The sequence below is a fragment of the Vidua macroura genome, chromosome 6 (assembly GCF_024509145.1).
Source record: "Vidua macroura isolate BioBank_ID:100142 chromosome 6, ASM2450914v1, whole genome shotgun sequence".
Lineage (NCBI taxonomy): Eukaryota > Metazoa > Chordata > Aves > Passeriformes > Viduidae > Vidua > Vidua macroura.
Window position 1 is genome coordinate 28,014,888 of NC_071576.1, and position 72,089 is coordinate 28,086,976.

The window sequence follows — 72,089 nt, forward strand, 5'->3', positions numbered from 1 at the left end:
AGAAAATCCTTCCCTGTGGCAAAATCTGCTGGTACATCTGATTCCTTTTTTTCCTTCATTTCCATGCTGGAATGAAGAAAACTGAAACAAATGAACAAATTTAATTTTGATGCCAAAGTAGCATCCCTGCAATGTGGGGAGGATCTGAAGAAGCAGAAATCTGGGCTATAGTGAGGAGATTCAGACTTCTCTAACACTCAGCTTGATCAGACTTTTGAGCTGAACTTCCCCTGTACTTGCTAATGATGAAAAACTGAATGAATACAAGCCAGGTGACTGAAGTGTAACTGCTACATGAATACAAAAACAACCACGCAAACGAAAGTCTTTGAACTTAAAAGTAAAAGAATGTGTGGTGAAGTTGTTCCTATTTTTTTGTCTCTCTTTTTTTTAATTTTTTTTTTTATACAGCTATGAAACATATTTGGAATTGCAGTAATAATCAGTGATTACACAACAAAGGCGCATATCTATCTCAAAGACATCACTACTACTGTATCAGTTCAAGCATGTTTGTTAGATATGGGATTACTGAACTGGTAACCCAATGATTAGTCCTCTTTTTTCCATTCCAATAAGTAATTTATTCATGGAATGGGAATCTTCGTCTGCATTTTGAAATCAAACCTTAAAAAATGTGAAGCAAACTGCTCATGTTGATATTCACGATTTGGGAATTGAAAGCTATTTGTTCTTTCAGTCTCCTAAAAGTTGAATTTAATATTTTATTAAATCTGCCATAGTCATTCCCTTTTTTGAACAGTGAATAAACATTAAAGAAAAATGACATAGACAATCTTAGGTCCAATAGCTGAAGGAAGTATGCACAAGTAAAATATGGGAAAAAAAATTAAGACATTTAAATAACAGAAAATTCATCAGCCATTTATCTACTATAAAAGAAACAGAACTTTTCTTACATTAAAGCTAATTCTCTAGTGTGACTCTGGAATCTTGTTCTTTTCACTGCACTTGGATGTAAAGCTATTTAGGAAATTAACTTACCACTCCACTGTTGTGCAGTATGACAATGTTTCTACAAAAATCATCATTTCAGTAACTTGTTCCAGGAGAAATCCAATGAGCTAAACATCTTGAGTTACTCATTTTTACCCCTTCAACCACTATGACAAGTGTTTCTTGAACCTCGCTTTAAAGTTCTCTCATCTTTGCAGGGCACCTGGAAGCTTACCAAATTCAGGCTATTTTGAGCTGTGAGTGGGTGGGAGATAGCAAACGAGGATTGGATTATCATGTTTGATGGATTATTGTGATGGTAAGAAAGACCCAGCTAATCACAGCACAGCTCTGGCCTGGGCTGTGGTGAAAAGGCAAATGTGGTTTTAGCAAAACATTATCAGTGGCAGCACAGAAGTAACTGTGTAAATTATAAGAAGTGATGTGCTTAAATACAGGAAAGGGACACCAGCAGGATTAAAGAAATAGAGTAAATGCAGGACACTAATGGATAAAATAATGTAATGCAGAGTGTGTATCAATAAGAAAACTGGGTAATGACTTTTAGTGTAAATAAGTTCACAGAGTGAAGTGAAATATGAGCAAGGAATGGCAAAATCAGTGATTAGAAGCTGAAGTCAAATTCAATTCAGAAAGGAGAAGAAATATTTAATGGGAAGAATTATTCAAATTGTTGCAGGGAGTTGTCTAATTACAAAAGTAATTACCTTAATGCAAATTTACCATTATTGGTCTCTGAGGTATGAAAGAAACATCAAGCTACCCACTGGTCTTCTTTGAAGGTAAAATCTACCAATATACTACAAAATTAAATAAACATCTCTGCTGTTATTTTCAAGTCCCTTATCTCAGAGTTCATGGAAGGCTGATAAAATACTAAATTTCTTCTTCTTCTGGTTATTTTTCTAAATGTTTCAGGAATGAAAAACTTCTACCCATAAATATGATAGTTCATATTCAGGCCTCATAACCGGTTCTCTGCCAATCAAAGAACACAGGTATTACTGGTGGCTGCTGTTTCAGAGTCAGTAAACTCCGGAAGACATCTGCAGTTTTGCTTGCCTTTATGTGAGGAATAAGGGAAAGATATATACATATAAATATATATGAAGTATGATAGATTAATACAGGTGACAATTTAATACTAATAATACAAATATATATATATATATATATATAGTTAAACTAACTGAAGCTATTATGGAAATCAGTCAGAACTGCAAGTGTGGCAGAAAATATGCCTCTATAGAAGACACACAAGATTTTTTAGAATTACCTTGGATAAGGTTGTAATTGCAAAAAGAATACCTGCTTATTGTTAGAAAAACAAGTTTATTTTTAGAAGATCTGAAATAAGGGATTAAGCCTATACAAGATTTCATATCTTATAGAAGAAGAAGGATGAAGCAGGCAGTGTTTTTTGGGGGAAGGGATGCTGTTGTAGAGGCACGCCAAGAAAGAAGGAAACTGTCTTTCCTTAACAGTTGTAGGCAGAATTTGTACCAGAGCCATGATACTAAGGCTGAATCACTAGAGGATGTGTTTAAAACAGCTTGGTCTATTCAAGTTTAGAAGAGCTGATGAACTGTAGTTTCAGTAGGGAGGAAAAAAAAGGATAAAAAGAAGAAGAAAAGCCAAACTATAGCAGGGCTGGGGCAAGAGGGCCATATGCTGATTTTCTGAGTAGCCCTTTATATGATAGTAAAGGTAAGAAGCTTTTGCCACTTATTTTTTGCTACTCTTTTATTACATGTGCATGTGGAAAGAAGGAAGAATGGTATTAAACTGACATCCTGCCCCAACTGCCAGAATGTCTTGTTATGGCTTCAAAGACTGGATTCACACAGCAGAAGGCACTGTCTGCTTTATTCACTTACACACTAGTAAGGGCTCTTATACAGCCTGTGGGAAACCTGGGCTCAAATTCCTCTTCTGCTGTTGGAAGAAATGTAAGTCTTTTTCATTTCTATGGAAAGAAGAAACTCAATTGCCAGACTGCAGGGTATTTTGAAATGGAGAACTTCTCAGTCTCTTCTGTTAGTTCTTTTTCACTTCACATGTCTTACTTAAATGTTCTTCGAGTTAGAACAAAAATAGCTATCTAGTTCCTTGAGCACCTGCCTGGAAGATGGAGAACCTGAGGCTTTTGGTGCTGTTTGACTTAATGATAGACACAAACAGGGTCTGTGTTAACCTGCTCTTGCTCTTGCATGTGTGAACCTTGGTGCTCCTCTCAGCAGGGCTGCTGTTCATGGCTGCACCACTGATGTTCCTAAACGAGGAACTTGTTGATGACACACAAGGGTGAAACCACTTGATGGCATTCAAACTGCATCTCTGGCCAAAGAAAATTGCTGTAAACTTTGTTTTGCACATGCGGAACATAGTTTGGACTCTGATTTGAAAGTGCCAGCTATATTTAATAGCTTCCTTGCTCTTGCATGTTCTTGCCTGTTCATTTTTTCTCCAGTCTGACTCCTAATCTCGATACTTGGTCAGCAATTATTTTTTGGTGTTAAATTCCATCTCCTTTAATCCTGTTGGTATTACTATGTCTTCCTCAAAATGACCTGACTTTGTTTCTGTGATTACTATTTGTAGTACATGTCTGCAGAAAACCAGCAGGCTCTAACATTATCATTGCTATTTTTGATATACAGACCTCCCATACTGATGGAAAGATGTAAAAACAATATCTCTAATTGCAAAAACAATATCTCTAATCTACTGAGGTTTGTTTCACATGTTTTTTTTTTAAGTAGTTACTAATTCCCAGGATATTAAAAAATTTTATTATTAAAAATTTGAACTAACTATACCATTCTAATAAACTATTCCTTCTTCATTTTTCACTTTATGCAGAAATAAAATTGCAGATCTTTGTCAGAAATGAGTTATCTCAGCAGGGTGCAGAACAATAATTATTCATGCCAGGACTGCGGTGATAGACATTACTCATAACGACTCAAATTAATCATACGACATATGATTGATGATGAGTACATCAAATTTTGTGGTGTGGACACATGAGGACTGTGCATATTGCTAAACATGTCTTTGATCCAAAATCAGAGGTGACCTTTTGAGAGAGATCAAATCATCTGGCTATTTTTTTAGTCATTAATATGGATCCACATATCAAATAAAGACAAAGTCACTTCATTTTCCACTGACAACTTTAAAATCTCTGAAAAAAGAGTCTAGAAACATTATTGCTTTGCCTTAGAATATTGCCAGTGAAACATGTCTGCATGCCAACATAAGGTTGTGTGCTTAAGATCTATATATGGGTCTTAGATTTTACACTTGATTTCTCCAGTCAAAGGGAAATTTAACAAATAAAGACACAAGTAAAATTAATTCCCCATTTTAGGATTATCTTGATTAGGTAGAAGAAGGATTTAAATTTCCCCCTTTTGAGACTTCTTTTTCTTAGCCACATGTTGTTAGCTGATAATGAAGGGTCAGATTTATGCCTAGGTTTATCTCTCCTTACTGAAGTGCTATGTCTCTACATCATCTCCATAGATTTTGAGTTTGCCACAGGATGGAGAATAAAGGCTTTTCACTTAGAATTCCTTTCTTTTTCATGTCCTCTGCACACATGATAAGGGTGTGAAAGTAATCTTGGCTCTCGCTCCTCAACATGGCAGTGAGCTGAGCTGAGCTGGCAGGGGTGGCAAATAATCTATACTATAGAGCATTTGCAGGTTACTTTCTTTCTGGAGCAAGTAGGCAGTGGAGGCTGAGAAAGGGGTTGGAACTCTCTGAGTCACAATTTCTTCCCCAGCTTGCTCTGGAGGTGCTATAACTACTTGCTGTCCCAGACATGGGCAATTGAACACAGGCTCAATTTGGCCCTCAATAAAGAAGAAATCATGAGTCTGAGAAAAATTGTTCCATTTCATGAACCAATTTTCTTATAAGAAGACACAGCATATCCACAGAATTTCTGCAAACAGCATAGGGGACAGATGTATATTATCTGTGATAAGAGGAAATGGCTGAATTGCTTATTGCAAAAAAATTAGTTTCCTTGATGACTCATTATTTAAAAAATTGCCTGTCAACTTAATAAGTGGACTTTATTATTATTATCATAATTTATTTTTTCTATTACAGTAACACTCAGGGGCTGCAGTAAAAAAACTGGGGTTCCATTGTGCTAACCACCACGTACAAATAAAATCTCTGATGGTCCATGCCCTAGGAAGCTTACTATTTTGAATCCCCAAATCGCAAAATTTTGAGCATATTTTTTATTTCAAGTCTCTGGGTGTGTATTTTAGCAAATAAACTGTTGACAATTTTTTTCCCTGAAGGATTCTTTTCTTTTAAAGCAGAGGAAATATCTGGAAAATATAAAACCAATAAAGAGGATCTGAATTCTTCTTTGTCCTTAGCAGATAATTTCATATTAAAGAGCATTATGAACTCTTGATTAAGAAATCTGCACAACTAGTAAAAGTTCTGACATCGAATTAATTAGTTCCAAATCTTCAAGAGATACAGAAATGGATAGGTTCTAAAACAATTAATTTAGATTGTCAAAACACACATGGTCACTATGAAATAAATAAATAAATAAATAAATAAATAAATAAATAAATAAATAAATATAGACACACACATACACCCAACGCACCCACCCACCCACACACACACACACACACACACACATATATATAAGATACATTTGGGAAATAAGAAGTTCATAGAATCCTAGAATGGCTTAGGTTGGAAGGGACCTTAAAAATCATCTAATTTTGATGCCTATTACAGAGGCAGGGACAACTTCCCCCAGACCAAGTTGCTCAGAGCCCCATCCAACCTGGCCTTGAACACTTCCAGACATAAAGCAGCCACAGCTTCTCTAGACAACCTGTTCCAGTGCCTCACCACCAAGAACTTCCTCTTAATATCTAGTGTAAACCTACTCTCTTTCAGTTGAAGCCATTCCCCCTTGTCCTGTCACTCCAGACACATGTAAAAAGCCTCTTTCCATTTGTCATGGAGGCTCTCTTCAGGTACTGTGAGGCTACAAATAGCTCACTCCAAAGCCTTCTCTTCTGCAGGCTGAACAATCCCATTCTCTCTGCCTTTCCTTGTAGGAGAGTTCTCTATCCCTCTGATCATCTTGGTGACTTCCTCTGGAGTCACTCCAGCAGCTCCGTGTCCTTCCTGTGCTGGCAGCCCAGAGCTGATGCAGCCCTGCAGGTGGGCTCTCACCAGAGCAGAGCAGAGGGGCAGAATCCCCTCCCTGGCCCTGCTGCCCACACTGCTTTGGATGCAGCCCAGGACACGTTTGGCTCTCTGGGCTGGGAGTGCCCATGGCTGGGTCATGTCAGCCTCTCAGCCAGCAGCACCCCCAAGTCCTTCTGGGCAGGGCTGCTCTGGGTCTGTTCATCCCCAGCCTGTGCTGGTACTGGGGGTTGCCCTGACCCAGGTGCAGCACCAGCACCTGGTCTTGTTAAAACTCTGGAGATTCCCATGGACCCCCTCCAGGAGCTTGTCCAGGTCCCTCTGGATGGCATCCCATCCTTCAGGTTTGTCAACCATGCTACTCAGCTTGGTGTCTTCTGCAAACTTGCTGAGGGTGCACTCAATCCCTCATTTATTTATGTCATTTATGAAGATATTAGATAACACAGGTCCCAGTAGAGATCCCTAAGGCACACTACTTGTTACTGATGTTCATTGGTACTCTGAATCCTTGGCCCCTATCCTCTGGATGTGACCATTCAACCAATTTCTTATCCATCTAACAGTTCATCCATCTAATCTGTCTCTCTTTCTTAACAAACATTTTTTTAGCACGATTACATTAAAAATATACCATTAATGAAGGCACTCTGGCATCAGTAGAGAAATGATTTACCAACCATTAGATATAGGAAAAAAAACCACCCATATATTTTAATAGGTGCTGAATAATAATCAAATCATTTGGTATTGTGTCATGATAGCTTTACAGCTTTACCTGTATTTTTAGTAGTAACTGTATCTCCATAACTCCCACCTTCATATCTTGTCCATTATTTTTTTTCCTACTTAATTTGGCAACTCTAATTGACGATAATTTCAGAGTCACTGTAGCTTCTTAAAGTAATTCATATCGCATTCACCTAGCAGTATGAGCTGCCCACTCCTTGTATTTCAATGAAGCTTTTCAAAGAGAACATTTTGTTAGGACTTTATTCACCACTTAATTTAGCGTGCTTAAAAATCATCTTGATAGTCTATAGAAATAATGGTACACCAATGTTAAAACAGTCTATTGGCAGAAGTGGAACCTCAGTTATGTGTCACAGGCCTGAATTTAACATTTTCCTTTTATATTAGTTGAATTTGATGTTGGGTATTCTATTTCTTAAAAATGTAGAATTCAAAATCACAGAGGCAGAAGTTATTCAGTAGTTTCTCTCGAAATGTGAAAGTGTTATGTTTTTAAATCAAAATTTAAGAGCTGCTTTTACATCTACTTTATATTCCTGTATAGTAGGCTATCAAAGCTTGCTGTGTGGCATTTCCTAGGTGCAAATGAGGAAAACTCCTAAGACTGGTGATTTATAATTTTTTAGACTTTAATTGAACTTTTAATTAGCATTCCAACTCTAGAGTATCATTTTGTCTTGGTGCTTCTTAAAGGCTATTGCTCCTTCCAGTCAATTACACATATTTTTTCAATTAGCTTTCCTTAGGGAAACATAATTTCCTTATAAAATTAACTGCCCTGTCCCATAAAATTCATTGCAATACAGCACACTGTGCATCAGTGACCTGCCCAAGGCAGTGCCACAGACCTGAGGCAAAGGTGAGAATGGAACCTTACAACTTTATAAGGATTTCATAGCAGCATCTTAAATGCCTGGACATTTTCTTCAGTGTAACTTTTTAATAAGCAGGGGAAGGAAAATGCTCATGAATCAGTTCAGAAACCAAGGATTCGTTCTGGTTCATAGTGTTGCTCCTGAGTAGTGTTGCTCCAGTGTGCAGTAACTGCATATTTTGCTGCTATATTAAAACATCGAGTTTGGTGAATTTGTTTATTCCTTGGTGTCTGAAGAGCAACCATATAATTCTGGTATACATATTAGAAAATTGTTTTCCAGCATTTTTTTCCAGTAAAAGTATCCCTACTTCCAAGTATTTCTGACTGTCTTTTTATCTGTACTTCTCAATTAGCTTTGAAGGATGTCATTGTGCACCCTTAGCCTGGGAAATGAAGTAATCAGGTAATATTCAGAATCACTGGGCTGTGTAATCTGATTATGAATGTTTACCTTGTGATTCTGCCATAGAGGAGAATCAAAGACATGGGAAGGACACACAGAGAAAAATACAAAAATGAGCTCTCAGAAGTTTATTCTTCTGAAATGAATATTCTTAATTCAAACCAAGCTTGTAAAAACAGAGATTAATAACAAAAAACCTTTTTTGCTTTACAGTAAAGCTTCTCTTTTAGAGAACATAGCAGATCAGGCAAGTAATTCTTCTGTCTTTATATTTTCTGCTCAAGCTTGCTCAAAGCTATGTTATGAAATGTGAAGCTAATGAATTTGAAGCTATGAAATGTGAATGAGAATGAATAAAAGTATTTGGAAGAAATTTTGGTTAAATCTTTTGGTCAGGCAGCTACTAGCCAAGCAATCAATTCTATGAAGCACTGATATTGCCTGATGCTGTACAGCAGTAGCAGAAGAATGTTAGATTGTTTGTGCTCACAGTGGTTTTGTAAGAAAGAAAGACTAGGGATAAATTGGAAAAGAGTTAAAATGATGGCAATGAGACAAATCTAAGGATCTCATAAAAGCTGTAGGCTAGATAAGGATTGGATAGATACGAAGAGTTGGAGAAGGATATGGAAGTCTGGTGGAAAAAAGCTTCCTCAGAAATATAAGTTCCTCAAGTTATTCTAAAGATTAACCTGCATTTATGACAATAGTATATCTACTGGGAGGTCATTTCAGATGCCAAAAATATCTTGAAATCAGTAGATCTTTTTAATAAAAAACTGTTTGCGTTTGAATAATGCCAAGATAACTAGATTGAGGAGAAGCTATTAACGTTTTTTATAGAGCATGAATTCCCATATCTACTGATATCAGTGATGATTCAGTTACCCTCTTACACAAAAACAATTTACAAAGTTCTATTTTTGTCCACAGAACCTGACGGTGTTTTTATAGGGTAGCTATGATTCAAGAGAGAATGCATCTTGCCATCAGCAAGTGAAGGCAAAGTGGGTGGGAGAGAGGAGGGAAGGGGAAGAGCTGTCATTCATTCCTTTATTCACTGAGTATAACACAGGGCAAGAAAGAATCAAGAAGGAACCATGGTACTGTGATATGAGTGCGAATCCAGGAACTTCTGGAGCTCTTCCTGGTATGCTGCAAAATGTGCTAAGATTTTTCCAAATTTGCTGGTCTGACCTTATCCCACAGCTCACAATATCCATACCAAAAGCACATATAGTGCACTACTGAGTGCCCTCATTATAGGTTCTGGCTAATTACATGATCCAAAAGTGACATAGAAGCTTTGTGTTACCTTGTTATGAAGTTTCACATATAGTAGAACAAAAATGTGCAACATCTGTTGTTACTCATGCTTACCTGGTTTAGGCTGCATTGAAATCCCTCATGATAAACACCCTGCAACCTTCAGAGTCTGGATCAAGCCTAGTCACCAGGCAGGTCTAAACGTAGTTCGTTATTGCAATAAAAATCTTACAGTCGCATCCTTCCATTAAAGTCCTAATGACTGACAAATGTTCTGTTTGCTCCAAGACTGCCTTTCTCCTCGGGAAGAGATAATGCAGATGAATAGAGCTGCGACTTCATTTGTTGAAATCACTTCAAGCTCTTCTCCTATGCCAGTTAATTTCTTAATGCCTGCAAGTCTCATTCTCTCATGGAGGCCTCATATGAATATTTATTTATTTATTTATCACTTTTATTTTCTCAGGTACATGCCAGCTCAGGAAGAGAGGTTTTCAGTGGGAAGTAATCTTTGCCCTTTGGTAGCCTGAGGTTTTCATTGATGACTTCTTGCCTTCACCAATCACTACTTTCCTTTCCACGACTTCTATGAACTGTCTTGAATTCTATTAAATATAACACATTAGAATATCCTGAACGTAGCATTAGATTAAGGGGTGCTGTTTAGATAATTACCTTTTACAAATTAGTCAGGAATGCAGAACGAAAACAACGACAAAACATCAAGGGAATTGTCTTTTGGAATAGGTTTTAACATTTTCTACTGTTTTTAACATTTATTGGACAAGTGTACATTTTTGAGTTGATTTGAGCCTGGGTTTTTTGGGTTATTTTACAACAGCATCAGTAAAAGAAAGTCATCAGTATAGAGAGGCTGAATCACCAGAGAAGGTGTGAGTGCCTGGACATGTAATCAGAATTTTGAATAAACATGTCAATGAAAAAATAAAAATCTGTCATGCATGTCTACCATTAGGTGGAAGTAAAATAGGTGGAAAAGCAAAATTGTCAGTTTTTAAAAAGCAAGGATAAATAAAAGAATATGGGAATCTTATGGGTTTTAACAAGACCAGGTGCTGGTGCTGTACCTGGGTCAGGGCAACCCCCAGTACCAGCACAGGCTGGGGATGAACAGACCCAGAGCAGCCCTGCCCAGAAGGACTTGGGGGTGCTGCTGGCTGAGAGGCTGACATGACCCAGCCATGGGCACTCCCAGCCCAGAGAGCCAAACGTGTCCTGGGCTGCATCCAAAGCAGTGTGGGCAGCAGGGCCAGGGAGGGGATTCTGCTCCTCTGCTCTGCTCTGGTGAGAGCCCACCTGCAGGGCTGCATCAGCTCTGGGCTGCCAGCACAGGAAGGACACGGAGCTGCTGGAGTGACTCCAGAGGAAGTCACCAAGATGATCAGAGGGATAGAGAACTCTCCTACAAGGAAAGGCAGAGAGAATGGGATTGTTCAGCCTGCAGAAGAGAAGGCTTTGGAGTGAGCTATTTGTAGCCTCACAGTACCTGAAGAGAGCCTCCATGACAAATGGAAAGAGGCTTTTTACATGTGTCTGGAGTGACAGGACAAGGGGGAATGGCTTCAACTGAAAGAGAGTAGGTTTACACTAGATATTAAGAGGAAGTTCTTGGTGGTGAGGCACTGGAACAGGTTGTCTAGAGAAGCTGTGGCTGCTTTATGTCTGGAAGTGTTCAAGGCCAGGTTGGATGGGGCTCTGAGCAACTTGGTCTGGGGGAAGTTGTCCCTGCCTCTGTAATAGGCATCAAAATTAGATGATTTTTAAGGTCCCTTCCAACCTAAGCCATTCTAGGATTCTGTGTTCTGATTCTCACTAATAATGCAGGAAAAAATTAACCTAAGACCCCTATGTTTTTACCAGAAATGCTGATTCTCTTAACATTATATAAACAGCTGACTTATTCATCTTGATTGCCTTATAAAAAGTCCAAATATTTTTCCATTATTAGATTTCCTACCTAAAGATCTCTGCAGATAGTTATATGCCTAAGTTTTATCACCACACTTGCTTAATGTGAAATATTGGGGGTTTACTTTTTTAACATTGGTTTCTATTATAAAAGATTGATTGATTTTAAATTCACACTTGGCTTTTTATCTCCTTTGAATGATATAAAGTGTTGAATGATATAAGGTGTTTAACTGTAGATGATTTTTCTGTATCAGATTCTCTGGCTTTTTTTTATTTTCATTTATGCACCATTAATCTTCCAGTGATGCCATCTCTGTGTTTTAGAGTGGCAAAAATTAATGTATTCAATTTTCTCTCTTTGCTGTGTACATATATTGATGTTTGTATAAAGCATATTTTTACATTTAAATAACACTGGTAATAGTGCTTTAACTTTCTCTAACTCTTATATTGTTAATTTGGACTCACATTTCAGATTAGAAACCTGATTTGAACTTGAGGGCTGCAACTTTATTTGTAACCACAGGTAACTGCAACTTTTTTTATATAAGATGTGCCAAGAGCAGGAATAAAAACTTCATAACTTCTTATGGGTTAAGAAATGGAATTCACTGGGGAAAAATTAAACAGGCAGACAACAACAGACAAGTTACAGTGAGGCTTATTTTCTGTACTTTTGCTAGAATCTCCACAGGATGCTTACCACTGTCCTCTGAATTGGGTGATTTTCTCAGCACTTAGATCCCTTGTTCTCCTACTAATGTTCTCATTCTCTCAGGTGTAGCCACTGATGTTGTGAGACATCTTTAGTAGGCATTCTTCTTTGCATCTTCTGTCTCCTTTACTCTTATCTGACCTCGTGCTTAGTATTTTTCCTCTATCAGAGAATGGACACTAGTTCAACAGTTGAAGGCTATCATCTCATATTAGCTTTAACTTGATAGTTTTGTTTCCTCACATCCTGTCTACTCCTACCACTGTCAGTTATCTCAAAATTGATTTTACTTTTCTACTTAGAAGTGCCAAGTTAAACTGAAGTTTCTCAGAAAACACTGAACCATAGTAAATACCCTGCATTCCTTTGACTAATTTATTTCAATTGTTAAAGTTTAGTTTTCTAAGCTTGTTATTACAGAATCAGTTTCAAGGGAGCTAAGCAACTAACTGTTCCCTGTCCCACAATAAATATTTTTGAATAATAAATTAAATAATAAATTAAAATATTGTTTCCACTGCAGCCCAGCAAAATGCCCAGTTTCATTGATATATGTTGTGATATATTCCCTCCCTTCTGCTCATCTGCCTTTCTGGTTTTACCATTCTTCTTATTTTTTTAAAATATCTATAGCACAACCAACTGCAATTAGATCTTTACCCTCCAAGTGACTCAAACCTTCTGTCATGCAGCTTGCCTATTGATATAACATCTGCTATACAGAATGGTTACATCCTATATTTAGTAGGTTTAAACCACTATTACATAGAAATCTCTTCATTTCAACTCCAGCAAGCTGGGGAGTCAAATTCCATTTCAGTACATGAGTAAGAGGCAACTTCCATATATGCTTCCTGTTAAAGAATTTCTGGTCATCTGGGATAAATCTCAAGTTCTTGAAAATTTTGAGCAAAGCTGGGACTAAGGTTTGCTTTAGGACTATTTAAACTGAGTCTCAGTTAGGGCTGGCGATACTTTGATTCCAAGATCACAAATGCTGATGAAAAAACTAACACGCTTATCCCTGCCATCTTACTATCTGTGCCAAGAAATTCTGCATGAAACAAAGAAATACCTCCCTAGAACTGCAACTAACTGACTCCAGCATCTAGAACAACATAACTGATACTCTTCAGATCATGGTCCACCGTTTGCTTTTTCTCTCAGACTGGACTAATGAGCTCATCAGCTCATGGTGAGTCTGGTCTTACTGAAACTCTAGCTGAGACTTGTTCAATTTGAACCTCACCTGGTATTCTGAAGAAGGGTCAAACTGCAGGGCCACAAGTCAAGTAGCATGTGCTTAATTTTTCTTTTTTTTTTTTTTTTTTTTTTTTTTTTTTTTTTTTTTTTTTTTTTTTTTTAAGATTTTACTTGTTTTGAAATTATACCTTACCTTAACCTTTTGAGTATATACCTTTCTTCTTTCTCAGAGATAGCTCCTTGCTTTCAACTTAATTTTATTTTTAATTTAAAAATAGCAAAGACCAAAACTGTAAGATACTCTTGTGCAAGAATTAGTTTTAAAATCAGATTGAAGAGACAGCAAAAGGAAGAAGATATGGTGACAGAGAGCTTTTAGTCTAAAATCTTCTGCTTTTTGCGTTTTACAAGATTTCTTATTCCTTTTGTTGTCTTGTGGGCACGTAATACACAAAATCACTTGTGCCAATGATTAGAATTCAGACTGCAGAAAAGAGAACAAATATCCACACTCATTTGTTCACCACTGCTACTGCTCACACAGACAGTATCAGTTTTGGGAGCCAAGTTAAAAAACGCTTATTGTGGTTTCAAGAAAACACTGGGTAATGGAGCCACAATGACATTGTTGCTGGTTCTTAGATATCTCCCTTTCCCTCTCTTAACAGAAAAAATAGTACCTTTTCATTACAGCTTAAAAGTAGAGCTATCTAGTCAGTTGGTGTTACAGACTCCCATGCCATAGCTTTTTAAGATCCATTAAGTCCTGATACTTTTGCTTAAGTCTGTGAGAACCCATTTTTCCTGTGCTGGAATTTCTCTCATCCCTATTAATTTTATGCTGACATTGTTTAAAGCTGTTCTACTGATTATGTATTGCACCATTACAAAGTCAAGAATTAGATTTCAGAGAGATTTCTCATATCTTCTTAGAACAGAACTATCACACATTAGCCATAATTTTGATTAATTCAATAAAATATGCAAGGTCTTCATTAGCTGGTGCAGGTCCTCTGGAGTAAATAAAAGTAAATTGTAATTTGATGTCAACTGGTCTAGCTCCATTTCCAGCAATAGACTTATCCTTGTTTATAGCAGTTGAGAATCTAGCTTACTGTTCTGGCACAAACAAACGCTATTATTTTGTACCACTTTTATTTTTAGGTTGTTGTTGAATCTCTTGTAGGTTGCTCAGAAGTTTCTACCTATTTAATCTATCTGCTTTGCTTGCTGTGAGTCTGTTCCTCAAAAAATGTCTAAGGCAGGGCAGCAGCCCACACATAAGCACAAGCGAGACAGAAGGAGAAGGAGTGAAAACAAGAAGTCAGTGGAGCACTGCCAAGTTTCACTAGTTGAGGATCTGCTCTGAAACATTTTCAGTACTTCTTTCAGTCTTGCTGATGCTGGTATGTAGCTTGAGTCTTTGGTTTGAGTCCTTTGGGAAATACACTAGCAATAAGAATAGAAAAGCAATTTAGGTGGCATCTTTGATCATCATTGCTGTCAATCAACCCAGGGCTTGGCATTAACATATGCTCTTCAGAGAAAAAACTAATCTACTCCATTTGGTAACAATTAGAAACATTAATATGACAGAAACGAGACTGAAAACCTGAACTTTTTTTTTGTTGGAAGCCTGTAGAATGATAGGAAAATATTTTTAAAATGCAGTTTTCATTTTCAGCTTCCAGGAGTAACACTAATGTTAGTGAAATGGTCTATGTTACTTTATATAAAGATTTCCAGATTAGATTTCCAGTTTTTAGAGCTGTTTTATTTTAAATTTTATGCTAATGTAGTAAGAGAAAAGAAACTGAAATAAAAATAAAACAATCAAATATACTTTAGTTTTCAGTTCACCGTTTCAACACATTTTCATGTTTTGACTCCATTCATTCAGAGTCAGACTGAGAAAATTTCTCTAAATCTCAATTTTCTTCCATAAATGGAAAAAAAATATTTGGTATCTAGTTCTAAGTAGTCCCTTTATAATTTTTAATACTGAAAAACAATCTCTATTTTCAAATTGCCTAAAACCCAGAAATTGTAGACATGAAAAATAATTAATTTTATAATTTTTTATCTGATTATATATGTATATATCTTCAGTTCAGACACTGATTTATCTGCATTTTAAACATTCTTAAAACATTATTTCTTTCAGATCACACATGCACTGAACAATGGTGTGTGTTATGACATAGATGACTCAGCTCAACCATATAAAACAAGCATATTCAATTGCTTCACTAATAAGAAAATGGCAAGAAAGACTGTTCTGAGTTTAACTGAGTTTCTCTTTTAGTCAGAGATTCTCTAGAAACCTCGCACCATGAAAAAAGAAAGGAAGCTAATCAGAATCATTATTCAGTATATATTTTGAAATGCATGTGTTTATTTTCTTTATAGAACATGAATATAAAAAAAAAAAGTGCAGAAGACAGTTAATAAAAAGAGTGACTGTTTCATTATCACTTTCAGTAGTTTCACACTTGGATGAAAATTGAGATAGATTATACTTTGAGTGTACTTTTTCTTCTGAAAACTTAAAAGAAAAAAAATCCTATGACTATAGAACTGATCAGAATGAAATAATTTGAAATTCTATGCTGAAAAACAAACATTTTACACAAGCTCAAAAGTTGCCATCACTTTACCCATCTTTAGTTTTTAGGTAATTGTAAGTAGATCCTTAGAGGAACAAAGAAAGACATAAATAATCCAATCTCTAGAAATTTAGCTGATTGTGGCTGGGAAAACTATTTTTACTTGGAGCCGGTAATCATCAGAACAAATTATTGAGAAAGTGCACCACAATCTACAATCTTACAAGCAAGACAGTGTACTTCTTTGGAAGATACGCTGTAGGTAGAGAGAAATATGAGAAGCATGCTGGGATCAGCTCTGCAGGAAATCCAACAGGACAGTCAAAGCAGTTTCTTCTGAGTTTAATTCTGAGAAACTGCGAGTCACACTTTATTCCCCCCAGTCGACAATTCTTGTATCTCACAGTTAGAGACTTTTGTGTTGTACTATTTCCATGGCAGAATAAAATTGAAAGTGTTGCATGACACGTACTAAACAGAATGTGTTAAGATGTCTGTCTTAGTTACCCAGAAAAAAAATCTGGAGTAACTCGAGAATTTTGGCTCATTGATTCAAGACTTTACACTTACCAAAATGTAAGGCAAGTGTAACAAAAGAAGTATCAAAGTCACTTGGAGTTAATCTGTTTTAGTAAACTGATACAATGTTGTTAAATCGTGTTTATAAAAGCCCACAAAGGGCTTAAGAGAATTGGTAAAGAGAACTTAAAAACATACACTGTGTTTTTTTTTTTTTAATGAGTCACCAGAAGAGCTGTCCTTTCTAAATATTCTTTTACTTCCAACTGCCTAGCCTAGTGCCTACTGACGTGATACAGAGACTTGGCAGAGAATAAATATTTTTTAAAACTTACTCATTAACACCTTGGACCCATCCATCAGAATGATTGACATCAAGAGACAATGCATTTTTTTTTAATAGGACACAACATGTACAAAAGGCTTTCTGTGGGCTAATGAGGCACACCTGACAGATGTGTGAGTCATTTGACACAATGGGTGGTATTCATGAACACTATCACCTTGCAATCAACTCGGTATAACATTCCTCCTTATTTTTTGAATCCCCTTTTCTTTAAAATAAAAGGAATTTAGGAATAACTGCACAGGATTAAAAGCAAAGTCATTTATATGCTCCATCCCTGAGATGCTACTAATAATGATGTTCATGACATTATCTGAAATTTTATTAGGAAAATAATAAGAACTTCCTGAACTGTGTCTAAGAGATAGACTTCATGTGTTCCATGCCATGCACTTTATATTATTGCACCAAATGAATCCAGTAAAGAGTAATTGGCATGGGTGAGTAACACAGCAGTGCAATAAAGATAACTTGTCACCTTTTGCTCATCTGTTCAATGTTGTCTCTAAAGGGTAATAGGTTTCATTATAGCCTCCTGTATTTCATGGAGATTCAGCAGGCAAATTATGCAAAAGTGAGAGAATCACAGTGGGTTTTACAGTAGCATTACCTTTACAAAAGAGGAAAACCATCAAAATGCCCAAAAGAAGGTATGTCCTGGTTGAAAAAAAGGTCTATTAAATAGGCACTATGACTCTGGAAGCTTTCAGAAATTTAGTTTCTCTTTTAAGTGACCTGGCAGTCTTTTGCCAAATATTTCAGAAGATTCCTCTGCCTATCTATAGTAACAAGGTTGGCTGTATTCTGTGACTTACCCTGTGAACTCGGGCCACACAAGTCAGCTTGATCCATATTCATATTCATCATGTGTGTCAAACCCTGCTTCTCATCCTTCATCATGCACTTTCTGTACTTTTTTTGTTGGTGCTTGTAGCTCTGCAAAATGAATTTTGATCCAAACAGCGGCATGTTTTGTCTTATGCTGTATCTCTGAGATGAACCAGTTACCTTCTGCATAGGTTACAAACTCATTTCCTCCTAATGACCTAAGCACCAGGCATGGGCAGCCATAGTTTATTTTGAAGGACTGAGCTCTCTTCTCTGTGGGTGAAGAAATCCTGTCTGGACAGATATATGGTTACCCAGAGCACTCATTTATATTTGAGGCAATTGAGGGTTGAGAATTAATAGCTTGTAGGAAAGACTGGAGACCAGATGACATTGCAAATTATTTAGCTATCATTCTTGCAAAACATTGTAGTGGGGTCTGGTGCCTGCTGTGTTCTCAGAAGGCTCTTGAAGTAGAACTGAGATATTGATGAACCGTTTTACCAATCTACAAAATCAGAAAGCATCCCTGTCGGTGATATGACCCTTACAGTCCAAGAAAATTATGAAAATTAGGAAAGATATTTATTGTCACATAAAAATAGTTAGAGAAAACCAGTGTAAGTAGGATGCCAGAAAAAAGTGTTTTATTTAGCAGTTTTCTAGCAGTTAGAGCCAAAGGTGCAGAAGAACAGTAACACAGGCAAAAATACAAAATTACTAAAGCAGCCGTAAAAATGGCAGACATCTCAATGGTTACAGTATCCAAAGTTTCATCTTCCCTCTGGGTCTCCGTTCTCTCTCTAAGTCTCCACGTAGGTGCAGAGCAATCCAGGCATGAAATGAAGGGTGACTGCCTAGATCTGTAAGATTTTTTAGCTGTTGAATTTCTAGTTCCAATGCCTATAATATCTGCAGGCTGTAACAGGAATGTTTGAGGGAAAATTGTTATGCAGAAGTCTTAATACTTATTTTGGTAGCCAGGGAAGATTCAACAAGACAAGAGGCATGTGAACTTTATCCCCAGAGGATCAGCACAGTGGTTCCTGCTAGGTCCCCCATTGAAAGCAGCAGATGCATTTGTTTCTACAAAAATTAGGCCTTTGAACTTCAAACTTGCTTGTTGACATTATAAAAAAATTTCAGTACTTAATTATATGTCATCTTCTACTGAAACAGTCTAGTTTTTGCTGTTCCCCCTTGCTTCCTGCCATGCCAGAAGGCTTCTCTGCAGCAGTTCCCCCCAGAGTCACAGTGACACTGGGTCTCCCACACTTCTCTTCAGCATTTCAGGCTTAAGTTGTAGTACTCTCTTTTCAGCCCTTATTTGCTGGACAGCTGGTCTCATTTAGATGTCTGTAATGGGAAGTATACACAGTCCATATGATATTTCTATTTCTTGGTGTTTCATAAATGTATGTGCACGAGGTTTTGAGGAGCCTGGCAATTATCCAAACAAACCAGAGGACGTTCTAAATTATGCAGATGATACGCCGAAATCTTACCTAGAGCTAATCTGAACAATTAGGTTCCTTGAAAATGGAAAGGATACAGAAGGGGATAAATGGTATGTCACAATTCATACTGATGCTCCAGAGCCTGGTAGGGTACTGGATCTGATTCTGTCACATATATGACAGAATATAATTCTTCTTGTGTTTGTTTCCAGGGTCCAGTTGTTGTTTGATTGCATAAACTATTCATATCCACTTCAAAAAAGAACAGAGCTTTCAGAGCATTTCAAGAGAGAACAAGGCCTAAAAACTGAACATCTGAATTAGTGAAGATAACATTTTTGACTTGTCCATAGTTTCTTCTAGGAAGATGTTACTAATCATGGGGTACTGTCCTGTGTGCTGGGAATGACAGTGGCACTGGTATTAAGAAGATGGCGTTTCTCAGCTTATTTCAAATCATATTGACTACCCTTTTGTTAAAAGCTTCAAAAAGATGTGAGATAACTTTTTTTAGAGATTGATGTGTGAGAAAGAACAGAGTAAGAGGGATCAGCTGTGACTGAATTTGGTACAGTTAGAGGTGGAGAAGCTAGGGCTTGGACTTTTTAGCAGTGAAACCAGACCTTTAAAGCCTCATGTTGTTTTTGGCAGACATTCTTCTCCTCCCCATCTTATTTACACTCCCTGTTCACGTCGGCTTCTTTTTGCAGCATGTTATTTGCAGAGCAGAGCTTCTTTACACTTCTTTCTGCCAGCTTCCAGATGATCATGAGCCACAGAACAGTCACCCAGAAACCTGTCACCACTGGAATGGTGCACCAGAATGGAGAATATGGAGTTGGACCGCAAACCCTCTACAACAGGCTGCGGAAGAGGCTGAGTCAGCCCCTTGCTCAAAAGGCCATTATAGCATTCAGTTGCTGATCTGCTTGCCATGTGTGATAGCACATTGCTGCTAAAATGGCATATTGGCCCTAATCCTGAAAAGCTTTCAGACATGTATGCATTCAGTGAGATAAAGAACTATAGAGAGATGCCTATGTTTTCTATAAGGACGTCATATCGGTATAAAAAAGATAGGTGCAGTGATCTCAAAGTATTTTGTGATACAAAAGTATGAGCAAGAATATATAATGCACATATATATGATCTTTACACACAATCACACACACACACATATATATACACACATATGTATATTACATCTCTGTAACTGAATGGCATTACCATGGGGATAATGAGACCCACAAATAGCATAGTTAACAAATTTAACTTGCTATTTTTGTGTCTTTCATTCCTGAACTGCCAGGGAGTAGATTGCTATATCCTCAAATTTATCTTTGAAAATCCTCTCAAAATAACTTCTCTGTGAAACTCATTTGACAGGGTTACTTACATGATCACCTCTTTATCAATCCACTGAGAATGAGAGTTAGTTCTAGACTTTAAACTAGCAAGGCTAGTTCTTTAGCTTAGTCTGTAGCAGTTTATGCTCTCAACTCTTGAAATTATTTAGCACTGAGGACACTGTGTAAAACTCTTAGAACTGTAAGAATTTTTATTCTGCATCTGAGTGAGAGTGTGACATTAAATTTCATACAATATCATATACTTCACACTGCTTAGTATACAGCAACACATATGGAGAAAGATTGGGAACTTGAGACTCCTTGCAGCTCCACGAGCACACTAACCATACTGTACTGCTCTTGCAGTCTTTGGTGTCAATGTGAATCAGCAATGCCAGTGATAGACTTATACAACTACAATGTCTGAGCTACATAAATATAAATGAATTGCATATAGGCATGTCTGTCTGCTGTGCATGTATCTATATTTTATATATAGATACATTTGTAGATTTATCCATGAAAATAGTTTCATGTTACCAGTTTAATAGTGCTTTCCTTCAATGAATCTAATGCATAAATACTAATGGTATGTTGCATGGTATGCCTGTCTGTCAAAACTATTCAGTGAAAAAGAGGGAATTTTGAAAGTAGAAATTGACTTGAGAAATCCTGTTTTTTTTTAGCTGATTAATCTGATAACAAAAGTTTTGGTTGGAGTAAGCAGTGTTTCCTGGGGAAGAGGGGTCAAATGGGTTTTTACCTCATTAATGCCTTAATACCAGCTGATGCAGTATGTACGTTGCAGGCCATGTATTCTTTTTTGCAGTTCTCTGATTTTACAGCTGGTAAACTCCAGGCTGTCTGCCTTCCCATGCTGAGTCCAGTTTGTCCATCTTCTGACATCTTGGTGTATGTACAACACGATACTTGTTCTCTGGGGAATTTAACAAAGCTGTTTCTGAGACAGTAGGTGCTCCTGGTGCTCAGGAGTTAGCAATTTCAAATACGGCTGGGTTCATTGCCAAGAAAATATGGTGGGAAATTCTGAGTAAATTTTTTTTCCTCCAGGCAAACTCTTCAATGCTTTACCAAAACATCCAGATCCTTGTGTTTTAGAATTTCTTCAAAGACAGACAACCTTTTTTTCTACTGACTGATGTTCAATATCTGTAGCTATTGTGCAGAAAAAGAACTGCTCTGGCAAGTCACTGAGTAGGTCCTTGTGCAGGTCAGTAGTAGGCTGGTACCTCATGAGGAGTGGAAACCTATCAGCTTACCAATGGCGCTGTCAGTTCAGATAAACAGCTGCCAATTTTTCCCACTTTCCATCAGGTGGAGGTTTAACAATTTTTATTGAAGAAACCAAAGCTTTGAGAATACTAAAAGCTTTAATTCTTTTCCACCAACTAACAGTGCCACTTATGGTGCTGAGGACAAACTTAGAATCATGTGCCCTCACCTAACCGACCTTGTCTGCATCACTGGTGTTTTAACAAAATTGGTTCTGCACCCCCTCTTCTATCAGAAACTATATTCCCTGAAGTAAACCTGGGTTTAGGCCACCCTCTGTAGCAGAAGGGCCGTAAGGGGGAGTAGTGTAATTACTACAAGCCTCTGCTTTGTCATGACACAGTTGCGTCCACTGTCAGGAACCTGCAACTTCTGAACTCACAAACTACGAAGAAACCTGAGGTGACAAAATCAGCAAAGACTGCACCTTGAAGTTATATCATGTGGTGCATCAAAACATGCTTCAGCCCAATGGAAGTGGCATTATTGTGTTACCCTTATCCCAAAGCAGCTACCTAACATTCAGGTTGTGACTCTACTTGTTCCAGGTCTTGCTGATACATTTGCAAAATCATAGCCACAAAGTGATTAATTGTTACTAATAGTTATTTCTAATCTTAGCTACTTATTTTTGTGCTTTAAAATAAAAAAGCAAAGCTTTTTTCCCTAAGATTTTTTTTTAGTATTAAATAAAATTTAGTTTGAAAACTAAGACAGATGTTGCTTGATCAAAGTTACAATCATCTTTTCTAATTGACTGTAATGTGCATCCCCTTTTCTCTAATATAGAAAATATATACACAAAGATCTGTTCTTGAGGAAGAACAGGCAAAGGAAACTTTTTAACGACGCAAACTGGTGGTTTTCATATGTCTATGTATTATAACTAAGTATATGTTGGCTGCACTTACATGAAACTAAAGATCTTGCACTTCATTAGAGTGGAAAAGCAAAACTCATTCATAAAATTACAACATGGTTAAAAATAAATAAAAAAACACAGGAAAAAGGAATAGGTTTCATCACAAACAGAGGAACGTGGAGCTTCCTAAGTATAGCCTTAGCATTTAAAGTTTCGGAAGAGATTTCGCGGGGTAAAACAGGGGTTAGGAGAGGCCCCTCTCGAACCGCGCTCGCTGCCCGGCCCGCAGGGCGCACGCTGCAATTTCAGCGGCGGCCACGAGATGGCGGTGCGAGCCCTCGCACGGCGCCTCGGCCCCGTGCCGCCGGCAGGGCCCGGCCCGGCCCGGCCCCGGCTCTGCGAGCCCTTCCCGCGCCACGCCGAAAATCAGGCACTGAGGAGAGGAAACACGACTGAAAAATGTGCATAGTTTCATTTGCCGGGATGAATGGGATTTGGCCCCTGCTGAGTTGAGGCGCGGTACGGGCCGTGCCCAGGCGCTCGGTGGAGGAGGGGGCGCACGACCACGCCGGTTTGGGCCCGGGACCCCCGGCGCGGCGGGGTAGGAGCCGCAGCGCAGCTCTCGTCCCGGAGCACCAGAGGGAAAGCGGTCCTCCACAGTGCTTCCCACGCTTTGTGGCGGCTGCCGGGAAAACGGCGAACCCTGACAGCGTTGCCCCCACAGGCACCGCTCGAACCGTGCCGACACCTCAGTGCCCGTAACCGGCGCCGGGCGGGGAGTGCGGGATTGCCTGAGCCCGGCTGCGGGGCCACCGAGTCCTCGTCAGCCTCCTGCCCGGGCCTGGGCATTCACCCCGTGCAGCACCAACCTTGCCATTGCCTTTGAGTGAGCGCTCTGCTACACCGCGGTCCGCCAACCCACCAGATACATCCCCAGTGAAAACAGCTGGGTAGTCATCCATGGGGACGAAGGTGCCGAATTCAGTGCCTAAAGCACTGAATTTCCCTGTATCGGATTTCCCTAAATTTCCCTGTATTGGGAAATTTAACCTTCAAGCACCACTTGGTCACCTCGTGCGCTTGGATTGATTCTGCCTTTTGTCTGCCGTGTCTGTCGCAGATCACACCGTTCAGGGCATAGCCTGGCTGCCGTTGGTTGTATTTACACAACACCGGGCACACTTGCTGCTTTCATATTGTTAAAATATTGAGTAATACAGATAAGACCAATGGACAAAACTAAATTGAAATAATCAGGTCTGTGCATTTGCCTTAACGGTGGCTGTTGACTATTTGTATTCCTTGAAAGTGAAACTTATGGAAAACTAATTTAGTAATTTTATTTGGCAATTCCAGCTCTTTTTAAAAAGGACTGTGTATACAACCAAGCTGTTTACCCATCCTCTGGAAATGTGGTGAGTGCTTATATAATGTTTCAGTACTTGAGTTCAGAGGGAGAAATGTCTCAATGAAGGTCAATGTACTGGTGTAGATGAAAGTTATGTCAAGGATGAATGTAGAGAAACCCAATTTTTATTATGAAATCCCCTTCTCTTCCCTCATATGTCCAGATTCAGGATTTTTTAGAAGATGTGTCTTTTGAAAATTAAGAGATTAAGATGGTTGTCTGTGGAGCTGCTTGGAAAATAAACCCATCATTTTTTATCATATGAGCCTTTTCAGTGAAAACAGTAAAGTGAAATCTGGATGAGAAATTTTGTTCTTTTCTGGCTAAGCAGTCTGTATGAGTTTTGAGAAACAATGTTTGAAAAAAGGCATTGCACTCACATGTATTACCTCTGATGTTGTTTTCCTCAGGGGTTCTAGAGGTATTTGAATTATGAATTATCCATCCTAATTCATTTCCTTTAGAGCCAAATAATTTATTCTGAATAATCATTCTTGTCCTGAATGTATATGTATATGCCTACTCCTTCATATCCACACATGTAGTTTTTACAATCTTCCTAGCAGAAGAGGCTAAAGAACTTAAGCAAACATGTGCGAGTAGGAGGCATCAATTATTAGATGAAGCAGTTGAGTTCAGAGTACAAGTAATTGTGTAGAAACATCCATTTTTATGAGAGTTTGATGACACACTGAGCCTGACTAGTGAAAAAACATTTTAAAGTTTATTTTCTCTCTTTGCATGATAAATATTTATTTCAGGGCTCTGCCAATAGTAGGAGGCCTGTACTACCTTGGGTCTACCACTGATGAGGAGACTGACTGTTAGTTAGTTGTTGAGCTGGCAACAGAGTACAGGAGACTTGGTAGAGCTGAATTAATTTCACACATTTATAAAATTCTAATTTTTGAATGTTCTTTTTTTTTTTTTTTATGAGTGCACGTGCATTATAGAAAACTCATGGAAGTAGGGAAAGGTTTTGGAAGGAAATCAGAACTATGTCACAGCAGGAAAAATGATTTTTGTTACAATTATTACAATAATATTTAATAATAATAATAATAATTTGTAATCTGTAATTGGTGGAATAAGAATTCCTGAATTCAGCAGTCACAAATTCTAAATGCCCTCCTTGTGGGATGGAGAAAAAATGATCCCCAAGGATCCCCAAGGTCTACAAGTGGTAATTTGCAGGGGTGTCCAGAAGAGTGCTTTCTGATGTCCCAGAGATGGGGTTATCAACAATAATCAGATCCCGATCAAACTTGTGAAGAAGTGGTACCTGTCTGTTAAGTTGATGTTAGAATGCTTATATGAAAAGCTTTTTGTTCAGATCCCATATGTGATCAGTCTTGGGCACTGCGGTTCAGATTCTCATTCTCTCTTCATTCCCCTTCAGATTCTTTTGGGCGCCCTGGAGCATGGCAGGGAACAGGGCTCCTAGTATGAGGTGAGTGCATCAGAATAGTCACCTCTCTTGCCTCAGGCCCTGCAGCAGGAGCAGGAGCTGCAGCTGGATGGCCTCTCCCTACATCTCTTTTGATGTGGTAGGGTTCCATGACAGAGCCAATTCCCAAAACCCTAAAGAATTTTAACTGTCAGCCTAGTCACCTAGTGAGAAACTTCATCTGCTGTTAATATTATTTCAGGCTTCAATAGTGAAGATCAAGCCTTTGTGTTACAACTGAAATTTTATTTACTCAATCACTAGTTTTCTTAAAGTTAATATAAAAATCACTGTTTCAGTAAAGAAGACTTTTCAGGGTTTCTACTTAACTACTAATCTTCAGCAGCACTTCAATATCTGACAGGGGGAGTGTTTGATGTTAATTATAGTTTGATGAGTGCATAATCATGTAAAATTTGGTTTTATGCACAGTCTCCTATGTGAATTTATGTTTTTGAAATATGAACCTAAGCAAGGAAGAAAATAAACCTTTACAATCTTCAGAGTTATAATCTGATTGTCATAGAACAAAGTACCTTGTCATTTCCCACTACATGGCTCTTCCATATAGCTCTACCTTTTCAGCATTTACTTTGTTATGCTTGATTGAGTACATTACTACAAAGTGTTATTTATCCAGCCTAACATTTGTTCCAAGAAGAAAAGGTAAATATTATGGGCTAAACTCCATTTTAGATTCTTATAAACATAGCTCTCAGAAATGTAAGCCTGAACTCAAACATTTGTGACATCAGTGGCCTCTGAAGCAAAACAGAAATGGATTCTGGATCCAGCAAGAGGGGTAAAGTTGGGCTTCTATCCTTAGAGTTTCTATCCTTACTAAGATGCCACTTAAAACATCCAGATCTGGAGGAAATGTAATGAACTGAATTTACTTCCTCAGCTGGAATAGTTTTGGCACATGTATCTGAAGACCTGTTTAGCTATGAGGAAGCTAACCAATGGTTGAGATTATGCCCATCTGTCAGTTAAATCAAAGATCCCAAGGCTAAATGCAGCATTCAGAGGCAACATGTAGGCTCATGAATTTTATGGAAGACAGTGTCTAGATACCAATAAACAGCTCTCTTGCATCCACATGCTATAAAACTGTATGTAATTGTTCTCATTTTAGTAACAGCTTTCAGGAAATTACTGTTAGGAATATGGAAGAAACATTTTATGCCAGTGACCTTAAAATTGTAGTACAGAGATCTAATTTTGTTTTCCAGTCATTTATGCCATAAAAGTAAAGAGTATCTATTTTAAGTTAAAAGAATGCAGTATATAGGAAAAAGATGCTTTTCCTTATAAAAAAATTGATTCACAAAAACCGTGGACATGCTATTATTTTTAAAATACAAGGCAGTTCTTAATGCTTATTTTTATAATGTTGTGACTCTGTGTATTTTCTGACTTCAAATGTTTTAACAGGATGACATGGGAGAAACAAGAACTATCTACACGTGTCTGTGTATGTGCCATTCAGCCAGAATGTGCATAATTTTTTCTAACTACATGATTTTATTCTCAAAATTGTAAAATATTACAGAGAAATCATAAGCCTGCAAGAAATTTACAGCCATCTCATTTCTGGCTTATACATTCCTAAACAATTTTTTCTGGCACAGATGGTAACATCATAACTTCAGATTGCATTGCCATCCATTGCTGTGGCTGTTCCTGGGTGTGGGAAGAGGTGATGATTAGCTAAGACAAAACTTGCTGTTCACAACATCTTGAAAATTTGTTTTTATTGATGATAAAAATGGCTTTCAAATAAACTGAAGATTTTAATGGGAAATTGCTTGTCTTTGTCAAGGTTTTATTTTTTTCTTTTAACTCAACTGTACATGCAATCATAAAACTGATGTTTCCAGTGCTATATATTTCCTTTGTTTTCATGCTTATACACATTAAGAATATGAGAAAGTCACAAATGCAAGACAGCAGACATAACTTGGAAGAATCTGTAAACAGCAACATTCTTTGAAAGCACAGACCATCTATATTCTTAGATACTATTGTTGCATTTCAGCCTTTCCATGCAATTATTTATTTTTCTGCGACATTTCCAATGGATTTTGAGTCCACAGGAAGCATATGGGTATAATTCTCCATTCAGCTACTAAAAGGATCATTGTGTTTCAGCCCATTTACAATGTATTCCTTGCCTTAGACTTAGCTTATTTTAGGAAAAAAACACATGAAAGTTGGGCATTTATCATGCTCCCAAAATTAAATGGAGTTAAGAAGGATTTTGCTCCTTCTGTTTTTTAGTTTTACTTTGGACTGGATATGGACCATTTTTGTTATAGAAGCTGAAAACACATAGGAAGACCAAAAGAGCTTGCAAGTGGAATAAATCAGAAATGCGAACGTTGGAACTCATGTCAAACCTCAAATGTTGGGATTATTTTTATTTTAACTGTTCTCTTCCACTTGAGGTATTTGCTTCTTATTTCTCAAATTGTATTGGCCCTTGCGACTTTGAAGCATCCTTCCCACCACCTTGACTAAGAAATTAATTTGGTGGCTGTTTACATTAACATGAGTTGTAAGGTAAATCTATCCTCTATATTCCCATTTATCTCATGTTGAAATGAGAAGAATTCTGAAAGATCTTGTATCTTGGAACATCAGGAATATCAGTTAATACCTTTCCAAGTGATTTTGTAGTAGTGCAGAAATGTCCAGATTGGAGCATTTGAAAGTCAGTAGCAACTTTGGTATGCTCACTTTCAATTTTTTGTGTGAATTCAGTAGTCTAAAATCTCTGGCCATTCAACAGCATTTGCCTCAGCTCTGGCCTTAAGCATTTGACAGAGTTAAAGTAATTTGCTTTCAGTGCATCTAATTCATGGTCCTTAAGCTGCTATTTTCCAAAGATTTGTCAACTCTTTCTGCCTAAAAATATCAAACTCTAAAAGTCTTGCTATGATCAATATTTCCATAATGTCTAATGAATGATAGGAGTATACCAGTGATTTTCCACATTGCTTAACCATTTAAATGTTTGATGGTGTTTTCCACAGATATTCTTCCCTTTGCTTCTTTACATGTGTTTTGGTTTGATTGACTTAGTGACTTAAGTTTACTGTCTTTGCCAGCCTCCTCATCTGAGATGTCCTTGAATTCTTCATAGAATCATAGAATGGTTTGTATTGGAAGTGACATTAAAGATCATCCAGTTCCCAACCCCCTGTCATGTGCAATCACTTTCCCAGTCTGTTCTACTAGTGGGAACATGACCAGCTGCCAATTATTCTTACGTGGTAGTTGCTTCTTTAATTATCAGATATTCTGTGTGCTCAGGTAAAAGCCATTCTAGCTGGGATTTGGTAGGACAATGCACAAGTGGTGTGGAACCCTTAACTTTTCTGGAGGTCAAGTCCATGTTACCTGAGTAGCAGCTTCTGCTTTCAAATCCACATGGTATGTATAGTGGCGTCGCGCTGTTTCTCCCGGCTCCAGGCAACTCTGGCGCCTTTCAGTGCCACCTCCCTCTGGAACTCGGGCTCGCTGCTAATTCCCGCATGCCGCTGCTGCTGCACACCGGTCGGGGTTTGCCGGGTTCTGTTGCCCACGTGAGGGTCTGAGGCAAAGAGGGAAGGAATTTGTCCAAATCACCCATGAAGGAAAGTGGGAAGGCTTTATTGTCGCAGAGAGCTGCAGTGGGGGGTTGCGACCCGTGCTTCCCATGCCCATGTGGGGAAATGGCGCCAGCACCGGTGGGGAGTGGGATGATATAGGGGTGTTACAGGGAGGGCAGACGCCCCCCCGCCCAATGAATACAGACGCCGTGGTGCTGATGTGTACTACAGCGACCAATAGGAACACAGCAGGGGCGGATACGGGGCTTCGGGGCGAGTGGGACCGCGGGATCGGGGTGACAGACACAGAACTCCTCAGGACTGGACAGGGGAGTGGTCACAGGAGTGATGGGGGAACACTCCAATGGTGGGCAGCCCAGGGCTAACAACCGTGGGGGGGAGAGAACACGAGGGTACACAGGACTCGGCTAACTAACATAAATAAGAACCCCTAATCTAAACCCAAACCTGGAATGCAACAATGTATCAATAGAATTTCTCTGATTTTTGCAGCGGGAATTCTGATTACTCTTTTTAGGCTTTAGAATTACATTACATCTAGACACAAGACATATCAGTCTCTCAAAGTTTCACTAATATGCAATGTACTTCTGTTGGTTCTGTTCCAGATTTGTCAGCAATCTGGCTTTGATTTAGGCAAGTCAAGTTTCAGGGTATTGCCATGCATGTGTCTTGAAGTGCAGCAGTGCTCTTTTACAGGCGAGACTCAAGGTCTGTCTATCAAAGTAGCTCTTGGGCTTTTTTTTTGGAACACAGCTATGAGATCTGTGAGATACCTCTCACTGCAGATATGAAACAAATGTGGCTGCCCCTGCAGCGTGCTGAGAAGTGGAGTATTGCTGTGCATATTAAGGCCCTGAAACTCTGCAAGACAGAATGCTACTGACAAACTTTGTGGTTATATTCTGAAAAAAATCATGATACCAATGTAATGGAGTCATTAATCTTAGAATGCCATTTTCTGAAAACTAAGTTTAGGGCTCCTGTAGTATGTGGGACTCCTAATTTTTGACTGGGAAAAAACCCCCAGCCTCTGAACCTTCTTCAATCTGTAATTTATTAAATACAGTACTTTGCAATAGCTTGGAAACTTACTTCAACTATAATTTGGAAGAGTAAGAATATTTGCTTTTGTGGATAAAATCTAAACTGAGCTGGTACTATTCTGACAAACAGCTGACTTTTTTTCCCTTGAATTACTATTGATGCCTATATTCAGTGTTGATAAACTTCCCAATATAAGGAGTTGTTAGAAAACAAAGGTTTTAATAGTGAAAATACCTTCAATTTTATAATTAAGGAAATTTGAGGGAGTTTAATTAAAAAAATAGTTTTTATTTAATTTAGATGAAACAAAAATTTAAAAGAGAAAAATGTATCTAACCAAAGTATATTATTTTTGCCTAGAGAATACTTTTTATGTGTATAGATAATTGCTCATGCAGACATTGAGATTTTCATTGCAATTGTATTTGAGGGAGTGATATTTTTTGAATACCCCAAATGTTCACAGAGCTTTTATCTCTGCTACTTATCTCTACAAACATAATTTCATTATAATGTACAGGCAGGTATGTCATCGTTCCTGCTCACAACAGACAAGGATCACTGACACCTATGTTTGAGATGAGGGTCCTCTGCTACAGTAGAGTGATAATGTGGAGGGTTTGCTGAAAAATATTTCACATGGACATGATATGGGAGTAAGTTATTCAAATAACTTGTAGCTTCAGCTCTTGGTCACTTCAGTGAAACTGCTTAATGAAATTTCCTCTGCCAACTTGTGAGAAATGCTTCTATACTAATGGACAAACTAGACTCTGGTTAAATCTGGAACACCTTGGATTGGGTAGAAGTATCACTACTCAGTAACATCCAACTTTAACAAATTTCAAATTGATTCTCTTGAATGAAAAAAGTTCTGACCTCATTACTAAACTCATCGGCCATTTTGCTTGCTTTCTGAAGATTTCAGACTGAAGTACATCTGGGCCTGAGAGCACTGACTTTTCAATTACTTTATCTTCTATCTTTGAAACTATAGCCAAAGTAATGGCCTTGAGCATCTTGCAGCACTCTTGGGCTTGCTCATGACTTAAGTCCTCTGTGTTTTCTTTTTCCGAATGGTACTGGCTGACCTCGTTTAGCATGAATTTTATGTTAGTCCTCCGGAAAGTTTCTGATATACTGATAAACAAAGGATATGCAACATTACCCCTTTCTGCTTGCTTGAGACTGTCTCTCTTATATCCAAATGCTTTTCCTCTTCATTCCATTTTCCCTAAACAGAATTTATTTTTATTTGGTCTCCCATTTTTCCTTATGAAGAACTTTTGAAGAAAACCTCAGTGTTTTTAGTTTACATGATTAAAATTCTCAGGTAGTTTTTCGCTCAGATGTTATTTCTGCAACAAGCTTTAATAAGAAAATAAGAGACATCTTCTAGCATCTGAGAATGTCATGTAGGAAAAATAGAAATGAACCTGTGATCAGCATCTGGCTCAAGCTCCCAGTGCTCAGTGTGGGAGCTGTTGCTCTTACACATATTGTGCTGCTGCAGAAGTGGGAGGAGATGAAACTTCTGCCATTTCTCTGGCATCACTCAGCAAGGTGTAAATGAAATATGAAAGAAACACTTTCCGCCCACTCAACGCACAGCAGACAAAAAAGATAGTGTTTTATATTTGCTGCTGTGATATGCTATTTGTTGTAGTATTAACCTTACACAGTGCCAGAATGCTTCCTAAGATTTACAATCTCAGGTCAAAAGGGAAATGATTTCTTGTTAGGTCTCCTTCTTTTTCTCTCCTTCCACTAGCATGCTGCTGCATGTCAAAGCTGGTTTTGCAGAGCAGAGCAGGAGTGAGGTGAAAAGACTGACAGGAGGATCCTGTTCTGAGAGAAAGAAATTGTGTGTCAGTAGGTACAGTTTGCAATGAGCTTCAGGGTAAAAATGATAAAAATCTGAACACTGAATGCAGCTTCAGATTCAGAAATGTTTGCTGACTTCATTTTATTGAGTTGCAGCTCATCTGGGTGATTTGGAGGGAAGGAGCCATAGGTGGTAATGCATCCATGCTGTGTTTAAATTCATTAAAACTGGGGAGTCTGTTTGTGTTGCTAGGTAGCTCATTTGGTGTGACAGCAGTCTTTGGATGCAAATGGTTTTCAGCCCAGTTTTGCTCTAAGTCTTGCCCTCATGGCTTAACAAATTACTACCTAGATCTTTGTGGCATTCTTACTGCTCACTATTTTTAAGCCATAGACCAGTCTCCTGGCAGCCCCCTTTTTATTTGGCTGGAAGTGTTCAGTGGTTGGATCTTCTGAACTAGCTCCTAAGCTGGTGTAAATAATGCAACTTCACTGATGTCAATAATGGTATCAGACCAGCTTACACTAGCTGAAATTCTGTCCTTCAGATGCAAGTCAGCACCTAATCTCCATGACATTCACACAGAGGCATGCATTTCTCTCTGTTTTTCTAATCCTTGTGTGTCCTTTGTAAAACTCTGTGATTTGTGCTGAAAACAGTGCTGAGAAATAGGATGAAGTGACATGAATACTTGTTTAAAATGCTGGACATCTGAAACCCTGCCTTGTTCTGACTGAGACCTCTGTGTGACAGCACAATTATTTCACTCTTTATGCCTACACTCTTCCCGTCACTCTTCCAGTCTTAGAGAAGTGTGGGGATAAAGTCAGCAAAGGTCGAGATGCTGCAGTAAAAGAGGCTGCAGCATGGGTCAGTGGATAACATCTCAAAAAGCCTCACTATGGTCAGAGAGACACATCCAGTAACACCTCTGTGAACTAGCACAAACAGGAAAATGCAGCAGCTTGCAAACTGCTCAGCTACTGAGCGGGGGGTTGTGTGTGGTTGGACTTCTGAGCACAGTGGGGTCTCTCTCCTCTGGTTACAGTGAGCACAGAGACAGCAGTGATCCTTACCATGATCTTTCTACAAGGCTGCACAGGAGCAAAGGGAACATGCAGGACACATGTATTCAGGCTGATTCAGCCTATAGATCTAAGAATTCTGTAAAGACATGATAAAGTCTAGCAGGGGGGGTGTATAGAAATACCATTCTGGCTAAAGCAGGGAGCATAATTATAAGAAATTACAACTTGTTCCATCCTGCAACACTCACCCACCAGTGATGACATGTTCATAGGGAAGGCTTTGTGATAAGGAATCAAACCAGCAAGATTCAAAGAGAACCAGATACCTTTGTAAAGGCATGAAGGCAATTGGGTCATTAAAACATGCTACAGGCTGTTTTGGCATATGGCGAAGGTCATGATAGCGCTCATGTAATACTTGTATTAAATCTTAAGACGGCCAAAGAGCCCTTTGGTGCAATAAGTGAATGTCACCTACATTGTAAAAAGATGCAACACTATTGGATGAACAAAAATTTGAAAGACCATTTGAAAATGGCCTTTCAAAGGCCATCGGTCTGGTTGGTGGAGATATACATTTCCCATAAAGCAATTTAATACTTAATTTATGGTGTGACTATTATAGACAGAATTTTCTGTTTCTGTCCTTTAATGAATTCTAAGTAAAAGAAAGTGTGGAGTTGTGTTTTCAGGTTCCACTGTATGTATGTTCTAAATGGTTTATCCCTCTGTAACCCCCCTTGTGCCTTTTTGGTTCATCCCAGGTTTTCCCATCAGCACCTGTGTGTCCACCAATCCCAAAAACCCTGACTCATGCCCCTGACCCCTCCCAGGTGACTTGTCCATCCTTCCCCTTTGTCTGGAGGCTTCTGCCAGGGTCGCTGGGTGATTGGACAATGGCCTGGGCTCCCTCCCCTGCTCCCTGCTAAGTGGATACCCTGGCTGTCCTTCCCTCGGAGGCCCACTCTCATGGCTTCTCCCATTGCCTGATCGGGTTTCCCGCCCACCCTATATCAGGGCCTGCTCAAGGCCCAGAGATCATGCTCTTCTGGGACCTCTTCGAGTGCTGTTGGGCTCTGGGGCTTTCCTCAGAGTCACAATAAATCTTGGACCTACCCCCAGAAGAGTGTCACCGCCTTCCTTGCCGGTGGGATCAGCAGTGTCCTTGGACCCACGAAGGCACTCTCTAAAGCCCAGCTGGGTTCAGCAGGGAGTGCCTCTCGCTGCCCATATTGCCCCGAAAAGAGCTAGCTGGGGCTAGCAAGAGATCTGCTCTTGCGAATTGGGGACGAGACACGGCAAGAAAGCTTCCTTCCTTATTACTAAAACTGAGAAGGTTCTAGAAACAGGACTTGCACTGCTGCAACTGGAAGTCAGATAAAGGAACAGTGCATTAGATGGGTTAATAAAATCTCAGCCTAAACAGATAATAGACACCACAATTAAATTGCTTTTCTCTAGAATAAACTGTGAAAGCATGTTTTAAGTATACTACATACGGGATCAGGCAAAGGCAGGACTTATTATTCTGTCTTGTATCAGATTGATCATAAAGGTATTGCTATATTATAATGTCACTATAATATGCAAATGGTGGTCAGATACACATTTTAAAATATTGCCATGTTGCTCTTTTAAACAAGTTCCAAAATTATAAAGTATTTACATAAAGATGGGTCATTGATGATCTTACTTTTTTGTTTTAGATTGTAAATACATGTTTACAAACCCAAGAGATATACATTCATTCACTTAATTTATGTCTGACTACATTATTTTTGAATTGTCTGTGATATTATTACAGACAATTTAACTCAAAGTATTTAATTTTTAATGAAAACCAACACTGTGACCTTATTCTAGGGAAAAGGATGGATAAGAAGCAGAAGCTGTTGGGAACAGCTACATTTTGTAATGTATTTGTTGCTGTTATTAGATTTATTTATATTTTTTCTATTACTTGCCTTTCTATACTTTTTGTTTATTTTTTCTTTATTTTCTGAAAAAAATATTACAGGTGGTAAAAAAGAAACCAAAACACAGAAGATTTGGGATCATTTAAGTGAACTATCAGGTAGAAAAGGCAGTTTAATGTAGAAAAATGTTAAACAATTCATCTGGGAGGAAGGAATCGGTGTAAGGGATCTGTATTAAATATGCAGTCATCCAGCATACTGATTAGGAAAGAGATGAAATAGTTACAGAGAAATAACTGCAAACATGGTTTCCAGTGCATTGTAGCATTAAGAATTTTGAACAATATATTGGGGAAGAGAAAGCAACATAGCTATCATAGAAGCTGGATTGAAATTTCATTCAAAACAGGATTTCAGTTTCTTGCATTTTTCCTCAGTGGATGAAAAACAAGAAAAATCATTGCTCAAAGCAGTATTTCATATCAGTGAAATATTTCCTTTAACATTTGCATGTAAATGTCTGTTTTTTCAGAATCTACTCTCTCAAAAAGTACTGCTCTAGGTAGAAAAAAAAAAAGCCAAACCAGAAATTCCAGCTATACAGATGTACACATCATTTACAGATGGAGGAGTATTGATGCTGCCTTAAGCTTATATTCGTATTAAACTGAAATGTAATGCAGGGAGTACTGCATTTAGTGATTAACTCCTTACATCTAAATTACCAGAATAGTCAAGAAATCATTTCTGGTTTTCAGTTCTCTCAGCCTGTTTTTCTGCCCAGCAGCTTCTTTACTGAGATCACAGGTAACCAGGAAAGCAGGGGCTGCCAAGTTAAGCTCTTGGGTACGTTTGAATGATGTGTTAGTCCTGTTAGCTGTCTCCAGATTCATGCTTTTATTGGAAGTGCTGCAGAATATGGTCAAGTGCTGTCCTGATATTCATTTGCCTCGCTTCCTTAGATTCTCATAATGCAAGATATTTTTTACATGTTTCTGCATCATCTATACCTATACTTCTCCAATATTCTGGTTTAAAAGCCTTTTGTGCTGTCTCAAGGCTTTTTTCTGTTGGACTAGAAAACTGGAGTGTGCTGCATTAGCACAGGGCAGCATGTGTGTATCTGCCTCTGTTTGTGCAGCCTGTGTACAACCCTGCCAGGAGCAAGGCCAGACCACAGCACTGCTAGGCACTTCTCTCCCAGGACAATGGCCCGTTGTCATGCCAGCTTAAGAGCTGCTGTACTGTCTGCCTACCCCATGAGAGGTCAGCGGCTGGTGAGATGGAGTGTGTGCGTCAGCTACTCCTGTTCACAGTGTGGTATTTTAGCATTATCCCAATTTACATGGGCAATTTAATTAGACTGGGACTGGGCATCCATGCCTTCCTGACAGCACTGCAAGAAAGACATGATGCCCAAAAGAGAGGTGAGCTTCATCAGGAATATGTTATGCAGAAGCATGATGTCATGGGTGTTTTAATGCATCACTGCACAAGAACAGGAGGTTACCTGGCAGCTGTGGTGCCAGGGCTGAATGTATTCTGCCAAAACAACTGACACAACAGTTCAGACACATTCAGAAGAATCACATTTCAGCAGAGTTGTATGATGTGGTCCATACATGTATCAGAATCTCTATACCTATAATCTCTGTACTTTTATACCACTGCCATTTAGTCATTGAAATGGCAGAAATTTACATCAAATGGATGCTGCATGCCATCTATCACATCAGCATCCTGCACAGCTAGATTGGAGCAGATGACCACACAGAGCCTGGCTTTATTTTCAAATGCATGCTTATTTATGCAAATATATGCTTATGAAGAACAGGGAGAAGAAAAATATTATCTGTTTTAAAAAAAGTCACTGCAGAGATCCTCACTCAATACCTTTGTCTGACTTCGTGTAGAGGCCAGAGACCAGCAGATGGCAATCTCCTCCTGTCTCAGGAAGAGCAGTGTTATACTGCGGGGCCCTTGTACGCATCTTCCCGGTGCTTATTGCAGTTTACTTGAAGGGCAAAAAGACCTGGAAAACGTAGGCAGTCTTTGTTAGGCACAGAATGTCATAATATGGCAAAGCAAAAGCGAATTTCTACTTTATGCAAATCCTAGCTTCTGGTATCTGAGAAAGAAAAAGCAAGCTAACCTAATAGAATGAATTTGTGTTAGTCTTTTTCATTTTGAAACACAGTACACAGGGTTATTTTACAGCATCATGCTATTCCTCCTGTGTGCTGCTAATCTTTTAATGCACACTTCAGAAAAAAACAAAATTGTTGATTTCCCTGTACCCTACATTTCCCTTTTCCCCTCAGTGTTTAAAATGGGAAGAAATAATGTGATCCTCAGCTGACTTAAAAAGGAGTCAAGGAACAAAAGAAAAGCATTTTTCTTCTTATAGTGACAAATTTGCCATGCTAGAGTAATGTGTCCAAGCAGCAGTGTGAGTCTAGTTTAGCATTTGAATTGGAAAATGGATGGTATTACAGGTACTGCTGTGTAATTTTTATACACTTTTTTTTTTTGCAGAGGAGAAGATTAATGCTGCTAATTTCAGTCATGTGAAACTCTGAGCTGATAAAGGAATGATATTTTTTTAAAAAGCAAATATTAGTTGCAGAAAAAGGAATATTCCTATCTTGTGTTGGAAATAATTTTGTCAGCCATCTCCCCATATTGCTTTAAATGAGTATGCATTATTTCATGAAGTATCATACTGCAAACATTTGATCCTCCATAACATAATGATGGAATGATGGAAAAGAAGACTAAATTAATATTCTGGATATTCTGACACTGGTAATAATATGAGAAAGTATCTCTGTGAATGTAGGATTTTCTGTACTATCCTTAAATGTAATTCTTGATATGCTGTCCATCTGGTACACTCTACAGTAGATTGCAGTCCTGATATGTTACATATTACTACTTAGCTGAGTGGCATGGGCATCCCTTTATGAATAGTGTTCATAAGAGAGCAAAAAGTAGCCTGTATCCGTGCCTTGTCCTGTAGGACAGGATGGAGGGGGAAACACTATGTTAACTGTGCAAAGACTGGAAGGAAAGCAATGCTTTCACTGCAGAGCAGGAGACCTGAAAGCACTGTGATCATGCATGTCAGGATAGCTGAGGTAAGGGGAGCTGGCTTAAAGTGAATATTACAGCCAGGGCTGATTCTTGCGCTTTGTTTTACTTTATGGAAAGGATTTTCATCTGACTATGTTGATACCATATGAGCTGTAAAAGGTTATGAGAAACACTGACTATAGCCAGACACTCCACCATGTACAGCTTACTCCAGCTTACAGGTCCTCCTGCCTTTTACAGACAGTCAACTTTTCTTTATATAAGAAAACCAGATGGGGAGGAACCCAAAATGCTCGTAGCAACATTGTGTTTTGAGCAAAAGGTAGACCGATGGACATGCCATAACAGAAGAAAAAAACTGGCTTATATTAAAATGGGTGAAAAGAAAATAAAAGAAATAGTTTGGTTCAGTGGATGGAAGGAATTGATTTATGAGGAAAATTTATAGAACCTTAAATTTTCTAAATGATACGGGATAAAAGTGTTTGAGTACATGCAAATATAGTTCTGAAAATACAGGCTCATTAGCACAACAAATATTGCTGGAATTATTTTTCATGATAAAAAGAACTTCTCTTGCGATTATATTAAATAGGAAAACAGAAATTAAAATCGCCTTTTTTGCAAAAACCTTTATGTTGTAAGCCATCTTCCAAAGGAAATAATGCACTTCCACTGCTTGAAACAGCTAAATGTTCATTGTATAATATAAGATGGGAATATATAAGCATTTTCCATCTCCATCTTGTGTGCTTAAATGACAAAAAAATGCTACTTACAATTTCTTCTTATCCAGAGTGAACTGAATGTTTGTTTACACGATGGTGGCAGAATGAGAGAATTATTTTCAGTACCTACAGTCAAAATTTGTCATGATACCTACATTTGGTACCTCAGTAACACATGTCCTCTGTGCAGAACAAGGATATGTCCTTTTAAAGGTGATTAAAGGTGCACAATAAAGCAACAGCAACATTTAAATGTTCTCAACCTCTCTTCAGAAGGACCAGGTTTTTTTTTCTATTTCCCTACTGTTTATATGGGGAACCTGCACTCCTTTGAAGCCTACCCTAGAGTCTTAAAATTATAGGTAGCACCTCACTATATATCTGAATAGATGTGTATGCTTTTGAAGCATTTGACTGCTTTTCCAGAGACAGTCATGTACTTTTGTTTTATTCAAAATCAGTAAACAAGGCTACAATTCAAAATTCTCTTTTTCCTCAGCATTTGGGGTGATTTTACATGTGTTCATGTAAATCACTACAGAAAATGCAAAGACTAAAAAGAAAAAAAGTTGGCTTATTTTTCTTGACAACTGTGAATTCTTTTAAAGCTGTGATTGTGTGTTCGTTTTTTTATCCTAAGCTGGGACTGAGAAATCTGAGGCTACCATACTGGTTTTAGGGCTGTCACTGGACTTAACTGCTACATGGGTTTTCACCAGCCTTATTCAAACATTTCTGGAATGCTGCTTAAAATGAAGCTTCTCGTTTCTGACAAAGAACTAGGGATGGCAGCACATGTCTTTCTGGTACCCTAATCACTTTTGGATTGCAGTTCACAATGATGAAAGTTTGCCCAGCAGGATTAAACTAGTCTAAGGATCGTTTCATTCTGTCAGTCCTGCCACACATGTTGTGACATAAACGTTGCCAGAGGACTTGTGGGAGGATTTCATTTCTAGAACATTAGGCCCAGAATAAAGTGCTTCCATTGCCATTGACATTTCCAAAAGAACTCTCAGAACCTCAGTCCCTCTTGGTTTTGTATCAAACCCATAGGTTTATGGGACTGCCATTCAGGTAGGGATATTCTGGTGTAGCAAAATAAACTAACTTGTTAGGTGGCATTGTTTTAGTGAAGAATTTTTAAATTTTAAATATACACTTAAAAGAGAATGGAAGGATTTTTATAAAGTGGAGGAAATAAAATATTTCGTGTGAAAATTCAACAGTGTTGGACTTTTGTGCCTGAATTTTAATACTTGTTTGTACTTTTTGTTTTTGTAGTAGGAAATAATTTTGGTTTTTGTTTTGTTTTGTTTTCTTGGTTTTACTTGAATTTCTTTCCAGTAATCTAGTGTAACCCATGGTGGTGCTCCCAGTGAGAATCAAACTCTCAGAAACCATGATGTTATGCTCAAAATCTCTCTTCATGGGCAAAGAGAAAATGCACCTGAGGTAAGCATATGCATAGGTATATAAAAAGCCAGAAACTCTTTAGGTAAGTGAAATTTAAGAATTGAATAATAGTTAGTCCAGATGTAGCTATTACAATAAAAGCAGGGATAATAAGATAGTTAAAATTGTATACATGCACTTTCTATCCTGTTCGTGATGTCATACTCAGCTTTCCACTGCTCCTCTGGTCCTAATGTCAGTGTTTTTATTCTGGTAAGGAGATTAACAATGAGTTGTCAGCACTTGAAGTCCATCACTGAAGTGTGATGTTCATGATAATGATTTCTTCTTCACTCAAGGATTCACTCGTATCTTTTTATATTTTAGCTAACATGCTTATACATCTTGGTTCTTTGTTGATCTGCAGATCCATGCTAATCACAATTTACTACACTTGGTAATTTTTATGTATTTTAGATAGTATTTCTTTGTATTCTGAGCTACTACTAAGCTTAGTTTTGGCCATGTCTAGGTCTGCATTTCTTTAATGGACTACTGAGGAATTGTTTATAGCTGTGCAGACTTCAGAGCCAGTCGGTGCCCCTTCTTTTTTTGTCCCGTTCTTGTTCTTCTCCATATCACATTCTTTGTCTTTGCCTCTTAAGACCTCTGCATGGCAGGCTTGTATTTCCTATGTTACATTGTTAGGCTACCAACAAAAATGAAACAAATCAGCTATAGAGAACAGACAATTAAAAATACTGCTCTTACTACTAAAGCAAGTGTCTTGGTGCAACCCCAGATGACAACTAAATACCTTGCATCTGCTTGCTCACTACTCCTTTTCCCACACCTCACATAAAACCCATGGGTTGAAGTAAGAATAATTTAATAATTGAAATATATATTAATTGACATCTGAAATAAAGTAAAATATGATAGTAAAAATGATAATGAAAAGAAGAGGAAGAGAGAGGAGTAAAATTCAAGAAAAAGTAATGCACAATACAATTGCTTACCATCCACTGACCACTGCTGGCCCTGTCCCAAAGCAGTGATCAGCACTTCCTGGCCAATTCTCTCCAGTTTATATGGTGGGCTTAATCTGTCATATGGAATATCCCTTTAGCCAGTTTGGGTTGAGCTGTCATGGATATGGTCCCTCCCAGCTTCTCGTGCACCTCCTCAACTGACAGAGCATGGGAAAATCCTTGACTTTAGGTAAGCATTGCTTAACAATTAAAACATCAGTGTGTTATCAACATTATCCTAAAACTGAATCCAAATAACAGCATTGTATCAGATGCTAAGAAGAAATTAGCTCTACCCCCAGTGAAACCAGGACACCAAGTAAAACAAAACCTGCAGGCAGGTCAGAAAAGCTTGGACAGAGTAAGCCTGGCAAACTTCTGTCCTGAGGGAGTGCAAATTCAGTACAAATCTTATGGCCTGCTACTAGCAATGACAATGGTGTATTACAGAGCTACATGGCTGTAGGAGAACAGGTGGCACTGAGCAGATTTCCTGCACTGATATTCCCTAACGTTGAGGCTGTAATCTTTTGTATTTGATTAGTTTAAGCCAGCTTTCTGACAAACGACTGCAGAGCTGATGACCTGATACAGTCAGAACTTAAATAATACAGGAAAAAAATGTTGTGGCAGAAAGATAATGATAAAAGATGTCTCCACAGAGAGTGTTCTCACTTTTATGTGAAAACCGGGTGGTGTTTTCCTCGTCAGTCATGGGGGAGAGTCCTCCAAAGCAGGTGCAGAAGTCATCTATATTCACTCAATCACAAGGGCAAATATTAAAATGAAAGCTGAAACCTTCCACCTAGGGGAAATAAAGTTCAGGTGCAGTGCCCAGTAATTCTCTGCAATTTAAGTTACACTGAATATTTGCAGGTATTGGGGCAAAGGAAACACTTATTTTGATTTATGATCACTTTGATTTTTAATATGTGTATCAAAGTCTGATCCTCATGATCAGCTTACTTGCTTTCAGCTCAAGACCTGTAGAGAAAGATAACGAAGTAATATGTCACCTTTGCACTTTGGTAAAAAAAGTTGGAGTGGAAAATAAAGAAGGGACAGTCAGGGCTCTATAAGCGAAGATCTTATTTATGTTGGAGCAGAGATGCCTTTATTCTGATGCTTGCTCCTAACACATATGTTTTGTTACATAGGATATGTACCCTGAGACCTTAGTTTTTATTCTTCCACCACTGACCACTAGGCTAAATGTTACACTGCAGAAACACGTTTGTCTTCCTCTTGTTTCTATCCATCACCACGACACAAGAAATCTTTATGCATTTTTTGGCACAGTCTCAGTCAGGAGGAATAAGGGGATGGTCAGTCTTTTTTGCAAAAGTGAACTCTATAATCTAGGGATACCCTTCCCATGGAAATGAGAAATGTCGCTGTAAGATATTTCCCCCTGGGCTGAAGGGAGCAGTGGAGTAATTTTCCCCCTTTCTAAACAAGCTCTCTACCATATTATTATTTCGTAAAGGTTGATATAATTTCCAGATGTTTTAAATGAAATCCTAAATAAACATGATTTGTGTCTGGTGTTAGTATTTTTTAAGATATCTCTTGGAACAGGTACAAGATGAGACCTTTCAGAGAGTTTAGTTGAAAGAAACCTAGTTACTGACCTGTAAGTGGACTTACATCTGCTGGTCAAATTATAGCAATTTTGTTCCCAACTAAAAATCCAAAATAACATGTTTTGAAAAAATGAACAGTTTTTAAAAAAGACTGAAGTCTTAAAGTAGACCGAGTTTGCATAGTAAAGTATTGTATCCCACTATGCAAAGCACCTATTAATCTTAAAGATTGTTATCAACATGCAATACAAAATCAGGCAGACATTACAAGCAGCCAGGCAAAAGCAAAATATCAGACTAGATGCTTCCTAGCCACTTTTATTCCCTGGTATGGATAGAGTTACATGAAGAAAGGGAAAGAATTACAGTAAAAAAGACTGTTCTAGCAGAAGGAGGCTGCAGTGTGTCCCACTGCATTGCAGGTTACCCAAAGGGAAGATCATACAACTTCCTCAGGCAAAAAATCATCTACTAAGCTCTTTTGTTGAGAGCAAAGGGTAGTAGCTGTTGATGCAGGCAATGTGGGAAAGGGCAAATGCAGACTGAACATCAAGATAAGAAGAAATGGTGAATTGTAGAGAATGTTTTTTAGGAACCCTGAAAACTAGCCTTTAAAAAGCATTTTGAGAAACATGAGATTATCCCACTCAAAATGAGAGAATGTGGAGATGTCTTTATTTCCTTTGCTTTGCGTATGAAATGCTCAATCAATAAATAATAAGACTTCTTTTTTTATTTCAGGAAATGTACTTATCTTCCTCTGGTTGAAACATAAAAATAGATAAATAATAAAGTAGTATAAAAGCTGATTTTTTGTAAGTTTTTGTAATTAAAAGTAAAAAGATGATTGCCTTGAAGTTCAGATGAAATTTTAAGACTGAGACAATAACATGACAAAGGTGTGCAATAAATGAAGCCTGGGCAGTTGTATTTTACACTACACTGGTACTTCTGAGCATGAAGGAAGTATAATTGTGTGTTGCAGTGCAACAACTACATTAAGTGCTGGAGTTCTTTTCCATAGCTCTTAAATTCACTCCTCTCTTTCAAAAAACTGCTAAGTGTTAAGACAAGTTAAGCTGTGTTTCTGTGGCTGATTTTGATACGTACCTAAGAGCAAGACTTTATTTCCTTGCTTAACTGTCACTATTACATACATGAATTAAAAATAATATTTCAAGCACATCTATTATTTATATAATCCAAATATATTGCTATTTTCTATAATCAAAATTGTTGCACGAACATGCACGCAGTCATCCATTTGAAATTCACTTTATTTTACCAGAAAACCATGCAGAGAGGGTCAGTTCTTTATACAGGGAAAACCGCAAATTCTAAGTCGTGGATTAATAGCAGTATTTCTAGAAATTAAGGCGCAGATATTCAATACTATCTGGTTACCTAATTCTATTAATCTCAGCAAGAACATATTTGCATTTCTGGCGGATAAAATACTTCTGTAAATCTGTCTCCTGATTTATAACTTAAATATGTGTTGTCACTTTCCACATGTACAATATTTCTGATTTTTCTTCTTTCTGTAGTTGGGATTTGCGGTTACCTGCTACGACCTCAAGCAGTCAAAAAGCCCCAGCTAGCGCTGCCTTTGAGAGGCTGTAGCCGCCAAGTGAGCGGGCACTCCAGGGTTGCGGAGTGCCCTGGTGTGGGTAACACAGCTTCGGTAGCTTCACGCTGAGAGGAAGCAAAGGGACGAGAGAAGGACACTTTGCTTGCAAGCCCTGAGAACTTTTATTCCCCCATGCGTGGTCGGAGGGATGCTCTCTGGATTGCATGCAGTGCAAAATGTCAACTGGACAAAGAACTTGCAACAGATTAAGTAGGGGGTGGGTGGACAGGGGTGGAAACCTGCCTTGCCCTATAGGGACAGACAACAGGGGAGTGACATGGATCACAACAACCAATGGTAACATAACAGAGGTGGGTACAGCGTTCTGGGACAAATAGAAGGGCTAAGGTGGGGTGACTGATACAGAACTTTCATGAAGAAGCTGGGGGTGGTTACAAGATTGACACTCCAACAAGGCGTGACGACCCCTGACTGACAGAACCATGTAAGGAGGAAACTGTGTGAGGTGAGAAGATTGACAGATCTGAGTGACAAGAGCTCCCATGGTAAACAACTTGGAGCAAACCCCTGTGAGGGAAAATAGGGGTGCAAGGAACAACCTAACTAACATTTATAAAATCCCTGACTAAACCAACCCAACCTACAACAGGGATTTTCACATGCCTTCCCTTTGGGTTACATGTATAGAAGCAAAGAACAAAAAATTGTTGAAGTGTCTTTGGAAGAATGCCAGGTCAGTGAATCACAGATATTAAAAGTAGACAAAAAAGTCCATTGGGTCACCTAGTCTGACCTTTGCTTTCTGCAGTGTTACTCTTACAACATACTTACTAACCTCTAAATCTAACCTTTTTTTTTTATGGTTTGTAATTCTAAGTGGGTAAAAGTGGGACATGCAATACTTTCAACTTGAATATTAGTAAGGAGGAAGGATAGGGATTGTAAAACACATAGATATCCAGACCCTTACTATTAAGAAGTTTTTCTTTTTCAATCTCAGTTAAACTGTTTTCTCTTTAGGTATAATAGTGTCTTATAATTTTCATCCTTAGGTAGTCTGATTTACACGCTTAAGACCAGAAAGGCATTATGATAAACTTTTACTCTGACCTCATGAGTAATACAGGTCGTAGAATTGCATCCAGTAATTCATTCAGTGGGGAGAATTATTCTTTACATCTCTATAAGTTATTTTTTTTCCTTCATTAATTTTGAAGAAAGTATTAGTAGATTGAGATCTTACTCTTCCCTGTTTTACAGCCTTTGCTTATCAACATTACATAAAATTAGGTGGTCTTTTTGGGTCTCTCATAGAGTTTTATTTTCTTACCTTTATATTCTCTGTGAGTGGTCTTCAGAAAGTTCTAGATTTGTCTATAAATAATAATAAAGAGAATATAATAAATAATAAGACTTCTTTTCTTACTTCAGGAAATGTACTTATCTTCCTATGGTTGAAACATAAAAATAGAAAAATAATAATGTAGTATAAAAGCTGTTTTTTTGTAGTTTAATAAAGGACATGACAGAATTAAAAATGAATGAGAAATAGATATAATTCCTCAGAACCAATAGTCAATGATGTGAATTTTTAAATAATAAGTTATTCATATCCAGGAAATCTCAAAGGGTCAATGAAAAATCATGTAAAATAATTACATAACCTCCTCTTTGGGGAAAAAAAACCAACAATAATCCAACAACCATCAGGAAAAAACAGAGGATGGCAATTTTAATGTCTTTTATCTAATCAAGAACCTTACATGTTTCAATTTTAATTCACCATACAGGCTAGGAATTATTTTCATGTTACATAGTTACATATTTTCAATTTATGATAAATATTATTCTTTATTCACATTGTTAACTGTGCAGTTGCTACCCTATAAGACTCAGTTTTCTTTACTTGTTGTTCTCTCTACTCACTCAATTTATCAAGTTTCCAAGGGAGAGCAGAAACTTGACATGAGACAAATCTTTATAGACAGAGCCAATAGATAGGCTATATTACAGTTTCTAGCACACTATGTATATGGATTTAAGTAAAGTTTCTTGAAATGAGACTGTTATGATTTTTATAGCTGTTTCCAAGCCCTAGTTATTTCCAGAGAGTTAGTTATTTAAAAGGCAAATACACAGACACAGATAAAGCCCCATATCTCTAAGACTTGTTCCTAATGACTAATCTTAATAAGTAAATAATGACTGATCTTCACAAATTCAGGCAACAGAATCTTTGACAGTGCAGAACTTTGAATTATCTTTATAATTTTTATAACTCTAAAAAATTAATTCTAATCTAAACAAGAAATTACAATTGTTACAATAAATCATTATGGTAGTTTATAACTGTCTCTGCAGGAGACAGTATGAGTGTGATATTTCTGTAAGAAAACGTGCTTGTTTTTACTTTGAGTGCATACTCAAGAGCCCATAATGAGTCCTTGGAGATAGTACTAATATGTAACTTAGTGAAGAAATTAATTAAATCTGCTGGGTTTTTTTTTTTTCAAAAAAGTTGAATGCATAGATTTGTGAATAAATGGTTTCACAGGCTTAAATTTCACCTATCCAGATAACTGCTGCACTTGGTATTTTCTAACCACCGCAAGCACAAAAACAGTGTCTAAACACCACCATGGAAGTGACCTGAAATTAACAACATACCTTACTTCCCATGCTGGAAAGTCACCTGGAAGGTTATTGAAGGCTGAAACACAGACTATTTTGTGGAAATATGTTTTTTGAGTAGCTACTTGCACACACATGTCTGGTACAAACCTATAAAAACAAGGTTTAACTATCCTTACTTAATCTGATAATTTATCTCGTATTCATGTATCGCCTTTCAACCACATACATTTTATTTCTATCACACGTGTCCCATCTGTCAAACATCATAGCTCCTTTTGGTTTTCTTATTTTTGCCTCTCTACACACAGCTCTTTTCATACTTCACACAGCTCCTTTCATACTGCTAGTAATTGAAAAAGATTCAGTTGGAAGAAGAGATGAAAGTCAAGTCATGTTCTGCTGGGGATCAAGTGTGCACTGTAAATCTGGAAAACTTGGAAGAGTGTAGCAAAGGTTGTGGTGCTTAATACATGGTTATATTCCTTTAATTCTGCTTTTTTGGAGAAGAATAGAACTGGTCCTCACTGGAGTGTGATAGATTAGGCAAAATATAGAATTAGATGTTGATAGTCCTTCTGGAAAGTGATGTTACTTGTATCTGCAATATATGCCAGCAGCAGAAGAACCACAAGTAAGTCAGGGATGATATGCAGTTGGTGATTTCCCAACAAATTCACAGCACTGGCAGCTCTGTAGGATCCACGATGTCTCAGAGCAGTGTTTTGAGGTTCTGCCACCAGATGGTGATAAAACATGGAGAAGAAAAGGGAAAAAGTTGACACAGTAGATCTGATTGAAAGTATGCAGCCATTCTCTCGTCTTCCATACTCATTCTCTCACATGCTGTGGAACATGTACTGCATTTTGACAATGGCAGTGTGAGAACTGCATAGAGTTTAACTTTGCAACACCTGCCTTTTGGAGCCTTTGAAATATCATTGCAGACTCTGTTGAAGACCTATAGTAAGAATATTTGAAAAGATGAAAGGAGTGGTGGAGCTGGAAGGGGAACAGGGCAGTGGAAAGAACTTGGGGTTGAAAAAAACCGAGTGAATTCAAGCTGTAGGGATTAGTAAAGTGTGAAATAGTTTAGGATAAGGAAATTAGGGAAAGTGGGTAGAAGAGAGTTGATTAAAGACTTGTATGCTTTGTACACAGAGGGCTGGAAAAGCTTTTGAAGTTTGTCTCTTGCTATTTGCAACATTCATCACTTGCTCGGCAAATTATTTAGCACAATATGTAATGTTTGCAGTGCTATCAAATTACAGTCCCACATTCCTTTATTTTCTTTATTTTTGCATTCATATGCATTTTTAGTGAAAACTTGTTAGAGTTGTTTGTGCCTTTCAGTGTCTGATGAGCATTTTCTACTTTTTTGGCTCATTTTGTAAATGTTCTCATATTTGCTAATCTGATATTTTTATGCATTTATAAATAATTTTGGATTATATACTTATTAGTAATATTTTCTAAGACATTTGAATCATATTTGGGTTGTTATTTATTATCTGGGATAAGCATGCAGTTTCTGTAAACAAATGCAATTTTTCTATCAGCAGTGCTAATATTCAGATCTAGAGTTTCAGATAATAGTCTTCTTAAATGCCCACGGGATTAAAAAAAAAAAAAAAAGCCTTTGTGAATTTTACATTTTGGCTGACACCCAGGCTAACAGTGTCAAAGAAACAAAGTGAGTTTTACTGTATTTGAGTTTTATATTGTGGTAGATACAATTGCATAATTTCCTAGACATTTCTGCATAATGGTGCCATAATTCCTGCTGTTAAAATTTGCTGTTGAGTTTAGCCATCATTATAACTAAATTCTCTTGCAGACTATAACAGCAGGAAACACTGGTACAACGTATTAGTCACAACAAATTAAATTAGTAAAAAGTGACCAAGATTCTGAGACAGTAAAGATAGGAAAGATACAGCACAACAAGTTTCAGTTTCTGCTGATCTGAGGTTATTCCCTACTGTGTTGGAGAACTAAGGTCTGAACATGTGTTTGAGTAAGCAGTGGCCAGGTAACCCTTTCAGTTCTGCTCACTGGTTATCTAGTTCACAGCTGGATAGTATCTGGCTCCCAGCTGGATAGGAGACAAATATCTAGGGATTCTGAACTGGAAAACAGTATTCTGGTACTGAAAAGTCAAAGCCATCTTAATACTGACTAATCTTAAAGTTTGAGTTTAAAGAAGTACCTGCAGATGAAATAGCTCATCTTCACTTAAAACCTCATTCATCATTCATTATCAAAAGCCATTCAAGTCCACCTCTGCTGTAAGAAAGATAATCAGATTTTCCAATCCAGTCCAAGAAATGTGTGTTACGACCCACACCTGAAGGTGAGATTAATAGATTCCTTGGGGTGGTTTAGACTGAAAGAATACTTGAAATGACCAGTGTTTATAAATATATATGTATATAAATGTGTATAGGTTTACTTTATAAACATATTAATTTATTTTATAAATGTAATTGTGTTTATTTTAGAACAACTTGATTGCAAAGGAAAGCAGGTATGCAGCCACTTGTGTTTTTATCTAGTGTAACATAAAAGCACAAAATAATACTTAAAGAAATGTAAGGAAATATATTAAGGAAAAGAAAGAGAGAAAGAGAAAGAAAAAGAAAGAAAGAAAGAGAAAGAGAGAAAGAAAGAAAGAAAGAAAGAAAGAAAGAAAGAAAGAAAGAAAGAAAGAAAGAAAGAAAGAAAGAAAGAAAGAAAGAAAGAAAGAAAATAAAAGAAAATAAAAGAAAATAAAAGAAAATAAAAGAAAATAAAAGAAAATAAAAGAATAAGAATAAGAAAAAGGTAAATAGCAACTACCTGTGTGTCCAGCAATGAGACTTGGTTGTTGCAATTTAACTATGTCTGGTAGTTGAGGTGATAGTACCAGTTTTGCTAAAGTGATGGTCACAATCTTGACCTCTTCTGGGTGGGGGAAGACCACAAAACACAAAGTCTAGAGTATTAATATTATATTCAGGCTCCGTGGGAACGCGTAGGTGCCTTCCCTGGCTCGGGGAGTTTCATACTGAATGATGTAATGCTGTGGATTACACTTTGGGAGTCTTTAATAGTTAATGGCACTTTCTAAGATGTTACAGCTGCCTTTATGTCAGCGTAGTTGAGTCAATTGTGCCTCCTGAGGAGCAGTGAATACCTTCAGGCCTACAGGTGGATGTCTTGGTACTTCCCCAGAGGGGAGTTTTCACAGCTGAATCACTGGTTTAAGGACTTTGGCATGATAACAACACTATCCCATGTTACAGGATTTGCCTCTTATCAGTCTCTTTCCTTGTCTTGTTCAACACCTAGCTGTAGCCTCTGGTGATGGGTGTGTTTGAATCTATAAGCATTAACATGCCTCACAATGTGCTACTGAGCATCTTCCACAATGGACACAAAAAGTCAGTAGCAATTTTGTCCAGAGAGTCTCACAAGACAGTTTAATTTCCCTTTTTAGGGTATCCGACAGTCTTCATAGTATTTTCCCTTAAATTAAGCCTGACTTTAAGTTTTTTTCCCAGTTTAATTCCAACATTATTAATCTATTCTAAATAATATCTCTGCCTTTCTTGTTCTTCCAAGCAGCTAGACAATAATTGCCTGTTTCACTTCACTGGTATTGAGGGATTCCACTGGTGCAAACATCTCCAGTATATTATTAGTCCAATTTTATTTAATCATCATTACAATGAATTAAATGGAATTATAAAATTCTAAGCTTGGAAAGCAGAATTAGACCTGTAATTGCATTCACATCAGAAGTTAAATTTCCTTTAATCATTTTTACTTTCATCTAAAATTCTTGTAGAAAACTCTTTGCAGAGGTAGGTTACCTACTTTTCTCCAACACATTTCAGGCTGCAGCAGGTTCCATATAAAAGTAAGGTGTTAAAGAAATCACAGTTGGAAAAAAAGTGTTTTGCTTCCACAGCTGCTGAGATGTAGGCTTTGTGCACAGCTGTAGACATTTCTTGGGTATTTTAGACACTGTAGAACTTCGACCTTGGCAGGCTAGGCAAAAGACAGTGGATAAATTGGAGGCTTCTGTTGGTTTCTGGAGAGCCTACAGGGTAGTCATGGACTTTCTTCTAACCTTCACAACCATTTGGTGACATGAAAACTGCCACACGTTCTATACCAGAGATGTCAGTGGGAAGTCAACATTTTGATACTAAGCTGAAGTGTTAAAATACAATGGGAAACTTGAGTTAATACAACACTGGGGATTGGTTCCAGCAGAGTTTCTTTCTCCATAAAAAATGGAAACTTTTCTTTTCGAGAGAAAGGAGTCACTTATCCTTTACTGAATGTTTTTAGTTCTTGTGATGATAGATATGTGTGTGAGAGCTTGTGTTGAGAAAATATTTTGTTTTTTCTATAAAGTGGATGTGAGTCTAACTGCATGTTTTCTTTTGTATTTTAGGTATGGAAAAATACCCTCTAATCTTTGACATGATTCCAGCATGAAGAGCGAACAAATTTAGCTTGTATCGAAAAATCCCTATATACAGATGGACAATGAGGAGAGAAAGATTCTTATCAGTTTCTGAAACTAGATTTTTTCTTTGCTTCTTTTATATATCAACAAATTATGCTATCAGAGTGAAGGAATGGTTTGAGAGTTATTAGATTTTCAGAAAATTAAATATATGAATTATATAGGAATGATATATCTCACTGTCAAATAATGGTCTGTGATAGTGAATATGTACTGGATTTTCACAGCTCTAACATTAAGTGATGTCTCCAAACAGTAATTGGAAATGTTTTTCATGGAAGATAAAATCCTAGTTGAAACTTGATTTCTTTCTTGACCTTTAAAAATATTATTGTATGATAAATATATGTTTCCATCTAGTCAAATATCACAGGGAAAGTAAGTATTATATTTAGTGTATTGTACATTAATGTATATAACTATGTATACATATATAACACCAACATATGCTCTGCACTAAAAAAAAAAAAATAAAATTAAGTGTTTGCTTGTGGCGTTCTGGTGTCTCTCCTGGGTCCAGAGCAGCCACTGCGCCCAGCAGGGCACCGCAGCTCCTCCGGTCCCGGTCCCGCCGCTGCTTCTGGGCGCCACGCGCTCCAGGAGGGTGGGTCGGCCACTTCTACTGCAGCGCGCGAGGGACCTCAATAAAGGGGGTGAAGGAAGGACCAAATTCTCCATGGCAGGAGCTGAGAGCATTTTATTGATGTGCTCTCAATCCCTGGGTTGAGAAATATGGCTGTGGGAGTTTAATGAATGGTGGAGCGGGGGGTGGCACGTGGTCTGGGGAAGCCAATAGGGATGCAGTAGGGGACGGCGCCGGGACCCGAGGCGGTCCCGGGGCATGGCGTGGCCTGGGGGAGCCAATAGTGACACGGCAGGGGCGGTCCTGGGGCTGCGGGGGTGTGGTGTGGAAGGCAGGAGCCAATGGGGGGGCGGCAGGGGCGGCGCTGGGGGTCTGGGGTGGCCCCAGATGCGGGGGAGGGATAACAGCAGGAAAGGACCCACAGGAAGAGACAGAGGGGATGGGAGCCGGGCCGCATGGTAAAGCAGCTCGGGAACCGGGTACTGCGGGGGGGGGTGGGGGGGAACCCGGGGGATACATGGGGGTACACAGAATTTGCTAAGATACATCAGAACCCCGACCTAAACCCAAAGTCCGGGATGCAACATTTGCTAAATTTTCTTTTATGTACTTTTCCTTAAGTACTTTTTCAAGGGATCTTTGTAGTGATTCATTTATATCATATGACAAACTGACAGATATTCAGGACAAATCTAGAATAGCTGAATGCTCCTATAACTCTCTCCAGTCATAATTATTAATATGTATTTTTCTGCCTCTCTAAGTGAGAAGGCTTGTGGGAGAAATGAGATTGGGACTTTGGGAGACAATTCTGTTAGATTTCTTTTTCATGTGTAGTAGAGCATGGGTCATATACAGAATTTAGACCCAGAATGAAAATAGGTTCATAGGCTTAGTTTTTTTAAATTTTATTTTTTATTAGAATGTTCCTTCTTTAGAATGTTGGGTTTATACAATTTAATTTATAAAAAGCTTTGCTTTTTAAAGGGTTTGTGTTCTCTATGTAATGTATAATGGAATAGATAGCAACAATTTATTCTAATTCTCTTATATGTATATAAAGACATGGAATTATCACTTTCAAACTGAGGAGATGTTTCAAGCAGCCAAAAACAAAACATGTGAGGAAACAACTGCGTTGATTCAAAATTATGGTCCTTGAACATGCGCATGAAACCATCTGATTGTAAAGAAGTCGGGCACATCTCTGCATCTACCTAGAGCCAATTGTTTCAGCCATACAACTTTCGAGGGGCTCTTGTGCTAATACAGCAGCCTGCCCGTGATTCCTTCTATGTATGTGGGCATCCATTCAGTTCTAGTTTTTCATTACAAAATTATACCTCTGGAATGTAGGTCTTTAGAATAGGTAGTGTAATGGATTAACTTGGCTGAAGTAGCAGGCAAAGGTCCAGGCAGCTTGAAGAGAGAGCTCTTGATGATTTGAAGTTTGTTGTCTAGCTACCTGTATGAGACAGTCATTAGTCAGCTTCTGGAGATCTACAGGAAACTCTTGAAGTTATACAACACATTTTGAATAGGCTTCAGATTCTGATGTCTGATGTACTTCAAATATCAAAAGTTTTTGGGGAAACAATTATTTTGGCAAAACACTCTCCAACCTTTTCAAAGGATCAAATATTCCCAAATCTATTAAAAAATGAAATTAGGCCCATAAATGACCCCTTTTTCTTCCCTCACCCTCCCAAGATTTCTTTTTACCTGAAAATAACTGTTTAAAAAGTACCTGGAATTCTAATTTACATATCTTAGAATTTGAGACACCACTGATGATTATTTTATTACACTATAATGAAATCTATTGACCCTGATAGGAGTCAGCTCTTGTAAATTATGAAAAATTTTTTTTCCAAGATTGCGATTTTGCTGTAAATCAGAACAAAGAATTTCTGAAATCTTGTTTCCCTTTTTTTGCCTGGAATATTGGTTTCCAAATAGTTTGGTTTCCAAGCTAGATTAGGAGTACATTCAGAATTTTCTGCCATATGTAATTGTTGTGACACTGAATGAAAAAGATGTGCATCCTCAGCTACATCAGAAGACTTTGAAACTGTCAAAAACCATTTCTTTTTCTAACACTTTACTAAGGGGATAGTTCTTTAAATCTAGAAATATATGAGATTTAATGTATGGATTCTGACATACAAAGATGGCTCTTGCCAACAGGACTGCAAAATCTTGTTGCTATTCCTGAACTTTCCTAGCACCTTACTACTAAGACAGGTCTACCTGAATGAGGTATAAAATATGATTTCAATGATTTGCCTAAGAGAAGGGCAAACCTGCTGAGTACAGTTGCTAGGAAATGGGTGTAGTGTGAGCAGTCTTGCACATCTTATCTCCCTCCCTTTTCTCCCTCCTTTTTTACATCTCTAGGTGTAAAAATATTTCACGTTTTCTCCTTTGTTCTGATATCCACCAGTCTGAACTGTGGCTCTTGAATGTGGATATGAGAGTTCTTTATTTTCATAAGGAATTATACCAACCTCCTCAATCCATTAGTAATCCTGTCTGCCTGTCTCTAAGCAATCCCTAGTGTATGACACTTAAAATGTAAGAAGTGTAACATGAAGTCTCAGTGTGATAAGATTAAAACTTCTGGTGCACTTTTCACAAGAGTACCTTTGAGGACTGCTCTGTTGGAGCAGTTCCTTCTAGCATACAATAATTAGAAAGAGCAGGAGGAACCACTAGCAAGAATTTGTAACATTGAGACTGCTCAACATATGCTAAAAACATATCATGTTTCATGCTATGCAAACAATAATGTACAGGTATCCCTTGAAGCACAAGCCAATACCTAGATGTAATTCTTCCCAGGCAAGAGCCCTTGCACCTGGCATAGAGAGTACTCCTGATTCCTGCTTACTTTTTACATTCAGGGAGACACATTTATTTAATCATGTTAACTAGTATTATAACTCTTTACTACACACATAATAGTTATACAATAATATTATAGTATGTTATTATCTTAATTTCATGCGCTATCTCAGGAAGAGAAATCGTCTTTCGCTCTCAAGTGCCTGGGAGATAATTGTGGATAAACCTTCAAAATTTTGGATTAGAAGGAGCGAGATTCTTAAAATATGCTATGCTTTGCCAGACAAAATCTACTAGACTTACTTCAGATGAGGCCTTCCTAATAAAATAAATGAAGAAAAGTTTTATTTGCAATTTTGAATAGAATTTAAATACCAGACCACTAACCTTGTCAAAATAAAAGAAATCTTGGACAAATATAATTTTAATTCCTGAAGATCTAAGGAAACAGTAGTTTTAAGTGCCTGCAGAGTAGACCATCAACAAATCTATTGGTTTTTAGGTTTGCAGTTCTTTATTTGTCCACTTAAAATGTGAGGTTGATAAAACACTCAACTAAATTGTTCTGTGGATTTATTTCTATCTGATCTCCAAAGTATTAATTGACCTGTAAGAACTGTCTTGGTGAATGAGACTCATACCCTTAATAAGCTTCAAACTGCAGCCTGATAAAGCCCACAGGTCAGTTTTTACAGCCTCTTCACACTCCTCTCACTAACTGGTTTTGATATCTTTCAATAGGAAGAAGTCCAAGTGACTGATCTAATATTGAATTCTCTCCAGTTATTATAAATAAACCCCCCAAACCAATAAATTCAGCCATATCTTTCAAAATATATCTGGGTAAAAACATCTGTTCTCACTGAAGAATGTGGTGGAAACCCTCAAAGTCACTCCTTATATTCTGTATTGCTTCTGTTCTACTCCTATCCATCCCTTGTTTCTTTATCTAGCCATGTTTCTCTACCTGTCATATATTTCAGAAAAATTCAAAATACATGGCACAATTGCTTGTTCACCTATTTGGTATAACTTAAAAAGAAATTATCCTTTCTAGCAATCTCAATATTCGAGCATACTAGCGATTCTGTTTATAGTATGAACCTTCTTACATGATGGGTGATTTCTCTGTTAGCAGATGAGTATTTCTCATTATTTCTATCTGTACTTCTTAGTTTCTTAAAATAAAGAAGATAACCTACTCAGTGGTTAAAACAAAACCAGAGGTCATGAAATGTAAAGATCTTTTAAAACATTTGAAGGGCATTTTGAAATGTACACATGTACAATCACTGAAAAATTAAAAAATGTCACTTTTTATTTAACTGAACCATAACAGATGTGCATAGTTTTTGGAAAAAACTGTGCAAATATTTCAAAGCACAATCGCTGTAAGTTGAATTTGGCAGGGTAGAACAGATGTGTCCACCTGTTAAGAGATTAGGCTATCAGATTTGGGTATGCAAAATGTGATTGAAGCCCATAGTGGGAGCTATTTAGGAATGCATCCAGGTAAGCAGGAGGTAACCGAGATTCTGATTACTGTAGCATTCCACTTTGCCTAATTCAAGTCATTGATTGCTTTGGGGAAAACAGAATAGTACACCCAGGACCACTGAAGGGAGAATGAATATCCTACACTATGTGAAAACAGTGCAGAAATTATACCTATTTTTCAATAACAACGAAATAGAAAGAGAACAGGAGGTTCTACAGGGGCTGTAGAATAGAGTGGACTCCAAAAATAGTTATTTATTCTGTTTAAATTTGACATCCTGAAAAGCAAGCAAAATTATTGATTCAAGCACTATAGCAATGATAGTAAGTAATTTTTTTGAGTCACTTCAATAAGCTGTGAGAATAATAATCTCAAAGCATATCCAATGCACAAAGTATCACATTCATTTTAATGTGAATTTTGTTCAGCCAGGACTGGAAATTAATTCTGCTTCCTTGTATTTCTTAATAGAGTACAGAAGCATATGGTAAAAGAGATACAGATCAAAGTCAGATTTGAGGCAGCAAAATGCAAAGACAGCAAGACAGATATTGTGGTGAGTTTGTATTTTCTTGAGGAAAGAATATTTTTGCAGTTGTTGCTACAAAATTCTTCTTACCACTTCTGTTTTGCCTGCTGATATCTTCTGAGCACTCCTGATTACTTCGTACCTTTGGTACTGTCTTACTCTGTAGATCTATTATTCTGCAGAAAAACTATAATTTGTTCAACTTCTTGGATTTCAAATGAAGTTCTAATTTGGTGTCATTGTTGATGATGAAGTGTGAAGCAGAAAAGACATCAGCAGATTTTCAAATGCTGGCTTGGTTATATAAATATTAATAATGAAAACTCTGATTTTGATTTTCTATGCTGATATTAATTTTGTGTAGATATGAGTGAGAAAGAATACAACAGCCAGTAAATTATAATTAATTCATTGTTCTTACTATTTAAATATTTCCTTATTAAGATTGCTGTCTATGGTTTGTGTTATTCATCTGCAGAAGTCCAAACTAACTGACATGTGAAATTTGAATGCTTACAGGTATCAAAAGCTTAATTTTATACATGATAAGAAAAGTCCCAAGAAATGCTGTGTGACTGGCAGACCTGTCATCGAAGGATGAGAAATACAAATAAATCTCTGGGTTCTCATATTTATGGCAATGGTTCCATTCAAATATATTTTATTCGTAACTTTGGGACTAGAAAAACACATAAAGAGGTCAGACCAGGATGTGGAAGTACACAAAATGAAAAGAAGGCATATGAGAGAAATCCTCATGCTCCTTTAGCCAGAGCTAGAAAATGCAAAGTGTTTTCTATATAGATCTAGTCAATGGAATCATCTGGTTATTTTTCAACTTATTATTTAACATGAGATTATACTCTTGTGCTTTATTATGACAGCTGATGAAATGTTATCAGGGGACAGTCTTTAACTTTTACAATTCTGTCAGCATCAAAGTGCATCCATCAGTTGGAACGGGATGGCTTGAGCTTTATGGCAAATTGAGGTCAGGAAAAGTTTTGATAGTTCTTGAACTAAAATTGTTAATTTTGGTTTGCTCCAATGTGACCACTTTTTTTAGCATGTTTTATAGTGTGCTCAGATAAACCTCATACATTCTAAGGACATGTATGCATATATGAGCAATTATCAGCCCTATTTTCTGAGGCCTGTAATAATCAAGAGTAATCTGATAAAAAATGCTTGCTTTTCATCTCAACATTTTCTATAATTATTGCATGGTTTTGAATCTTGAGTTTTACTTTTAGCAATTATCCATTTTCTTGGGCAGGTAAAGTAAGGCAATATGCAAATAACATTGTGAGTGTATTTCCTAACCTTCCTAAACATTTAAATTTATATTTATAACCATTCTTTCATCTTTGGAGGTAATGGTTAAATTGATTGCTACTTTGATTGGCATGACAATCTGAAATTGTGCAGAAATACATTTTCTTATTAGAAAACACTTTCCAGGTTAAAAGTTTTATTTCATATGGGAATTTTTACCTTACCAATGGTAAATCCTTTATAGTAAATAATTTTAAGAATGTTATTAAGGTTCCATATTGGTTTTCTTAAAAAAAAAAAAAGAAAAGAAATTATTTTTGCAAGTTCTTTGTTCTGTCCTCAGAGGAATCTTTCAGTTGTGATGACTTGGACCAAATGGTTCTGTGCATTTTCCAGCTAGCATTCAGGTAGGATAAGCACGAGACTAACAAATTCATTTTCATATTAATCAGAATGAAGTTGAAGCCAAACCCAGCATAAAAATCAATGAATTAGAACTGATAATTTTGAGGATGTCAGAACACAATATAAATGAGTGGATAATATAAAGAACTAGAAAACAAACAAAAAATAATTTCTTTCTCTGTCCATAGATTTTTTGCTATGGTAATTTCAATCAGAATATTTGAAAGGCTTTTGAGTCAGAACAATAAACACACTTCAGGGCCATGGGCCCCAAATGATGCCTTTCTGCTGCTGACAAGGATGTAAACAAGCTGCTCTTAGTAATGTTTTCTCTATTGTTGGAATGAATAAAGCTGTGGTTGCAAACACAGCTGAAAGATAGGATAGGTTTTAAATACTTTTGTTCCTGCTGAGCCATTACCAACACCTGCAGTTAAAATAATTATTTCAAATGTTTTTTCTTTTTAAAAGAAGGAGTAGTTAGCACTAGACCTGTCTTGTTATGGTAAATTAACATCTGCACTTAATATGATTCCCCTTGGTTGTAAATAACCTGAATTAAAGCTTGTTATCTCCTTTGGAAAGTATGTTTTATGATTTCACCTGTTTGTGCAGAGATAATTAAACATTTCACTGAAATACAGGTTGGATGACTATAATCTTATTTTAGCCATCACAGAAATTATGGAATATTTTTACAGCAAATATTGTGAGTATTTAATTAAACCCTATTCTGAAGTAAAGCAAGCATAACTGGTGAAGATAGTAAAAATGGATTAGAGATTTTGAGATTGAAGAGAAAAGCTGAATATAAGAATTGTCTATCTTGTTCTTAAATTTTTTAAAGAAAATTTAAAAATAATTTTCTTAATCATAAAAACTAAAAATTAAAACACTTTATATTCTAGGGCTAAATAAGAAAACTAGGAACAGACGTGGAATAAACAGGAAAACTCTGCCTTATTTTAACAAAGCGTTTGTACTGTGATTAAAATGGAGTTACTTGGTTTATATCATCATCAAAATAGCTAAAAAGGATGCATAGTTTTTCTGCATGCAAATCCTCTAAAAATATTAGGAGTTGAAGAATTTATTTTAGAATGTTACAACTTCAAATTATTTTTATATGTCTTGTCTTTGACCATGCATTGTAACTTGACCAGATCAGAACTTATCAAGCTAGCTCTCAGTTCAGTGGTATTTTCTACCTGCTGTCAGAATTCAGATCTATCAGACTAAGCTCTCAAAATAAATTGCTAATTTATATTTCAGAATAAGCTTTATCAACTTAATATCTGGTGCAAAATTATTTCAAACCTTTGGTGACCTGGGGCTAGAGTGATTTACAACAGATGAAGAAGCTGATCTGTGTTGTAAATTGTCTCCTAGGTTTTATTCCTACTTTGCAGATATCATTACACAAACCCATCAGTATTAAGAGCTTGAGACAATCATAGAATCATAGAATGGTTTGGTTTGGAAGGGACCTTAAACATCATCTAGTTCCAGCCCCCCCTGCCATGGGCAGGGACACTTTTCACTAGATCAGGTTTCTCAAAGTCCCATCCAACCTGGCCTTGAACACTGTGTTCCACTGTATCCAGCTACTCATTCCTATCTCCTGAATGTGTAATGTCACATCTTTTTGACTGCGTGGGTGGTCATGTTGGTCAGGGTGTGAAGAACATAACTGAGCTTATGTTGAAGCATTTTAAAATTTATTTATTGCAGATGCTCCAGTGTCTAAGGGACCTCCACAGAGTAAAAGCACACACTTAAAAATTTTGTGGACTACTTGCACAGAATGGTATTTTCCTCTAGGAGATGCCTAAAACTCCTCACCATTGAAAGGAAGAAGATGCAAGAATTGCTTTAGTTAAATTAATATCTCTGTGTTTTTGTCTTCTGTGAACTTGATTTAAAAAAATCCTCTGGCAGAGTATAGATAACATTAAAAGAAATTAAATTGAGGAGCTCCTTTAATACTATTGCTGTCTGACTATTTTATTTTTTTACAGTGGTGTTTTTGGTAAGAGGGGATTTGGAAGGGATATTTGGGCAAGTTTCTTTTCAAAGCATGGAGCATTTCATTGATCTCCTTAGCACCATTCATTTTCTGACCACTGCATTCTGGACTGCCATCCTCTCTCATTTAATTCTTCTTCCTAGAGTTACATACATTTAACTAGATTGTTCAAGCTAGTCTTACCTTTGCAGGAGTTTTTACTTTTCTGAAAGATCAGAGTCATACAGCACACTTGCTCCCAGAGAGTGCTTGTGAGTGATGCTACACAAATCCCTGCCTCTGAGATTGAGGGCATCACCCCTATTATAAACCAGCTATTGTAGGGGACCACGGTTAGCTTCTATCACCTGTGGCTGGGTCTCCCACATCACAGTGTGAATGCAGCATTGTTGAGACTTTGGGCAGATCTCTGCTTTTCATGTTTAATTTTACTCTTTTTTTTCCCTCTCAGTGAATTCTGATCTGTGGTCCTTTGAATGCTATGTGCCCCAGAGCTGCCACTACAGGCACCTAAGCTCTGCCGGTGTCAGCTACAAGAAAGGTCAATATTTTCTTTTAAGGGAAAAGGCACAGGGATCATAATTAGGTAGACTGTATTTCAGGGTTAAAGAAAAACAGTTCTTAAACCACTGCTCTTATTTATGGGCTGAGGCTAGCATTATTTTACTCAGCTCATAAAAACTGACTGCAGAAGAGTGAAGGAAGTTATTAAAAGGAGGTATTTAAAAGTTCAAGTCAATAGGACTTATGTCCTTTCTACTCTGAAATAAAACATTTCTTTTTGATTTCAAGAACTGTTGCAAGTCTAAGAATATAATGTTTTTTGAAGGGCATTTCTGATGGCTTATATCAAAATTGGCAGGCATCAAACACTTTCTCCAGCTTGTGTAATAGAACTGTGTTCTCTTTAACTCATCTATGATTTAACTGATGTGTGAAATACCTTTAACACCTATTGCCCCCTATAAACAATTACTAAAAAAACCCCAGTCTCAAAGCAAAACAAAAAGAAGAGCATGTTATATTAAAATATGTACTCTATTCCGTGTGATTTTCTTGGAAAGACTTTTTGTTTGTTTGTTTAAATTCCCTTTCTAATAAAAGCACATACCAAAATTACAGTATTTTAAGAACCCACAGGATTTGTCATGAGTAGTAAATATTTTTCAATATTTTTCACCTGTGACTTTGCATTGTTTTCCCCAGTCCCAGGCAGCTCTGGAGAGCCCGGCTAGGGTGCTGCTTCTTGGCGGGACCGGGGCTTATGCACGTCCTGGGCGCTGTCGCGTTCAGCACACCGGCGGTGGGGCTGGCCATACTCTGTGTCCGGCGCTTGGGCGAGACAAAGAGGCGAAGGAATGTCCAGTCTGTCTGCGTGGTTGGCTGGAGAGCTTTTATTGTCACGTGGAGCTGCGATGGAGAACTGCGGCCGCTCCCTAGCACCGCATGGACAAAATGGCGACGGGACCGAGGGCGCATGGGGTTTTATAGGGGGCGGGCTGAGGAGGGTGGAAGACCCCCTTGCCCAATGAGGGCAGGCTATGGGAGAGTGACGTGGACCGCGGTAACCAACGGGGACGTGACAGGGGCAGACACATGGCTCCGGGGCAAGTGGGGTTGTGGGGATGGGGTAACAGACGCTGAACTCTCCGGAGTGAGCAGGGGCTGGTTACAGGACTGGCATGGTGAGCTCCAATGGTAAGTAACCTGGAGCGGACCACGGCGGGGGGAACACAGGGGGTGCACAGGGGCACACAGAATCGGCTAACTAACATATATCAGAACCCCTAATCTGAACCCAAACCTGGGATGCAACAATCAACTGAGGATGGATTACTTTGAGGCAATAGCAGATCAGTGTAGTATTGTTGACTTTATAATGAAAAAACCCTACACATTTCATATTTATCCTAACACAACTGGACACAGCCCCAAAATGTCAGAATTGCTAAGCCCCGAAATTTCAGAATAAGGGCAGAATGAGATGTAAACAAAATGAATAATCTGCAGAGATGCCTGTGCCTACTTTACTGATATTTATTAAAAGGAAACAGTCTTGTTTAATTTGAATTTAAATTTGGAAGTGATCTTCTAGACATGTCACTTGAAGGGTTTGAGAGAATAAATTGCTTTCAAGACAGCTGAGCAAAAACCAAGGGTTCTGATGATACTGAGTGATTTGAAAATGTTACCAATTCCTCTTAGAGATGACAAGATTTTTTTTTAACCATGCTATCAAGGAAGTGTTCACTGTGAAAGATTCACCTTGAACGTCTTGTGCTGTTACAGTGACATATGTTTAACATCAAGTTGTTTTCCTGGTCCATGTACAGTACAAAATCTTTTCTAAAACCTTGGAAAACAGACAGAGAGATGTGATTTTGCGTATTCCAAATGCGTCTCTATCCCCAGCAGACTCAACTTTTATTGCATTGTTTTAATGAAATATTATTAGTTGTTACAGTACCATTTAATTAGAATTGGAATGATCCTTAAATCAAATAAAGGTTTTTGAACACAGCAATGATGTTTACTTTCTATTTTTCTATTTTTTTTTTAAAGAAACAACCTTAAGTTGTGGCTTTGGGTAAAGTGTAGGGATGATTTAATATTGTATATGCATGGTATCATTATGATGAAGAGCTGCATGTATTTTTTTGCCTGAAGATATAGCTTTGTTATGAATACATATATGTGTCTTTATGTATGACTGAGACCAGTTGAATCAGAGGCTAATTTCTAAAATCCAACCTTTTAAATAAGAATGTAGAGCATATTAACTTGAGTATAATATTCAATGTATTTTTAAAATGTGATTCAAGCTTATATGTGATAGGATTTTACTGATATCCTAAAAACCAGGCAACTCTTCTGAACATGCCCAGATTGTCTCAAAAAAGGTGAGGGTGGTTATGCATTATTCTGTCACTGATTGCTAAAAGCAGACTAGTTGTTCCTCTTGTTAGTCTAAATTTTAAAGAAAAGTAAGAAGTCCCTGCCTTGACTAACTGAAATTAATTCTTTTGTTGGCACTGGATTGAAAAGGCTACAGCTAAGTCTTTTTGCTATCAGGAAATCCATTATTTTTCCATTGTTAAGTACCTTGCCTAACAGAATGTATGCCATCCTGACTTATAGTCCCAGCCTTTAAAACTACTTTATTAGTACAGTTTCTTGTAGACCCATGTTCATTCCATCATTTGCCCTTAACCAGCCTGTTCCTGCAGAGACTTCTGCAAAAAGGCTCAGTGTGGCCATACGTGGCTGCCATACTTGAGGTAGCATCTGCCTTGAACTTTCCTAACTGCAGGCTTTTGGCTCGTCCTGCGCAGATTCATGTAAACTTTGCAAATGTCAAGAACAGCATGTAGGAAAAGTTTTGTACCCTGTTTTGTAATGCCTTTTTCTGGTTGCAAATATTGAAGTAAAGACAGGAAACACTATGAATTTTAATTTCCTTCTGGTTCTAGTTCTTTTCTGTTCAGACATATGGAGGAGGTTATTGAAATTCTGATTCTGCAAGTTTATCTTGTCATCACTTGAAAAAAATTTTAGTAATGGAAAAGCCGTGTTAGTTGTAGGACATTCTACCTACATCATTACTTAAGCAGGACTCAATGGATTGTATGTACATCCCAAATATTCTTGCAAACTTGCTTCATAAATTTTTAGAGCAGAGAGATTATACTATCTCCCAGGAGATAGTAAAGCATTTGCAGATTTTTTTCTGGCTTATTCTGAGGCTTTTCCACATTGTATATAGTGTCTGTACAAGACAAGAGGGTTTAACCTGTCTAAATTTAAGCTGAAAGTCAAAATCCCAAATCCCTTTCTTATTATCTACAGAGTAGAATATCTGATACTACTTCAGGGAAGCAGAAATAGCTGAAACTCTTTTCTACCTTTTAGCCTCAAGTCTGCATGAAACATATAGGGATGATGTGCTGGTGGGAGCCTGTTGTGAGAAACAGTTGCCAGTGTTTTAAGAACCCAGATAAAAGTTTGATTTTCAATAGTGAAGCAAAACTAGCCTAGGAATAGTCAGGTGTTTTGCCTTCACTGCCTATTAGCATTTGCCAATAAGTAGAAGACCTCTGAACAATCTGTCAGATAGGTTTGTTTCAACTCATGGACAATATCCCCTTAAACAGTGAAGCTGGTCGTTCCCAATAGTTTAGGAAGATCAAGTCTTAGCTCTCCGTTATGAGACCTGATGAAGGAGCTTGGAACATGGTGAAGACCTAGTTTATAACCTGGAAAGAACTGGGGCTTTATTGAAATTCACATACACAGGATGCTTGGAATGCTCTTACACTTCGTAACAAATTATTTTGTTACAAACCCATTTCCTACAGGAAAAATATTAGAAGGGTCTCTGTAGTCCAACAAAATTATTTTATCCTTTTGCTGAGGAAGTGTGGTGACTCTGGACCAGCACCATGCTGTTCAGTTTCTTTCTGCTTAGTTTTTTGAATATGTACTTACCAACTGGATCTTCATATTTAATTAATATCAGTGCACTCTTTAATAGGCATATTTAAATTCTTTGGGACCATTTTAATGAGATATTATTAGCAGCTTCAGAACTGTTTAATTAAAATGTTGGTATGATCCTTAAATCAAATAAAGGGGTTTGAACACAAAAATGTTTACTTTCTATGCAACTTTTTAATAACTCCAAATCATGGCTTTAGATAAATTGCTAGAATGCCTTTAGCATTATATATAAAATATTCTTTTAATGAAGAATAGCAGAGTGTATTTTTTTTCCATTAAGATAAGTTTTGTTATGAACACATATGTCAGAGTGTTATGTATGTGGTAATCTACGACAGAACCCATATCGCTTCAATCAGAGGGATAGTCAGTGAACAGCACAGGCACCAGCATACCTGTGGCTATCAGACTTGTTTTGTCTGTGCAGCTTTGCATCGTTTTCCCTGGTCCCGGGCAGCTCTGGAGAGCCCAGCAAGGGCACTGCTTCTTGGCGGGACCGGGGTGCTGCTTGTCCCGGGCGCTGCTGCGTTCCATGCATTGGGGTGGGGCTGGCCACATTCTGCTGCTGGCGCAGGGGGGTGAGACAAAGAGGGAAGGAATGTCCACTCTGTCTGTCCAGTCAGCTGGAAAGCTTTAATGGCCGTGGGGAGCTGCGGTGGAGAAGCGCAGCTCACTCCCCAGCGCTGTGTGGACAAAATGGCGCTGGGACCAGGGGCGCACAGGATTTTACAGGGGGCAGGCCGAGGGGGGCAGAAGCCCCCCTCGCCCAATGGGGGCAGGCTACGGGGGAGTGACGTGGACTGGGGTAACCAATGGGGATGTGACAGGGCTCCGGGACAAACGGGGTTGCGGGGACGGGGTAACAGACACTGAACTCTCCGGAGTGGACAGGGGAGTGGTTACAGGACTGGCGTGGTGATGCTCCAATGGTGAGTGACCCAGAGCGGACCACCGCAGGGGGGGAACATGGAGGGTGCACAGAATCGGCTAACTAACACATATCAGAACCCCTAATCTGAACCCAAACCCGGGATGCAACATGTCTGGTGTGTTTTCTCTTGGAGTTTAGGTTTATTATACTTAGCTGTAACAATAACTGTTTAATGACCAGGTGGATGTAATCTAGTTTTAGTTCTATTTACCTTTGCATAATGGCGTGGAATAATTATCGTTTATAGTTTTGGCGCTAGCAGACATAACAAGTAGCTGTGCTCCTAAGAGTGAATTATTTCTGTGGTGTGATGATGGTGCGGTGTAAAGGTTAGGGTTGACAGCAGAGACCTTGTAGGTGTGAACACAGGCTAACAAACAGAAGCTCCATGAATATCCACTAGTTGACAGTTACTAAAGGAAATACAAATTTAGAAGCTGAACAAAGGTAATTTTTGGGTAACAGAAAGTGTAAATAATAATAGTCTAGCATATACAATGCACATTATAAAGGAAAATTGTTTGTACCATGAAGTTATGGACCAGTAAAAAAAGATCAAGGCCTAAAATGTGTTAAAACCCCTTAGAAAAGTGTGTCCAAGTGGACACAGGAGTGAGGAGAAAGGAAAAACTGTCAATAGCAACATCCTGTGCCTCTATCAATATCACCACTCTCCTCCTGCTGAAGACACCAGGGTTCTGCCGTATTCCCAAACATTTTCCCTCTTCTCCAAATCTGTTGACCTTAAGATCAAGGAGCAGTGGAAGGGTGGAGATGACACCACAAAAAGGAGAAGCATATAATGGGAAGTCTTCCTGGGTAACAGCTTTTAACTGTAGTACCATTAAGCAACTTCTTTTTTATTTCAAGTGTGTTTATACCTCTGTAACTGGACAAATAGTAGTAGTGGTTTGTTTTGTTTTGGTTGTGCTTAAAATTTTTTTAAACTACACTAACGGTAAATTCTTTGCTTGACATTTTATCTGTAACAAGTTCTTAAGTTAACGAGATTTAAGACAGTTGAATTATTTTGCATCTACATTAGAGACACACAAAATGCTAATGCAAAGTACTTTTCCCATAAGTTTGACCCCAACAAAAGAAATCATTCAATCCTTTTGCTGAGGAGGCATGATGACTGTGTAATGGCACCATCCTATTAAGTTCCTTCCTGCTTAGCTTCCTCAACTTATACTTACAAACTTGATTTTAAAAATTTAATTAATGCACCTTTTATAAGTGTATTTAAATTCTTTGACTTTTGGAGTAATTGCTGTGGTAAGCAAATGTAGAGAAGTTTTGCTAGATTGATTTTTCTTCAGGAGTTTTCTCTGTAATCCTGCCAACTTTTGCGACTAAGAACAGATCATCTCTTCCTGTTACAACAGCAATCACTCTCTAATTTATGTCCTTGCTTCTTCCAAAGAGCAATTAATAAAGCTAAAAAAAAGCCCTGCATAAGTCAATCCTAAGGTCTCTAGCATGGATAAACAAATTGCAAAAATGTAGTTTGCTTACATCTGAGTAAATATGTGCAGAAATACAAAATGGGGAGGTTGGGGGTATGGTTATCAAACGGTCAAGATCTTAAACTTACAACATGTTATTATTTTGAAGGCAGGAAATAGAAGTTACTTATGATACTGTGGGATGTGGAGTCCCCAAGTTTCATGACCATTTGAGAGTATTATGAAACAAAGCCTGTTGAGTGTTGAGTATGGAGATCACCTGTATTTTATATTTGCAAAAATTTATGGCCTATATATGCCACACAAAAATCTCTGTATCATGGCTAAAGTCAAGACATATATTCACATTAATTGCTCCAACACTAAGCCCAGGTGTAAAAAACACATTTGTATAAAATTATCTAAGTGATAGATAGAGATTTGCATAGGAAATGGACCAGTATCTTGGAAAATTAATATCTTTAGTTTCTAATAAATAAAATAGTTCAGTTTTGATAATGGTTTTATTAATTGACACAAATGTTCAGAAAATATTGAACAGTGAAGTAAGGAAAAATGAAAACAAAGTAGAAAATATTTTTAAAATAAAGAATCAAGATTTCCATTTATGAAATTTAGGATAAAAACCTGTTATTTTAACTCCTGACAAATGGAAAATCTTCTGCTGTTAATTATAATATTGGTGAACTCTGTTAACCATTGAAATACTATTGCTCACTTCTAACTTGAATTGATCTGATCTTGTCTTTGAGATGAAACATTTGTGTGTCTGTTTATGACACTAAGAAACTTTTTGTATGATAAGAGAACAAACTGTATTTTGCTGTAAAGTTCGTGAAGTCCTTGTATACACTTTTCAATTTCCTCTGAATATTCCCTTGCTTTACAATATTTTTAAAATAATGACATGATACAATATTCCAATATCTATCTCACCTGCTTCATATGAAGGAGTAAAGTCTCATCTACTTGGCTACTAACTAGTTTCTTATTAATTTACTGGTGACCTGTGTTAAGGTCTTGGTTGTGATCTTACAGTTTAAGGTCAGACTTAGTTGCTCACCACAAACTCCAAATCCTAGAATTACTTCATCAAGATAGAGTCCCTCCATTCCCACCTGTAAAGGTATAACTTCAGTACTGTTTAAGGATGCTTTTGAACCTTGATGTGGCCTTTAGTGTAGAATTACATCTGCCATGAATCTGAATAGTTTTCTATTTCAGCCTTCAATTTTCACATGCACTTCCTTTATGAAATCAATTTTTGTTGTGTGTGTCTTAAGGTATATTAATTAATGTCTTATTCCAGGATTGTATCAGTGCAATATCTGGCCATTAGGAAATATCAGTCAGGGGAAATGTCCTTTGTGACCTTGAATAGGTCATTCTTTATTGTTCTTCAATACTTTATAATGTTTTGTGGGATAGTTTTGGAGTTGGTCACACAAAAATCTCATTTTACTGCACATATGACTGGACCAGCATAATTTTGTCATTTCACATTTTAGATCTCTCATAGCTGGTTCATTTTCCCTCATGCTCTGTATCTTAGTCTCCCAAAAATGTGCAGCTAAGCTAAATTTTTTCACATTATGAGTAATTCCTATAATACAGTTGCACTCTGCTGACTTTACATGGTGGCAGATTTGGCTAAACAAGTGTGTAACTGAGGATGCATAGAGGAGGATTTTCTTAGGCATGTCAATATCTTAATTTTGTTAATCTTTTCTGCTCATGGTGGATTTATAAAGGGAGGTCAATATCCCATGAACTTAAGAGCTTTCCTTAATTTTACTTTTTTTATGCAGGAACAATGTAATAACACAGCAGAGCTGAGGGACTGAGATTATAGTCCTGAACCCATTGCCTTTGCAATTAAACTTCTTGAACTAGTTTTTAATTATGTTAAAATGTAAAAGATTGTGACAGACTGAAGCATGAGGACTTGCCTATCATTGCAATTTGCAAAGAACTATCTAAAATGTATGTTTATAAAACAAAAATAATATCTACGTAGTATAATATTATTGCATCAATACTTTCAAATGACATGTCAGCTATTCATAGGGCACCTACAAGAGAGGTAGACAATTTTTGCATCAAAACATCACAGTGGAGGCTCTTTAAACTGTATAGAGGTAATATTTTGCAGCTATATTTTCAGTACATCAGTGTGGGTAATATCCATGAATGAATATAGTTGTCTAGTGATCTGGGTACAAATAATGAAGAGTCATGACCAAGATGTGCTCCAACCTGGGGTCCCACCCCTGAGGTGAGCTTGCTAATACCCATAGTGCAGTGTCTGAATCATACTTTTCTGTCTTGTCCAGTGAATGTTTAAACAATTACATTGAACTACTTTATATGGGGAATATCTCAGTAAAATCCCTTTGGCAGAGGGATTAGACAGAGAAGTAATTTTGATTCAGGTCTCAAACATAACATATATGATTTAGAGTACATCCTCAACTAAGAAAAATGAGATAATGCTTTTCATGTCAGGTTTTATGAGCTTATTATTTATTTACATTTAACATTGAAACTAAGAAAACATTTTATATTGGAAAATTATAAAGAAGTTTCTAGTCTAGCTAAAACATTAATTGTTTTTAACCTGTCAAATTAAGAAAGAAAAAATAATTTCTATGCACAGTAAGGAAGGCTCATGAAGTTCCCATAATAGACTGTGAATATTGAGATTGTGGGTTTGAACACTGGTTTGTCAAAAAAACCTCAAGGCACAAACACTGTTGACTTGCAATATATCTCACTGATTATGTAGATTTATTGTAAATTATTGGTTTTGAGGTTCATTCACAAAATAGGAGTTCATGGGATTAATATATTTTAATTTGTGATAAAATTACAAATCTAATTAGTTCCTTATATTTCTGTGCTTTATTAAGGCTGTTAAAGAGACACATTTTAGTATTTCAATATTCTTGTAAAAGTACAATTCATGAGATCTTCATAATGAATGGAAGGCCGCCTCCAATTTTAAATATCAGTATTCTGCTTAATAAGAGTTACCTTCCACACTTCTTTGTTTGTTCAGAACAGACAGGAAGATACCAGCTGTTGCAGGAAAACACTGCTCAGTTCATGCAGCTTAAATCAAGTCATGATCAAAGTGGTTTATTGATTCATCACTGACATGCAATTAACCAGCAACCAGTGAGCTACATATTCAGGCTCTGTATCAGCAATACAGCAGACAAATGAAAATACAAGGTACTTGTGAGCTATTAAAAAACATTACAAATATCTAAGCAACCTTGAAAGCTAACACCAAAATGTTCTAAGCACCCCCTGCTTTGCTCCATCATTGGCAGAGTGGGCAAGCAGCATCCCCACACTATCGAGCGCGTGCCTTCTTCCCTGGCTTGCTGGGAGGGATGAGTGCTCCTGCTCTCTGTTCCCTACCAAAGTCCCCTCCACAGGCACACTTGGCCTGGCATGCTGCCCGTTACGTCACCTCCCTGGCTGCTGCCAGTACTGGGAGACTGCTCAGCCTGGCTCTGCAGGGTGGCTTTGAGGGTGCTGCATCACTCCTCCAGTTTGTGCTCCAAGATCTTTTTCCACAATTACAAATTTTCATACTTCATGTTTTTTTGAAACTGTCTTCTTTTTGGTTTCAAAAGTCTCCTTGAGGTTCCTCAGTTATGTTTGAATCCAACTTAGAGTTCTTTATCTTGATCAATATTGAAGAAATGACATCTCAGACATTGTGGGGTGCTCCATTTAAATACTCTGCTCACATTTGTGCTTCTCCCCCAGCAGCTGGTCCTATCTGAGCTGTACAAATTAGGTTTGGGCTGTGCAAGTGCTTCCATGGTCAATTAATGTATAGAATTGAGACAAAATACTCATATGTGTAGGACAAGGAAAAACTGTCACCATTGGAGCAAAATGGCAGAATCGATTTATACATTTTAGTGAGCATTAACTGAGAGGCCATCAAGTATGAAAGCAGTGATGTGCAAATTAAAAAAGATTATTACCTGCAAAAAAATGGTTGGGATCAAGAAATTTCCTAAAATAACAACTGATCAAAACAAATGTGATTTGACAGAGTCACTTATCATCTACTTGAAGTGATTATAGTTTCTATTGATTATAATGAAAGAAAAATGGAAGATTTACTATATTATTTGTAGGGAAATTATCTTGAGCTTATGAAGTGGAAACAAAGCATTGTCATTGCATAAACAGTGAGTAGGCACTCTTGTCTTTCATCTTCATTTCTTTTCATTCCTGGTACTTAATATTTTCTAGCAATTGTCATAATAAAAATTTGTGGGTAATTTTTTAAAACAATTAAGATTTCTGTCTGGGACTTCTTTTATTTTTTAAGGGAAATAACTTGCTGTTGAAGTATAAGACAACAAGGAAAGATCTGTAGTAGAGCTTATGTTTAAGAATTACAGATTATAAGGAAAAAACACATTTTTTTCATTTGCCATTATACTGGCAGAACTAGAACTGGATCACAGTTTTTCACAAATCATTGGCATTAGAAAAGTTTAATTTGTGAATTTTTTACACAGGTCTATATTTTAATGGCATAAAAAAATTGGTGGAACT

At 37.6% G+C, this 72,089-nt stretch overlaps 1 long non-coding RNA gene across 1 annotated transcript; it reads left to right on the forward strand.

Moving 5' to 3' along the window:
- Nucleotides 1-22,946: 22,946 nt before the first annotated feature.
- LOC128809409 (uncharacterized) lies at nucleotides 22,947-27,240 on the forward strand. The gene is made up of 4 exons (XR_008437712.1): nucleotides 22,947-23,050; nucleotides 23,946-24,004; nucleotides 25,397-25,447; nucleotides 26,879-27,240. It is a non-coding gene; the product is annotated as an uncharacterized LOC128809409 (long non-coding RNA).
- Nucleotides 27,241-72,089: the final 44,849 nt, after the last annotated feature.